This window comes from Camarhynchus parvulus, chromosome 19, assembly GCF_901933205.1.
Source record: "Camarhynchus parvulus chromosome 19, STF_HiC, whole genome shotgun sequence".
Classification (NCBI taxonomy): Eukaryota; Metazoa; Chordata; class Aves; order Passeriformes; family Thraupidae; genus Camarhynchus; species Camarhynchus parvulus.
In genome coordinates, this window is record NC_044589.1 from 4,211,026 (window position 1) to 4,264,708 (window position 53,683).

General features: G+C 52.9%; 4 protein-coding genes and 1 pseudogene across 9 annotated transcripts; all 5 read left to right on the top strand.

The window, feature by feature from the left end:
- The first annotated feature begins 3,581 nt into the window (after positions 1-3,581).
- Positions 3,582-4,227, top strand: LOC115911767 (annotated as a pseudogene).
- A 5,387-nt stretch (positions 4,228-9,614) lies between these two features.
- Positions 9,615-27,267, top strand: MLXIPL (MLX interacting protein like). Its single transcript, XM_030962729.1, has 17 exons — positions 9,615-9,910; positions 15,835-15,941; positions 16,085-16,167; positions 16,358-16,447; positions 16,654-16,698; positions 16,985-17,183; positions 17,860-17,937; positions 21,448-21,662; positions 21,745-22,339; positions 22,981-23,054; positions 23,391-23,565; positions 24,212-24,324; positions 24,484-24,603; positions 24,808-24,935; positions 25,240-25,363; positions 26,490-26,619; positions 27,036-27,267. The coding sequence occupies exons 1-17, from the start codon at positions 9,615-9,617 to the stop codon at positions 27,167-27,169; spliced, it is 2,706 nt and encodes a 901-aa protein (XP_030818589.1). The 3' UTR covers positions 27,170-27,267.
- A 528-nt stretch (positions 27,268-27,795) lies between these two features.
- On the top strand, positions 27,796-33,367 carry TBL2 (transducin beta like 2). Of its 4 annotated transcripts, XM_030962921.1 has the most exons (7): positions 27,796-27,955; positions 28,040-28,164; positions 28,418-28,602; positions 29,189-29,340; positions 30,430-30,556; positions 31,191-31,343; positions 32,808-33,367. In XM_030962921.1, exons 1-7 carry the CDS (start codon positions 27,826-27,828, stop codon positions 33,262-33,264), a joined length of 1,329 nt encoding a protein of 442 aa, XP_030818781.1. In that variant the 5' UTR covers positions 27,796-27,825; the 3' UTR covers positions 33,265-33,367. The 4 variants fall into 4 exon arrangements, with proteins under 4 accessions (XP_030818781.1, XP_030818779.1, XP_030818778.1 ...); XM_030962918.1 differs by lacking the exon at positions 27,796-27,955 and having other exon boundaries at positions 28,080-28,164; positions 28,418-28,460; XM_030962919.1 differs by lacking the exons at positions 27,796-27,955; positions 28,418-28,602 and having other exon boundaries at positions 28,045-28,164.
- Positions 33,368-33,884: 517 nt separating this feature from the next.
- BCL7B (BAF chromatin remodeling complex subunit BCL7B) lies at positions 33,885-38,074 on the top strand. 3 transcript variants are annotated; one of them, XM_030962585.1, is made up of 6 exons: positions 33,885-34,029; positions 34,346-34,421; positions 35,154-35,250; positions 36,213-36,398; positions 36,589-36,668; positions 37,052-38,074. In XM_030962585.1, exons 1-6 carry the CDS (start codon positions 33,938-33,940, stop codon positions 37,142-37,144), a joined length of 624 nt encoding a protein of 207 aa, XP_030818445.1. In that variant the 5' UTR covers positions 33,885-33,937; the 3' UTR covers positions 37,145-38,074. The 3 variants fall into 3 exon arrangements, with proteins under 3 accessions (XP_030818445.1, XP_030818446.1, XP_030818447.1); XM_030962586.1 differs by having other exon boundaries at positions 36,228-36,398; XM_030962587.1 differs by having other exon boundaries at positions 33,895-33,997.
- Positions 38,075-38,156: 82 nt separating this feature from the next.
- LOC115911768 (schlafen family member 13-like) lies at positions 38,157-40,334 on the top strand. Its single transcript, XM_030962964.1, is given in 4 exon segments — positions 38,157-38,296; positions 39,221-39,334; positions 39,397-39,922; positions 39,924-40,334. Coding segments are annotated over 4 exon segments (1,191 nt in total).
- Positions 40,335-53,683: the final 13,349 nt, after the last annotated feature.

Below are 53,683 nucleotides of genomic sequence, written 5' to 3' on the forward strand. Positions count from 1 at the left end.
CACACTTCCAAGGCCATCCATGCCCTGACACTGCTACTTCAAGGGTCCACACTGCTGAAGGGGCTCACCATAGGGTCCCGGCTGCAAGGACCTCCCTTATAGCTGTAGGGTGAGGGTGTTACCAAGGGGTTACAGCAGCCAGGGCTACCCCAGTACCCACAGGTTGGGATGTCAGGCACAGCTTGGCACCTTGGCTTTGGGGCTGCACTTGGTGCCCAGGTGGGTGCAGAGAGCCAGCCCTGCTCCTGTGTGGCATGGGGAGTGCTGCTGGAAGGGCTGGGGAGACCTTTCTCATCTGTTTTGACATTGTGCTGCCAGAAATGTGTCTAAGACAAATGCTACAGTCCCTGGTTATATATGGCACTGGAAACAAGGGTCATGGCTACAGATGAGGCCCTTTTGCTGCTCAGTGTGTGTGGAATCCCATGTGAAATGTCGGAGCACAGTATCCCCTCAAGTAATGCACCAGGTGAAGGTGGACAGACCTGGTGGATGTCTAACAGAGATTTCTGGCATGACCAGGTGAAAGACTGTCCCTACAGGGCTTGGCTTCAAACCCTGTAAGTATTAACAACCCTCAGAAAAATCCTTATCAGTAGCTTTTGTCGATTTTGTGGAATTCAGTGTGAATTCTCACCAGCAGCTGAGAACTCTAATCACTGAAGCATGACAGCTGGCACGTGAGAAGAGGTGTCTGTGGAAGGAGGCAAGCAAACCATAATTTCCAGGAACGGGTGAGTTCTGCTGTTTGGATTGACTATTTCACCTTGCTGACAAACAGAGCTGGGCTGCAGGCAGAGATGCCTTGTGCCTTCCCTTAGCAAAGGCTGGGGCCAAGGTCAACATTCTTTCCTAGGGGTGGTCCCTGACTCCTGGATGCTTTGTGGCAGCTCTGAACAAAAACTTTGTAGTCATACAGTGCCGCTTTCCCTACACTCCCCGCCCTTATCCCATATGTCCTGAGGGGGAGAAACAAGCTCAAGAGGGCTCTGCTGACCTGCTCTCCCTCACTGTGTGGGTGGGCATCACCCCAGCCCGGGTGCTTTCTCAGAGAACATCTCCATTCTCTTGTGGCCAGTGCATCAGGCAGCAGCTGCAACTGTTGGGTCACATCTGTGCAGGGTATTTTGGTAAATCCTCAGCATCAGACTGGAATCTCTTCTTTCTTCCCCCCTGCTTTCAGTCCTCATTTTCGTCCAGTGCTTGGGCAGCACCAGCAGGTCCTCTGCACTGACCTGCTGGCTGACCCTAGGGGCCATGGTCCTGGTAGGTGTTATCACAAACTTTTCTTGGTTTTGTGGAATCCTGTGTGAACCCCAGCAGCTGGCAACCCTTACCACAGACATACAACAGATGAGCAGAGGTACCTGTGGAGGACAAACAGACTATATATTTCCAGGAATGGATGAATACTGCTATTTGATCAGCTGCTTCACCTCACTGATGAGCCCTATAAAACATAGGGGTTGGCCATGCTGCCACCAGACCTACTCAGCTCCCCACTGCACAGGGTCCCAACAGAAACAGCATGGATGAGTGTGGCATGGGATGGGATGGGATGGGATGAATTCTGTGTGCAGCTGGGCATCCCAGCCTTTCTTTCCAAACTCCTAGGTCCCTGTGCTTTGTTTATCCCTCCTCCAGGAGCTCTTGAGTATCTTTAGGTACCAGCAATGCCCACAACCCAACATGTCAGTTCTCCTCCAGAGGATTCACATTGCCAAATTCACTGTGTATCTTCTTTCTCCAGCTGCTCATCACTACAGTCCTCTGTTCTTCACCTCCATGCTGGCCCTGCTATCCTCACTTCTTGCTCTGCACATTGAAAACCTGGAGAGATTGAAAGTAAATTTAGATGAAATTGTTAATATCCGTTCTGATGAGCCTCTTCCTGGTATGTGTTCTCTGTCTTATATCCCTGAACTCTGTTTATTGAAATATCAGGAGCCCTCTCTGTACAGAAAGGGAGATGTGGAAAATAGTCTTGTAGAAATAAAAGAATCCTGATCAAATCTTCCTCTAACTTAATATCTTAAACAAGCATCACCAGATTTGGTAATTCAGCCTTCTTTGTTACTGACAAGGTTTTTTGTGGCAGCTTTTTCTAGAAAGATTGTTTCTCTTCCTTTATGTATTCTCTTCCTGTATATATTTGTATTGTTCATTCACAGCCCTGAAACTTCAGAGAGACTTTGTATAAGTGACTAACCAAAATGCTTTCTGAAGCTTGCACATGGCAAAACAATCCCAAAACTTCATCACACCACTGATGGAGGTCACAATTCTAGAGGCTGTCAGGGAAACAGTCTTACTGAGATGGGTGCTGGGATTTCTCTGAAACAGAGCATTGTTCTCTCATAGCTGTGAGCTCCCTCACACTCTGAAGGTTTCTGGAGCTCTTTATGGATTGAACGAACACATGAATCCTTCATCACTGAAAAGCAGGTTCACAGCAACACCTTCCATTTGTTTGATCTTGATCTGAGAGCACTCATGGTCTGATTTCCCTCTCAATCCTTCTCTCTCTGTACATATTTCTACACATCACTACTACCCTGAGTAACTTGTTCAAGTGGAAAATGTCCCTGCTTATAGCAGGGCGGTTGGGCTAGGTAGTCTTTTAAAGATCCCTTCCAACCTAAACCATTCATTATTCTGTGGTTCTACTCAGATATGCTGCCTGCTCCTTGCTGAGAGGAGCAAATAGGCAGCCGTTAATGGATGCAGCATTCCCATTCCTAGTCTCTGATGCCTTTGAAGTTTTTCCAACCAAAAACTATCACACAGGAAGAAAAATGAGCCAAGTGGCATCATTGAAATGCCCTATAAAAAACTCAGTGCTGGAAATAATATCCTGTGGGGGGTGGATTTACCTCTGTGCTGTGGCACAGGGCTGCTCTTCTCACTCCCTGTTTTCCTGATGCAGATGAAACTGGAGGGATCATCCAGCAGAACCAGGCAGCTGACCCTCAGCAGGCACAGGGTCGCAGCAGTAAGGACCCACACTCCCCAGGGAACAGGGAGGGGTGTAGGGAATGAAGGCACAGTGGTGGTGGGTTGGCAATCAGCCTGGGGATCAGCCAGCCCAGTGCTTCAGCAGGACTCCAAGTACTTCTCCAAACTTGAAGGCCACTGAATGAGGGTGGTGTCAGTTTGGAAATGGGGAAGAAATATCAGACAATGAGGGTGGTGAGGACCTGACACAGGTTGCCCAAGGAGCTGTGACTGCTCCATCCCTGGAAGTGTCCAAGTCCAGGTTGCATGGGGCTTCGAGCAACCTGGTTTAGTGGAAGGTGTCCCTGGCCATGGCAGGGGGGTGGAACAAGATGCGCTTTAAGGTCATTTCCAAGCCAACCCATTCTGGGATTCTGTGATCTCAGAGGACTCTACTGCCATTACTTTGCTACCATTACTCTGCTGCCACAAGCCCACAGAGGATGTCCCTTCTCAGTCCCAGGATGTCCCTGGGACAGCCATCCACAGAGTCTAATGCTAAGGGAATGAGGTTTCCTCCTTCTCAACCCTAGGGATGCAGTAGATGCCAGGGACAGCACACTGGGATGTTGTGCATTGGTCCTCCAATGTTCTCTCATGCCCCAGGTTGGCCCAAGGACTGCATCAAGGTCCCTGCTGGCAGCCCCAGTGGCATCTACATCATCCAACCCACAGGACAGCAAACCATCATGGTCTACTGTGAGATGAACACGGAGAATGGAGGCTGGACTGTCATCCAGAGGAATCACAGAGATACTCCAGTCAGCCGGGATGAGTCCTGAAGCACCTACAAGCATGGCTTTGGGAATGTACACAGCGAGTTCTGGCTGGGCACTGAGTACATCCACCAGATCACCAGGCAGAAGGTCTACCATGTCAGGTTTGTCATCTGGAATGCTTCAAACAACATGAAGTTTGCAGACTACAAACTGTTCAGCCTGGATGATGAGTTCTAGAGCTACCAGCTGAGGCTGGGAGTGCACTTGGGGAGTGGAGGATGCCATGGCCTCCAAGGGCATGACCACCATGCACGACAACATGAAGTTCTCTGCTAAAGATTGGGATCAGGACACGTCTAATGGGAACTGTGCCACCAGCTCTGGGGGTGGGTGGTGGTATTCAGCATGTCACTCTGTGCATCTGAACTTCAAAGGGGCCATGACATGGAGCAACCTGTGCCCAGGGAACTGCAGAGCCTCAGCCATCCTCATCAAACCCACGACCTACTGCTAGTTGCATTTTCATTTCCTTTCTGCCCAACCTGGGGCTAATTCTGGCTCTCCAACGAATTGGAACAAAGCAAAACCAAACTGGGTGTGCCACAGGCTCATTGCAGAGGTTGGTCATATGTAGCTACTGAATAAAATAAGATATTTTCAATTTTTTCTTCCTCCTGTAGATTTTTTCTGCTTCTCAGCTGTGCCTATGTCATGTAGTTCAGAGTCAGACCATTTAAATTACATTAATAATAGAAACAGTCTCTTGGAAACTCAGAAGTTTCCAGATCGCTAGTGCACTTTATACAACATGTGAAATGCTCAACCCAGTAGACTTCTGTGGCTTTGTCAGTTAATTTACATCCTTAGTTTCAGGAAAACTACCTAATTTCTACTGAAGATCTTGCTCAAGATACTAAAGTGCACAGACAACTTCCCACTCTGAACCTCCTGCATGTAAGGCTTAATAGATGTTAATTAGTAAAATAAATTTGTATTCAAAGAACTGTCTGAATTGTGAAAGTCTATTTCAGACCTTTGAAGTTCTCAAAGAGGTTAATGCATTAGAGGGTTTCTATGCTGCAGTTCAGCTTTTCCCTGAGCCAGGGCCATGATGACTTCCCAGAGTCAGTGCTGGTAGAACAGTTGGACTTGATGTAGAGGGCTTTTCCAACTCCCATGATTCTATGATACATCCTCATCTTTGAGAGTAGAACCCTTCAGCAGATGCCACCTTTTCCAGCTTCCAGCCTCCATGGTATTTATGTACTAAAGTTGCCTCCAGTGGCATGTGAGTCCTGGAGTGCCTTTGGCTCAGGGAGATGAGAGCTGTTTCCTAATCAATATAGAGACATGAGCTAGAAAATAAAAATCATCAATAACAAATCCTCTATTACTTTGTCATGCTTGTGTGTGATTTTTTTACACTGTCGTTTTACTGCGTGTCTGCCTTGAAACGTGGGATTTCTCTCCCTGCCTCCTACTGCCTCCTGCTCCTCTGCAGTGAGTCATGAGGTGTGTGACAGGTGGGAGTAGGCATCTGCCAGCTCAAAAAGGAGACTAAACCCAGTGTAGGAGACAACAACTTACATAAAATGTTCTTGGCTATCAAGCTTGGGAATTTCTTGTTGCATTTAGAAATATTTTTGGTTTTTTTCTTGGCCAACTCTCTTGCCTTGAGATACACATGGAGATGTATGATTAAAGGAACTCTCTGCTAATGCCTTCCCCCGCCAGGCTGGACACTCACTATACATGCAGGTGGGGTGAGAGGCAGCTCAGGGGCAGTGCTCCCCACCTGTGTTGGGCTCCCAGCATCACATTGTCTTCCATGACAGGAAAGACAATTCCATTGGATATTCCATCGGATATTCCATCCTCATGGTGAGTCTCCTTAGCAAGATGCAGAAAAGTCTCTTTTGCACCATGTCCCCTCGTTATCTTTAACCAGTGTGACATTTGTCTGGAAGAGATTGTCCCCATCTGCCTTTGTGAGACCCCATCTGCAGAGCTGCCTCCACCTCTGGGGTCCTTAGCACAGGAAAGATGTGAAGCTGTTGAAGCCAGTCCAGAGGTGGCCACTGAGATGCTCCAAGGGCTAGAGCCCCTCTACTGTGGAGAGAGGCTGGGGGTGCTGGGGGTGTCCAGCCTGGGAAAGAGAACTTAGACCCCCTTCCAGTGCCTGAAGGGGCTTCAGGAGAGGAACTTTGGACAAGACCCTGGAGTAACAGGACAAGGGGGAATGGCTTCCCACTGCTAGAGGGCAGGGTTAGATGGAATATTGAGAAGAAATTCTTTCCTGTGAGCATGGTGAGGCCCTGGTACAGGGTGCCCAGAGAAGTTGCCCCTCCCTGGAAGTGTTCCAGGCCAGTTTGGACTGGGCTTGCAGCAACTTGGTCTAGTGGAAGGTGTTCCTGGCCATGGCAGTAAGGTTGGAATGAAATATGTTTAAGTCCTTTCCAACCCAAACCATTCCATGATTTTTTGAGGTGATACCTCACTTTTCCTAGAAGCTCCAAGATTGCTGTGCGTCCTCAGGCCTCTCTTGCTCTCTCCAGGGAGGTTCAGCTTGTCCCACAGTAACAGAGATGGGGTGTAGTGAGCCAGCCTCTCCAGCAGGCTCCACTTTCTGGGCAAACAACCTGGCATGCATCACCATCATGAAACCCAATTAAAATGCAACGTCAGTGTGAAAAGAAGGGATTTGAGAAGTGTAATGTCACCATTACATTTCTGCTGGTCCCCAGAGGGTGCTCTTGCCCAGGGTTTGCCAGGCAGCTTCCTGAGGGAAGGAAGTCTGGCAGACAAGGAGAGTCCAGAAATATTCTACGAGGAGCCTAGCTGCAGGCTGCAATTTTCTTTTCTATGTTCCTTACTCTGTCCTGCCACTGCATAGAGTGTTAAGATCCTGTCAGCACCAGCTATTCACACAGGGAATGTGAGAGAGGCCATCCAAGGAAAAAATCACCAAGAACCTCATTGCATAGATATCGAATCATGGACTCACAGAATGGTTTGGGATCTTAAAGCTCATCTGGTTCCATGTCTCTGCCATGGGCAGGGACACCTCCCACTAGACCGGGCTGCTACAAGCTCTGAGTTCCCATCAGTCAGCTTTGCTTTGGGCACACAAAGAATTTTGATGGTTCCAGTCCTCCATCAGTTTACCCAATTCCTGATTGCACTTTTGGTTTCACAACATACTGAGATGAACATGCCAGCCCTTCCTTTGCCTGGTGCCCCTAGAAACACAGAATCACAGAATAATCAGGGTTCAAAGGGACCTCTGGAGATCCACTGCAACCTCCAGCTCTGAAATGTGCTGAATAACCACCTCCAACCATTCCCTGTTCCTACTGCATCCATGTCTACACTGTCAGTGCCTGTCACCTCATTCACCTTTTTCCTAACAGTCCTGATCCCTTTTCTTGCAAGGATGCCATTCCCACTTCTGACCACCCATTTGCTTCATCTCTGTGACCTTTTCCAGTGTTTCTCCATCTTTTCTGAGCCAGGCACCAGAGCCACACACACTTGTGAGCTTGCTTTATATGGGGGCAAGCCATATTTTCCTTGCAATATCTGCAGCCTTTCTTTCTTTTTAATTACTCATGAACCTTCAGCTGATGTTTTCAGGGAACTGCTTACAGTTACCTTTAGCGTTAATCTAGAGTCCCCCAGTGTACAGTGAGGGATGTGCTTCACTTTACCCTTATCAACATTGACTCTCATTTGCAATGGCATCACACATTTTAGGACCCAAAAAGTCTTTTACAAAATTCCTCAGCTCTGCAACCTACCTGCCCCTGTGTAGGACTCCTGCTCTGCTCCCTGGTTGACTAAGCATCTGTCACTCCCTCCCCCAGGCTGGATGCCCTTTACCTGTGGGATTTCCCTTCTCTGCAGCATGAGATCTGCTGGACCAGGAATGAGGGAGTTGTGATGTTCATAAAAGCCTCACTGATGCACTTCTCTGTTTCCCTCAAACAGATGTTATCTCAGAGGACTGAAGTCTGCCTGGGACTAGTGAACAGATGGCAAATGGTTTTGGTCAAAATCCTGGCAAGTCTCTTTTGCACAGCATGAGTGGAATGATCCAGAAAGTCTCTGTATCTCTGACATGTTTGTTTTGTTGTGCCTTGCCTAATTCTTAGTTTCTGAGGTCACTCACATGCCCATTACTACTTTAAAATATATACATACAGTAGTTTTAAAATTACTTCTGTCTTCAACATCTTGACAGGCAGCTTGGGACAGGCTGAGGTGATTGTAATGGATCACAGCAGGGGAAACAAAGCTGCAGACCCACAGAAATCTGGCTAGAAAATGAAGACATGGTTCTTAAGTGAAGAAATGGTGTGAAAGGGAGGTTTGCACCAACCAGTGCAGAAGCTGTCCAAACCACCTTTTTGTGCATATTCTTCTTCCAGATCTGGAAAATACCCTGGATAGCCGCTGACCCTTCTTGGTCTCACCTGGGTGATATGAAAAGTATTCAGCTCCATCTACAAACTGGATTAGGGTTCCAATGTCTGCAGCCCTCTATTCTGAGTTTATACTGTATCTCCATCAGAGGTACCTAAGCTCTCTGCCTGTGTGCTTTCCAGGCATGTGTGCTCCTTCCAGGCTGTGGGGCTGGGAAAGAAGTTGCCAGAAACTAGAGAGAAAAGAAATGTTTTAAATCTGAAATTATATGTGTTGTGTCCTTCTGTGGCTCAGGTCAGTGAGCAGATGCTTGCAACACAGGTCTGGCTGGGATGGCACACTCCACATCCTGTATTTATCCAAGATCCTCTGTCATGGAGCAGGGGTTGGTGCATCAAGCAATGCCTGTCCACATCTCTCAGGAGACCTCAGAGGTGAAGGCAACCCAGGTGGATTTAGAGTGGATATTAGGAAAAATTTTTTTCTGTGAGGGTGGTGAGGTCCAAGCGCAAGCTGCTCAGAAAAGCTGTGGCTGCCTCACCCCTGGAAGTACTCCGGGCCAGGTTGGACAGGGCTTTGAGCAACTTGTTCTTGTGGAAGGTGTCCCTGATCTAGTGGAAAGGGAGTGGAATGAGATGAGTTTTAAGATCCCTTCCAACACAAATCATTCTTTGATTTGATGATTCTTTGATTTTAAGGACTACATGACAACAAGGTGTGTAAATCCCACCATACCCAAACTCATATCTGTTCTCTCTCACATTTGTTGCTTGTATCCCCTCTCCTGCTGGATCACAGCTTTGAGCAGGCTTTCCTGGGCTGTTTCTTAGCTCAGCACTTGGCTCAGTGCCTTGGCATTGTGCTGAGCTGAGTGTCCGTTGCTATAATTTTACTTGTTTGTGTCCCTTAATCTGTATTTGTTCCCTTGAAAGTGCAGGGAGATCCATTAAAGCAGAGGCACTGGGTAAATACCACCTGCACTTCACTCCACCAGCACCCGGGATCAGTGATTAACTCCAGGTAAACAGAGCCGACTGCCAGCCAACCCTTGGCCACAGCAAGGGGGGACAGGGGACCCACAGTGCTCCTCCCCAGGTGTGTGGGGGATGTAAAAGCTGGGGTTGTCAGGACACTGTTAGAGCAGGATTGTGGCAAGGAGCTGAAGCTCTGGTGCTTGGTGGCCATTGGACATGTCCTGCTGATGGTCTGGCATGGGCGGGATCAGCCACCAGCACTATAAATAGCTCTGGCAGTGAATCTGCCCTGGGGAACCAATCGCTGAACCCTGGAGCAAGGAACAGCCGGTGGTGTGGGCTGGCTGGAGGAGGTGCCTAGGAGGAGGCGTGGTGCCAGTGTTCTGTACTGGGGAGTCCAGCATGTGCTCATTGCCAATGCACTGTCTGTAGGGCTTTAGCTCAACTGGGGCACAGATCACAGTGCTGGGTCAGATCCATAAGGGTTCCCCAGTAGGCAGCAGGAATGGCAGGAACTCAGGTGGGACTGCCGGGACCTTTCCTGGAGTCTCCGGTTGGGCCTTGCCCTGTCTCCGACTCTGACTCTGACTCAGAGGATGCAGCTGTGGGTGGCACAGGACCCAGTGCTGCGACACAGAACTACTCCCAGGTCATCCACAGTGGCCACTTCATGGTGTCGTGCCCGCACAGCGACTCACTGCCCCGGCGACGGCACCAGCGTGCTGAGCCCGAGCTGGCTGATCCCCGGAGTATTGACCCGACCCTCACCCGGCTCTTTGAGTGCATGAGCCTGGAGTACAGGTGAGTCCCAGAGCCCCTGTGTGTGTCTTACAGACCCCCAGCTAGCTGAAGGCAGGAGGCTAGATGAGCCCCATTCCCCAGCCAGGAATTTGTTTCCATCTGACTTCCTCTTCTCCATGGCCTGTGATGTGTCATATGCTCAGAAATTGCCATCCTGGGAAGTTTCAGGGAGAAAGAGCTGATGCTGGGTTGTTGGCTGTGGAGCCAGGTGAGAAGCTTCTCTGTTCCACGTGTAGCTTGACTCTCCTCCATTTTCCCATGAGATCTGGTGTCACTGTGCCCAGCTGTATTTCCTCCATGGCCAGACCTAGCACACTCTGTAGAGCAGCAGTGACCCTGTGGACAGCTAACACTCAGTTCTTTGGCAACCCAGCCCAGAGCAGGAGTCCTGCCTTCTGTCCTTTACTCTGTCCCCATGTCCTGAGGTTATTCCATGACGTGCAGTAGCACTTGGGACTGGATGGCTGCACGGGTTTTGTCCAAGGTCTCCTGAAAGCTTTCCTCCTTCTCTCCTGAAAAATTAGATGGATGCCTGCATTGTTCCCCTGCCACACAAATTGCCAAAGCCCAGTGACAGCTCTTTGGTGACAACAGGACAGACTGCAATGTGCCTTCTATGGCCACGGTCCACGTTCTTGGAGGCAGCTCCCTTCCTTTGCCAAGCCCCAAGGTTTTGAGTTCTCTCCAGCATGGCATCAGTGTGACTTGCTCTGCTGGAGTCAGTGCCAAACTGCGTGTATAGCTCTCCCAAAATGTCCAAATGTGAAAACCTTGATGATGATGTTCTACCATGTGAAAGCAAAACCTCAGCAAAGCAGCCTTGAAGAGGTGTCCATTACCTCATCCAGGATGGCTGAGCTCTCAGATTTGTCTAGGAGTCCTTGAATGCTCAATGAAATAGGGAATGTGGTCACTGCCAGGACATCCTTGGGGATGCTGGGCACAGAGACAGCACTCCAAAGGTACCAGTTCCCACATAGCTGTGTACCTCTGACTCGTCACCATATCCTAGGTGGTGGATGGGATCATCCCAGTTTGCCAGCAGCCAGCAGAGCACAGCTCTGCTCCAAGGGGCTGGGGAAGGCTGTGCTCTCTGGGAGCACAGGGAGCCTCAGCATGGGGTGACCCAGGTAAGGATCATGCTTCCTGGTTGGGCAGGTCACTCTGAGTGGCACAAACAGGGGTCATAGAGACACTGGTGGCCTTGCTGTCTTTTCCTCTTCCAGCCCCATTCTTTCTATATCTGGGCCCTGCAGCTTTGAGGCTGGAGAAACAGATACTGCCACACCAGGGTGCTCAAACTGTAGACTCATGAGGTGCAAGGCAGCTTCAGTGTGCCCCTGGGCTCTGGAGCTCCCAGGCAGAGTGGAAATGGACAGGGTACAAGGGCTTTGACACTTGGAGTACTGTGTGTGGCTGGGGGCTGGCCATTCCGCTACAGTCAGGGTTCCATTGCTCCAGTTCTCTTTACTCCCTGGACTCTCAGTGGCTCATTTCCTTCCTGCAGTGAACATGGCAGTGCAGATGCTGGCTCCTATGTAATGGGACACTCACCTAAGCCTTGTCCAGGGATGGGACAGCCACAGCTTCTCTGGGCAGCCTGTGCTGGGACCTCACCACCCTCACAGGGAAGAATTTCTTCCCAATATCCCATCTAGCCCTGTCCTCTGACACTGTGAAATCATTCCCCCTTGTCCTGTCACTCTAGGCCCTTGATCAAAATCCCTCTCCAGCTCTCTTGGATCCTCTTTAAGCACTGGAGAGGCTCTAAGGTCTCCCCGGGGCCATCTCTTCTCCAGGCTGGACAACCCCAGCTCACTTTGCCTTTCTTTTGCTAATACATTTTTGACACACTTGTAGGCAGCAGCTGGAGAAAGGTATCAGGGTGAGAAAATTGAATTAAGTGTTTCTGATGCATTTCTACATTTAGTGTTGTCTGATTTGATACTTCTCTGCATCACCTGCCATTCCACACCTCCCCTCCCAGCCAGGTTCCCAAAGGCAGCACAGCCTCAGTTGGGGTCACCAGCCCCATATCCCCCAGCCCTCAGGAGAGCACCCACAGTTAAGCTCAGACTAACTTCCTAACCAAGGAGAAACCACTGTAAGCTGTCACCTGGAAGGCACCTGTGGAGTTCCTCATACAACCCTCATGCAGGGCAGGGCTAGATCCAAAGCCAGGTCAGGTTGCTCAGGGCCATCACTTTGACAGATGGAGCCCTACGATGTGACCCCACCACCTACTCAGGGTTGCCCCTCTCCCACAGGGAATTGCTGTCCATGGCTCTAGTTTGGTGTTTACCTGTTCCAATTCTTATGTCTGTTTCCCCTTGGCCTTTCTCAGTGCATGTTTGAGAACTGTCTGTCTCTGTCTCCTCCTTAGGGCAGCTGATGGCAGTAATTCTCTCTTCACCTTCTTTAGGCTGAACAAACCCATCCCTGACAGTCCTTTTCTGTCACATATATTAGTCCCCACGACCTTGATATCCTCCTCCAGGACCACTCCAGTTTGTAAACCTCCTTCTCTTGTCCATTGGACACCATGTCCGGACTTTGCCATAGCAGTGTGGAGCAGAGGGGAAAACTATCCTGTCCCCTCATGAGCTGTGACTGCTGCAGCCACCCATTCTTTGCTGTCTGGGCTCACACAATTTCAAAGGTAACTCACTAAACTTTCCCTAAATATTTTTCAATGGTTACAGCTGGAATTCTTCCCCTCTCCAGCATTCTTCCTCTGCATTTCACAGACATTATAGCAGTCCTGTCTCAACCTAAGCAATCATTCTGGGGATATGACTTACCTTCCTTCCACGGGCAGGACTGTGCATCACCCCTCACTGGTGAAGAAATGCTCTCTCCACATCAAGGTTTGCTTCCCACAGTAATTTGTTTCCTCAGATCCCCCAAAGGGAGGCAACTCCCCTCTCTGAGGTCTTCCTCCTAAGGCTAGGATGAAGCAGTTCCTTTTTACCTGTATTCCAGGACATTTAGAGCAGCTTCCTGTGTAATGATCCTTTCCCACTCATTCTCCTGCAACATCCTGCATTCCTTGAATCCTTCCCCAGAATGGTGTTTCTCCCTACAGCCCACCTGGCTGCATCTCATTACCCAAAAAGCTGAGGGTGGAGCTGAGCTCCTTCAGGAACTGCTGTCATTTTGGCCTTAGCACGAGAAGGCTCATCCTCTCCATCACCACAGTGTGGCCTGCACAGTGTTGTGGCTAGGTTCACACCCCCTCTTGTGCCTTACTGTTGGGAATCACTGACCTGGGGAACATCCTTCTGAAGGAAGGAAAACTGGGGGCACACTGGGAGATGTGAACTGCAGTCACTTGTGGTCTTACCTGGCAACATCTGTCTTGTGCTCCAGAGAGATTTGACAAGCAAGGGACATCAGGCTGGGAAGTTTCTTGGAGTATGCACTCAGCCTCTCTTGTGATTTAAAACAAGGTCTTTGGGGGGCCAGTCCCCTACTAATTCATCCTCTTGTCAGCCTGTGTCTCCCCTGGGAGAAGAGGAACTGCTGCTATTGATTCTTTAATTCACAGTGCCTAAAATGCTCACACAGGGGTAGTGAACATCAGGCAGCAACTCCAGGAATGCACTCACTGGAGCTCATCATTCAACCCGATTTTTTCTTGCAGAAGACCTCCATTCTAAGGGGTCTAATGAGTGGGAAAGGCTCGTGCTTGGGCTAAACGCACCCATGCTGCATTGTGGCTCTGCTGTCATTCGTGGCAGGGAGTTGCACTTCTTTCTTCTGTCATTCCCCAAGATTTCCCTGTTCCCCATTCCCTGAAACTGCTGGATGGGTAAATGAGTCATAGACCAAACAAGGTACTGCTGGATCCATGCCAGTGTTGGACCCAGGCTGAGCCCTGTTGCCACCACACCCTATCCCACAAACACCCTGTAGCCAGTGGCAGGATCTGTGTCCCCCTCCTTCTGATAATGTAGGGCAACAGGACCCCCAACCTGTTTGGGGCACCCTATAACATTCCCAGGTTCAATGTGAAGTTTGCATCCATCTCCGCAGGGGAGATTAATTGCAGGGAAGGGTGGGGTCCTTTTCAAGGCATAGCAGGGAGCAAAGATCAGCCTGTTAAGCCCCAAAACTGAAAGGATCATGAAGGGGGAAAAAAGGCATTTGGTGATAAAGCTCAAAGGCATCTACTGCCTCCAGGCCCCACAGCAACTCCTAGCCATGGCCCACTGGCCTCACACGAGGCCAAGGTGTGTCCCACAGGCTCAGGCTGCTCTTTTCAGCTGGCTGTGAGTGAGGAACATGGCCTTGACCAGTATGATCTGGCCATGTGCCCAGGAATCCTGTCCCTTCCATTGGCTCCTCCACTTGGCACCATCTTGCTGTTTGCCATGCGTGCCTGGGGAAAGTTCAAAATCCTGGTGATAGCAGAGTAGTCAGTGTCAGCCTTAACTCTCTGTAGGCTGGAGTCACAGGTCCTTCTCCAGCCCCTGGGGCCATCTGTCAGGCTGGGTCTCCCTTGGGAGACCATCCCCATCCACTCCTGCACCTGGTCCTAGACACATCCCTGCATCAGCCTCTGGAATTGTAGGGGTCCCCAGTCTTCTCCCTCTCCCAGAGGCAGATTTCAAGGAAGGTCGAAACAGAACACACCAAAATCATTATTTGAGAACATTTAGAGGTTTCACCAGCTTTAATGAACAAGTCAGAGGCTTCATGCACCACTCTTATTCCCAGCACCTCCCTGGGGACATGGCCATGTGGCACCTGGAGGGACTGGAAACAGGGGATACAGCACCCTGACACCAACTCAGCTTCCACCTTTCCTGCTCCAAGCATGTACCAAGGAAAAGTGGGAGTCAAAGCAGCACCAAGATATTTAGGGTACAAACTGTCTGCTGGAGAGGGACATGGCTTCCCAGGCAGGAATGCCATGCAGCCTGCTGCTAGCTCTCAAAGTGACCCCTGGAGCACCTGGCATTGTCCCAAGGCCCACGCTGTGTTGTTGGGAGAGCTGGAGATGTGAAATGGATCCCAAAGTAAGGCAGAGGGACCCTGGCCTCCCACACAGAGTTCCTGGGGCAGCAGGACCCTCAGGACCTTTTTGGTGGCTGCACATGAGGGGCTGTGTTCCTTGGCTGGATGGAAACAAGATGAGGAGTGAAATGAGGCTTCCTGCACTGCAGGTCCTATCGGGGATGCCACCACCACTACTATGATGAGCTGCAGAACAAACACAGCTGCCTCTGGGAACCAGGAAATGGGAATCGGGGAGCTCAGCTCGGGCTGGGGGTGCAGGTTTGCAGGAATTGGTGTGGAGAAGAGGCCAGGGCAGCTCTGACTGGCTGGTATCACTATGTGTCTGTCTTGGAGAACAGGCAAGTGTCCCTTGCCATCCTGAACATCCTCCAGTGTTGTCCTGCCTTCCCAGACCCTCCATAAGGGCTGCCCTTGATTGCCTCAGCTGAAGGTAGCATTTTCAAGCCTTGCCTGGTGTTAAAGGAAGGGTCAGAATTACCTGTCCAAACCCTGTGATGATGCAAGAGGCACTACAGTACATGTTACCACACATCTCACCTGGGCAGGAAACTTACCTTCCTGTCCCCCAGGGCCAGGACATAGTTGGCTTGGTCAGGGGCAGCAGGATCCCACCTCAAATCTGGGGTTCAAATATCAAGGAATCAATGCCTCAGTGGGCTGTGCTTTAATCCAGGGGTTTGAGAAGCCTTCTGTGGGTGTGTGAAGCTCAGGGTTTAGGTTGGTGCTGCTCCCAGGGTGTGCAGGAGCTTGGAATGCTCCAGTGGGTGCTCCCACAGGTGCCTGGCAAGTACTTGCAGCAGAGTCACGTGGCTGTACCTGCTCCTGACCTGCCTCCAGGTTGGTGGCCCCTGTACATCTTTCAAGGTGGTGCCCCTAAGCCTCCCCTTTGCTTGGTGTTTCAGTGGGAAGCTAGTATCTCCGAAGTGGAAGAATTTCAAGGGACTGCGGCTGCTTTGCTGGGATAAAATTCGACTCAACAATGTGATCTGGAGAGCATGGTACATCCAATGTGAGTATGGGTGCCAGACCCCACTCTGTCTGCCAGATGCCAGGCTGTGCCAGTGGGATGGGGCTGGCACTGGAATGACTGTGTACAGGTGCAGAGATAGGGATAGGGCATGGATACAGCCAGCTGTATTCTCCCCTGTGCAGATGTGGAACGGAGGAAAAACCCTGTGTGCAGCTTCATCACCCCTCTGGAGGGCATGGAGGCTGATGAGCACCGAAAACCAGAGGTAGGGCAGCATCCCTTGCAGCTCTCTTGGGCAGAACCAAGGTCTGTATGGCACAGTGGGGATCTGGGGACACGTTGCATTTCATAGATTTGCTGGAAAAGGTGTTTCTGATATGGCACAAGGAAAGCAGCCCTGGCTATGGGGTGCGGGGCCAGAGAGCTCAGCCTTAACCCCCTGTCCTGCCCCCCAGGCTGTTGTGCTGGAGGGCAACTACTGGAAACGCCGCATTGAGGTGGTGATGAGGGAGTACCACAAATGGAGGATCTACTATAAGAAGCGGGTGAGTGGCTCTGCCCATGCTGCTCCCCATCCTGTGGCAGTGCCAGCAGTGGAATGGAATAGTGTGATGGATGGAACACGGCTCCCTGGAGCCATGGCTGACAGAGCAGAACATGACAGGCTTTTGCCAGCATGGGAGGGGGATGCTGGCTGACCCCCTGAACTCTCCCTGCCTGGGGGATGACATAGGCTCTCTTCTCCTTCCAGCTCCGAAAATCCACACGGGAGGGAGGGATCTCCAGTCCAAAGCAGGTGAGTCTGCTGAGAAAGGGTGGGAAGAGGGAGAAAGGGGAGGACAGTTTGGATCCCTGCACTGGGCAGAAGGGCAAAGAAAAGCAGGGCATGATAAGCCCACTGGAATGAGATGCTAAGCATCTGGGATGCTGGATTCACCCTCTGGAAGTAGCCAGGAGTTAAGGTTTGGAGGGAGCAAACACTGCAGGGAGTATGGGAGCTGCCAGGGGAGCAGCCAGGGAGCCAGACATGGACCCCACCCATGAAAGGCGTCCACTCGGCTCCTTTGCTCTACCTCACGTAGGACAACGATGTCTGGAGGCCAACGGAGAAATGGTGCAACCAGCTCTTCTGCAACGTAGTGCCCATGCTGCTTGGGGATGAGGAGGAAGAGTGTGGGAGCAGGCAGCATTTTGATTTGGACACCTTCCTCTCGGACATATCTGACACCCTCTTCACCATGACACAGATGCCCAGCACCCACCAGGCACTCCCCGAAGATGGTAGGTGCTGCAGACCATGCTTCAGCAGGATGTGGAGGAGGAATCCAGATGTTGTGTCTTGGCTTAGCCCCTGAGAGCTGCCAGCCATGTCCTTTTGGGCAGGCAGGGTCCCCAGGCATCTGCCCTGATGGGACAGGGGGAAGGGATGTTCCTGTTCTTCCCAAACAGGAGCCACCAGGGGAGAGGATGCTTGAGGAGTGTTTGGGCAGGGTGGGATCATCCCCTTCTCCTGTGGTTCCCTATGCACCAGCATGCTGAGGGCTGAGCTCCCCAGGGACCACCAGCACCATGAAGGACTTTGCCCCAGCCCCCAGGGCAGGTCCTGCTTCCATGGCCACTCTTTCCTGTCCCTACCTGGCCATGTCTCTCGGGCATCTGCAGCTCCAGCCAGCTCTTGTGCCAAGAATCAGCCTTTCACTGGCATTCCTGGGAACTGGATGAGACCCTAGAGGGGCTGATGGACAGTGGTGAGATGGGATGGGATGGCCCTGGCTCTCCTCAGGGTATGCACTCACATCCCTGCCCAGGGCAGAGTGCAGTAATACAGGGTGATTCTGGGGTGACACAGAGGTGTGGAAGCCAGGTAGATATCAGGGCAGTGGTGGGAGCAGCCCTCAGGGTGGGTCTCGGGGATGCAGTATCTGGGCTTTGATGTTTCAGCTCTGCCCTCTTCCAGCGTATATTGGGAATGCTGACATGATACAGCCGGATTTGGCACCCCTGCAGCCCAGCCTGGATGACATGGACATATCAGGTAAGAGGCAGCCTGGATGCAGTACCACATCCCACCCAGTCCTGCACACCGTGACTGCCTAAAATGGAGGGACACAGGTTTGGCCTGGCAGTAGTGGGAATTGCTGAGACAGGCAGAAAGCACTGGACATCTAATGGCATGGGAAAAGCAGCATGGATGGGCAGGGGCTGAAGGCAGAGCCTTGTTGTGCCTGCCTGCCCCTGGAAAGAGGCACAGAAGGTCAGGAAGGGCTTGGCCATGAGGTGTGGGAGGAGATTTCTACAAAAAGAGGTTATTTCCAGGAGTGTTAAAGGCCCTCATTTTGGCTGGAAATAGAGGAAGGACAATTGTCCCCCAGAGGAAGAGGAAACCTCTAGAGAGTAGGTTCTGCTGAGTCCCCTCCTCATCCCACTGCCCAGCCAGCCTGGGTGGTTGGCTTGGAGCTAGGACCCTGCACAGGGCTGTGCTACATCCCCTGGGGACAAGTCACTGTCCCTGCCAGGCTGACCAAAGACAAGTCTGGCCCTGGTTTCCAGCTGTGGGAACACCACCAAGTGGGCAGTGGCAAACTGCCCCATGCTGCCATGCAGGCTCTGAGCTGTGAATATCCATGCAGTCAGTTGGGACATGTCCTGGTCGCTGCAGTGGCCCCAAATGCCAGGGCAAGGCACTGTTGGGGACCAGCTTTGCCCTCTAACATGTCAGAGCTGGTAGCGTATGCACATTGTGCAGGGTGGGAGCCTGCTGGCTACCCAGCTACAGCTAGTGGCCTTGGGCAGCACCAGCATCTCCAGACCCCTGTGTGAGCAGCCTGGAGCTCCATGGCCCGTCTCCACTTCCTGGAGGAGGAAATAAAAAGGGTACTTGCACCATATGACTGTGTGGTGTTGCAAGACCAGATGCTGGCAGGGAGCAGGCTAGGCACTCCATGTGTCAGGGCAGGTGGTGGCATGGGTGCCCTTGGGATGGATACTCTTGGAATGGATGAGGTGGGAAGACTCCTGCCACCACCCTCTCAAACTCATTTCAACCAGACATCCCATCAGAGTCAGGCATGCTGGGAAGAGGGTCTGTTGCCATGGCTGGTGCTTCACCTTCTGCCCCTGGTGCCCCAAGTGGTCATCAGTTCCTAGAAGGTGTGACATCTCCAAGTGGGTTAAATTGACACTTGGTAAGTGTTCCTTATCCTGATAGGTCCTGTATGGTGTCGCAGCAGCAGCTCCAGCACCTCTCTGAGGGCCCAGCATGGTGTCAAGCTCAACAGGAGATGGCAGGAGCATGGTGGTTCCTTTCTGAACCAATATATCAGTTAGGTTAGCTTTTTTCTGGGGAAAAGGCCTTTGCTTTAGGGTGCTTCTTGGCAATGGGATTGGTCTTACTGCAGACCACAACATTACAGGGAAACATCCCTTCCTGCTCTGACCATGTCCAGTGCCTCAGCCCAGGGACACTGCTGGGGCTGAGGAGGGTCCCCAGTCTAGCTGTGGCTCCTGGTCTGCCAGGCTTAGTGTGTCCTGGGACAGAGCAGCATCCCCTGGGGTGCTTGGAGATCTTTTGATGGGAGTTTTGTCCTGGATGGAGCAGCTCCCTGGGTGATAAGGTGTTACATCTGAGCGCTGTGTATGCCATGCACCCCTGGGACCGTGGGGAGAGTGGGGAGAGGAGGTTGGGGTGCTGGGTGCCAGCCAACCCAATTATGTCCCAAAACGTCACTTTTTCAGCAGGGCAGGCAGCTTTGGAGCAAGGATCACCCAGCAGCCTCGTGCAGAGCTACACAGGGCAGGCATGTGGGGTAGGCACCATGGGGTTACAGGGCTGTCATTGTGTGGGGTGGTGTGGCAGAGCTCGGTGCCTGTCAGTCAGTGCCTGCAAACCAATCCCCAAATGAGGAAGCATCTTGTGTCTGCGGCGGGTCCTGGAGTGCGGTGTGAGGCAGATGGACAAGTCCTGATGGCAGAGGCGAGGGAGCAGTCCAGCCCTGTGCCCTGCTGGCACTGTGCTTCAGGTAGGATTGGTGCTGGGCACTGGGGCTGGGCTGTCTGTTCCATGGGGTGGCAATGCCCTGCTGCACTGCAGGGCTCTCCCCAAAGCCTGGGACAAGTGCTGAAGGGTCTTTGGGTTGGCAGGCCCAATCACATTGGAGAGCATTCCCAGGTTTGAGCAGGATACCAAAGGTGTGGTTTGCTGACCATGCAGGCTCTTCTCCCTTGAGCAGGCTGTGCCCTGGCCATGCCACACTGCCTCAAGTGTAACAGGGTGATACAACAGTGAGGAGGAGCATGGGCAAGAGCTATGAGTTGAGGAAGGGGCAGGAGAAAGGGAGGACAAGGCTCCCAGGGACAGCCAGGCATCTTCCATCCCTGTAGCACAGTGAGAGACACAAGAGGGTCTGACAGGCATGGTGAGAGGCACAATAGGATCTGCAGGCTGGGCATCACAAATTCCTATAAATACCTGCAGAGCTTCAGCGCTGGTGGCAGGGACATCCTGGTGTGAACATGGCTGAGATGTGGGCAATGTGGGGCTGGACTGCATCCCCGGAAGGCCAAGTTCCTGCCTGGCAGCACTGCGGCACACACAAAGTGCTGGCCTTTGGAGGGGCAGGGATGGCCCTGACATGCTGTCAGGGATTCACCATGGCTGTTGCAGGGGATAAGGGGCACTCTGAGAGCTGACTGGGACATCTCAGCAGTGGCTCTGTCCTGTCTCACATCAGTGTTCCACTCAGATGGTGGCGCATGGCGTGCTGGAGACATCACCATGCCCAGTCTCCTGCCATCCCACAGTGCTGGCATGTTTGCTCCTCTGGTGTAGATTCAGCAGGGTCTTAGGCCTTTGTGGGTCTCAGCCAGGGCAACCCAGCTGCTGGAGCCTGGACCACAGCTCTGAGCATGGCTGTGTACACCAAGTGGGCAGAAATAGCAGCAGGGCCTGGAGCTGGGACTGCCAGTGCTAGCCAAGGGCTGGAGAGCATAGCTGGGTGCTTCCCAGAGGAGGTGCAAGTGCCTGTCCCCAGTGGCTGCTCAGGCACTGCGCCTGTGCCGGGGGGCTGCTGGGCAGCAAACCTAGTGAACCCTCCTACTCCACCCTACAGGGAAGCATCCAGCAGTGTCCCACAGTCATCCTCTCCATGATAAACCCTCCCTGTGGTGATGCCAGAGCCAGCATTGACACAGGCACTGAGCCAAGGCATTCATGGGGCTGATGGGCCCAGGGAGACAGCTGCCGAAAGTGTGGGGCCCACCCTTTGTGCTGTGGTGTCTGGGCCTGCGGAAGGACCAGGGCTGTGGATAGGAGAGAGGAAGGGAGCGGGAGTTGCGGCAGGGTCACGCGGCTTGGCTTCAGGAAGGCGATGGGATGTGGTTAGCCACAGGGTGCACGCACAGCAGCACTGGAGTGGGCAGCACAGAACTTGTTGGCCATGGGTGAAGATGTGCTGGAGCTGCCCTGGCCCCAAAAAGTGCAGAGTGCCAGTAGCAGGGTATGGTTGCACCCGTCATGCCCCAGGGCATCCCCATCCTCTCCGGCCAGGTCCATTTATGCCAGTCACTGTGTCTCTACTTGGCTCTGCAGAAATCTTCAACAGCCACCGGCCACCCCCATCTCAGACACAACCGGGCTACCAGGATCCATCCTGCTTCTCGCCCATGGCTGAACCCCTGTTCAGCAGTGGGGGGCCCCTGATGGGTGCTCGGGGTCTGCCTGTGAGCCCCGAGGCCCCACTCCTACCTGGCACCCTCCTCCAGGTGAGTGAAATCCCAGCCTGCAGTCTTTGGCTTACTGGTGGTGTACCAGTCACCCACCCTGACCCTGTCATGTCTTCTGCAGCCCAGTGGTGCCTCCCAGCTCAGCCTCCACAGCGCCTTCCTGGGCTCTGAGCTGCCCCTGGCCCCCCTGCCCCCCGAACCCCCCGACGTGGCACCCAGCAGCCTCAGCCCCCAGCTCCGACACAAGCCCACACTGCAGTACGACTTCCCTGGCAAGTGCCTCAGCCTGGAGCCACCAGCACCCCACTATGTCCCCCCCATCCCATCCTCCCGGGCACCACTGCTGAGCCTGGAACCCCCCTTCTCCCCCACCTCAGCCCCCCGCTCTAAGTTCCCCTACAGCAGTTCACCTGACCCCTCGCTTGCCACCCACCCTGCTTCCCCTCTCTCGAGCCCTTGCTTTGCCGCCTACGTCCCAGGGCTGGGCTATGCCACAGGCATGGGGCCCCAGGGGTACTCCAGCCCTGCTGTCTCCCAGCTCCTGCCCCCTGCCCTGCTGGGCAACCCCAGGTTTACTCCTGCCAAGGGGCCACCCCAGGGTGAGGGTGGGCGGCCCAAAGTGAAGCCCAGTGGCACCAAGGCAAGGAGGCTGCCAGGACACCCCCTGTCCCACCTGCCTGAGCCCAACCCCTGCCCGAGCCAGCTCCTGACCACAGGTAACAGGGTTGGGGGGCTGTGGGGGGACACAGGAGTGAGGCAGAGGGCATGCTGTTGTGGGGATCAGAGTGGGGACCCCATTTCTCCCTGGGGTTGGGACACAGGGAATACTGGGCAGGGCACAAGGCAGTCCCCATAGTGGGGTAGTTCCAAACCCAGAGGTGAAACCATGCCTGTGGGATCAGCCCTGGCTTCAGTGGCCTCAGAGGGAAATGCGGCCCAGCCCCAGGACTTGGCAACAGGCACTGCTAGGAAGTTCCTAGCAGTTCCTAGAGTCCCTAGAGTCCCTAGTCTGGTCTTTATGGCCCTGTTGGCACAACAGGCTGGGGGGGTCACTGCTGTCCTGCCTGATATGCTGCCTGTGGGTGTGATGGGATCGTCCCTTGGGCACAGTTATGGCCCTCTGCTTGCTTGAGGAGTGGCTGGAGCTCCCTGCCTGCCCGAAGCTCTGAGAACTCTCCTGTGAGGAGAACAGACTCCTTCTCCAGAGGTGCATCCCTATTCTCTGGGGCAATCCAGCAGGGAAGGGGCTGCAGCAGTTCTGGTGCAGGGAGGGGCTAGCTATCTCCTGGGGCAGGGAAGGTCACCCCAGCCCCAAGAGCCCCACACAGCAATGCCCATCTGCTTCGTGCCCCCTCAGCCAAGCAGGACCTGGTGCTGGATATCCCTTGCCCGATAGGTGTAGGACTCATGCCCATGACCCCTGTCTCCGAGGTAAGCACTCAACAACCCCCCAGGTTGGGAATTGCCTTCTCCTGACTGCTGGGGAAGGGATGGAGATGGATTCTGGGGGTCACATTTTGGTGTGGGCTGGACAGAAATGGAGGGAAGGAGGGGGCACATGGCTGGGTGGCTGGGGATGGCAGGAGTTGCCTGAGATTCTTCTGTAAAACAACCAAGGCAGAGGTAAGAGACATCCCACTTGCAGGGCCCCTTTTCTGGGGCATTGTGGCTGCCCCTGCAGATAGTGGCAGGGGCTGCACATCCTAGTGCAACCTGGTGTGCATGAGGTGCTGATCCCTCAACTCCCCTTCCTCTGTCTTCTCCCAGCAGCAGAGCACTGTCTCCAAAGTCCCTGCCACCTTCCTATCCAGAATGGCCCAGATGAGCCCAGGACTGGCTCCTGGCTCCAGCCCTTCTCAAGTGTTGCTGCACACAGTGGGCACACAGCTGGGCCCCCTGCAAGTTCCCAAGGCAGAGCAGCTGTCCCCCACCTCAGCTTCTGGTGAGTCTGGAGCACCCCAAGGAGCTCCACAGGGCACTGGGGCTCCTGCAGAGAGCTCAGACCAAGCACTGTGGGAATTTTCATTTTGGCTGCAATCCTGGCTATTTCTATTTAATCTGCTGAGCATGGATGTTTCCTTCTGTACCCCTTCACCTGCTTCTTTCTCCAGCAGCAAAAGCAGAAATAGGGAAAGACAAAAATGGAGCAAAATGTTGGACTGTGGTTTTGAAACCCCGGAGCTTGGTTTTGGAGCAAGAATCATCCGCTTTCACCCACAGTAACGAGTGCGGCTGGTGGAAACCAGGCTCTGGTGTTGTTCTTAGTTCAGTTTGGTGCTGCTCATCACAACCTTGCTGCCCTTGCACCTCTTTCCATGCAATTTCTACCCCAAGAAACGCTGGGAATTTAAAACCTCAAATCCCAGATGTTCCCATTTCTGAACAGCTGTAAAATGAGAGGGACTTGGGATAATGTGTGCTTGGAGGCTGAAGGGGAGCATCCCCATCAGCTGAGTGGGGTGGCTTGTCCTGAGGTGGGGGCAGCACTGTGGGATGCCCCTCTCTGCCCACCCCAGGTGCTGAGATGTCACCTTGTCATGAGTGCTGTTGCTATCCCTGTCTTCACAGCAGCACCTTCCCTTTTTCAGGCAGTGACTGGCCCAAGCCCAGCCAGGCTTCCCCAGGACCCACTGCAAGGCAGGGCACTAGCATCTCCATGCACCAGCCCATGTCCCGTCCGGGAAGGCCTGAGTCCACCAAGGTATGGCAGAAGCTGCCAATTTCATATGCACCCCCTTTTCCTCCTCCCCCCAAGACACCATCCACCCTCACTTAGCTTTGGGCCAGCCTGCTCCCAGTGGGGCTGGTGGCCCATGGCTGTCCCTGCTGTGGGGAGGTGCCTGATGGCGCTGACCTGCAGCTGGAGAGCCGCCGCATCACACACATCTCCGCTGAGCAGAAGAGACGCTTCAACATCAAGCTTGGCTTCACCACACTGCACAGCTTGGTGAGCACACTGAGTGCTCAGCCCAGCATCAAGGTGAGAACCCAGGGCCAGCCCTGGGCATGGAGGGACACGGCACATCACCCAGAGACACTGCATCCCTGCTGTGACCCACAGCACAGAGCTCCTCTCCTGCACCCCAGCCTGTGGTGCAGGAGGCTGGAGCACACAGCAGGCACACAGTGCAGCTGTGTGAGGGTGGTCTGGGCCCCCTTCCCCTCTCACCCCACACCCCCCCAGGTCAGCAAGGCCACCACCCTGCAGAAGACAGCCGAGTATATCTGCAAGCTGCAGCAGGAGCGTGCAGCTCTGCAGGATGAGGCACAGCGTCTGCGGGAGCAGATCGAGGAGCTCAATGGCTCCATCAAGTAAGGGGGGCGTGGCTGGAGGAGATGGGGGAGCACTGCCTGCTTTGGGGTAGCCAGGCAGGGCAAGCAGCAGGATATGGCAGGATAGCAGCACGACATGGCAGGTCTCCCTGGAGCATCTCCCAGCTGACTGTCCCTCCTCAAACCCTCTCTGTGGGAGGGCTGATGCTCAAGAGGCAGGACAGAGGCAGGGCCAGGTCCCACACCTGCCCTGGGAGGGGGACATTGGCTGGTAACTCCTGCTGAGCTTCCATAGCTCCCAGCCTCCCGAACATGGCCCCACAATACTGGTTGTGTCCCACAGCCTGTGCCAGGAGCAGCTACCGGCCACAGGGGTGCCCATCACACGGCAACGCTTTGACCACATGCGCAGAATGTTTGATGAGTATGTTCGCTCCTCCACACTGCAGAACTGGAAGTTCTGGATCGTATCCTTCGGGGCCAGTGCCTGCTGCTCCATCTCACCCTCCACTGGAGGCACCAGGTGCTCTGGTTCATCTGCTGCGACTGGGTCTTTGGAGTCCCTCAAGCTCAGGAGGCTTTGGGGATCACAGGGAGATGATTTCCAGCCAAAGTCGCATGGTGGGAACATGCTGATATTCTGTGGTTAGGAGGGATATTCTGCTCCAAGGGATCAAAAACAGTTGGTAAATGGTCCTCAGGGAGAAGGGAAGTGGAGCTAAGCTTATGGAGGGAATTGCTCCTGATGACATGGGAACTAGCTCTGAGAGGCAGCAGCCATGGATTAGGAAAGGTCCAGACACAAAGCTGTGGACATGATGGCTTGGTCTTTGTGGTTGCATGCCATACCCTGGAAGCACAGGGATGGAGAGGATCAAGGGCCAAGGAACCTGTGGGCAAAGAGCTGGATCTGTTCCTCTCTGAGCACGATTTAGACACACTGGGACTCACTGGCAGAGCCTTTATGTATGTGAAATCCCAAGTGGCAGAGTGATGAAAGGCACTGCTGCCCATCGTCCCATCCAGCACAGGGCATCTGGACCAGGCAGAGATGACTTCTGATGCAGGGCTGAAGAGCTCCTTCCTCAGGACACGGAGTATTGTAAAGCCAACATGGGCTCTAGGATATGCTTGTGGTAGAGGTATCTCTGTGGATTATTGCCTGCACAAAATCTGCAGGCTGGTCCCTGCAGGCTGGAAGCAATAGGGGAGCTTATGGGACACACTGATGTCCTGCCTTGCCCCTGAGCACTTTGCTAGTTTGTTCCCTGACCTGCTCTGGAGGACTTGTCTTCTGTCTCAGCAACCTTTTCTGATAGCCCTGGCCATGACAGGGGTTTTGCATCTCTCCCACTGCCTACCCAGGTGACACTTATGCCATCACCCTAGCAGTTTGGCCTAGTGCCAGGTGTGGTGCTGTGCTGGGAAGGCAGTCAGCAGGTCTGTTCCATGGCCTGTCCTGCTGTCCCAGCAGTTCTGCTCCATGTCCAGACAAGAAAGTCTGTCCTGCCATAGGAGGGTGATGCCCTCACCTGGGAGGAGTGAGACCCTTGTCAAAGAAAAGCTGGTCCTTAACCCCTCTGATCCCACCAGTTCAGTATCATCATCCGGCCCCTCTTCGAGTCTTTCAATGGCATGGTGTCCACAGCCAGCATGGAGAGCCTCACCCAAACATCCCTCTCTTGGCTGGACCAGCACTGCTCCCTCCCAGCGCTTCGGCCAAGTAGGTGGCCCTGTGCCTGGCAGTGGCACCCTGAGCAAGTTGGGTTGGCATGGACTTCTCAGTCTATGAAAGGCATCCTCGAAAGGCAGAGGGGAAAAGGACAGGGGTGTCCTGGGGGATGGCAGGGCTGATCTGTGGGATGTCCTGCTCAGTGATTTCCCGTGCTCCTGTCACACCCACGCCCCAGCTGAGCCGGAAGTTTCCCAACCCCATGTCCTAGTAGGGCAGGCTCAGCCCTCCCCAAAGCCCTTCAGCCCTCCCCAAACCCACCCTCAGGGAGGGTTTCCTTCCACCGCGTCAGCTGGGGCTGTGGAAGCGACCATTCCTACCATTCCGGGGGCTGGAACAGGGCCGGGCAGCGCCGTCTTCCCCAGGACGGGTCACGCCTTGCAGCCCCCTGTCCCCTATCCCCGCAGCCGTCTTGAGCTCCCTGCGGCAGCTGAGCATCTCCACCTCCATCCTCAGCGACCCGGCCCGTGTCCCCGAGCAGGCGGCGCGGGCAGTGGCGGCGCTGGGACGCCCCGGCGGCGCGGGGACGCCCTCCATCTGACTGTTCCAGGGGCTCCGGGGTGTCCCACGGGCACCGGGGTGGGGAGCCGGGACTGCACGAGGGCTGTCCCGCCCTGTCCTTCTGCAATAAAGGACTTGCTGTGCCACGGACTCCGCGTGGTTCTTCAGCCCCGGCGCCGCTTTGGGCACGGCCGGGAAGGGCCGGGACTGGGAGTGGGGCCAGAGGTTGGGGGCAAGTGAAGGAAGAGGCTGGGGGGGGGGGGGAGGTGTGAAGGGAGGTGCGGGCAGGGGGCAGGGTTAAGGTAAGAGTTGGCGGGGGCGTGATGGCCGGGGCTTGGAGGAGCAGGGACTGGAGGGGAGCCGGGGTTGGGGAACATGAGGGCAGGGACCGGGGTGAGGGGGCCGTAGAAGCTGGGATAAGAGGAGCCCGGCTTCGTGGGAGGCACGGGCTGGGGTGCTGGGGGAGTGTGTTAGAAGAGGGTCTGGGAGGGTTTACGGGGCTTTGTGGGAGGCAAGGGCTGAGAACAGGGACTAGGAGGTGGGGTGAGGGGTGTCCGTTGCTGAATGGGGGACGGCTGGGGCCGGGGGTGCAGTACCACCACCAGGGGCCGCCCTGCGCGTATTACCGGGGCCGCGTATGCGCACACGGAAATTTCCCCCCTTCCTGGTACCGGCCGCTGACGCGGCGGCGGGAATATGAAGGCGGTGGCAGGGCTGAGCGGGTCGGTGCTGCCGGGCGCCCTCATCGTCCTCATGCTTGTCCTGCTGCTGGCGGTCGCGCTGCACTGCTCTGCTCCGCGGGAGACCCCCACCGCCCCGCAGGACGGTAAGTACCGTGCGGACAGTGGGGCACCGGGCAGCGGAGCGTAGCGTCGCTGAACCGTACCCACCGACCCCTCCACTCCCGCAGAACCCAGGGCGAACGGGCACGCCAGGCCGGAGGAGCCGCGGAAGGCGAAGCCGGCGGCGAGGGCTCGCAGGGAGAAGCCGCACCAGCACAGCTTCGCACACCGGCTGCTGGTGGCTGCCCTCAAGGTACCGCGTGTGCACGGGGCTGGTGCCTTCCCGGTGCTGATGCCAGTGTGCTCCTCAGTATCGGTGTCCCCCTCGATATTGGTGTCCCGCCGGTGCCCCGGTGCCATTGTCCTGCCGGGGTCGGTGCAGGTGTCCCTCTCGATGCTGGTGTCCTGCCTGTGCCGGTGTCCCTCTTCCCCCCGCCGCCGTGCTGGTGTCCTACTGCTCCTCCCCATCCCCTCCCGCGTCCTTCGTGACCACTCTCTGTCTGCAGGGCCACAGCAGGCCGGTCACCTGCCTGGACTTCAGCAGCAACGGCAAGTACCTGGCATCATGCTCTGAGGACCGCACGGTGCGGCTCTGGAGCACCCGGGACCTGGCAGGGCGGGAGCACCGCTGCCTGCGCGCCAGCATGGGGCTGGACCACGCCGAGCTCGTCCGCCTCAGCCCTGACTCACGGCCGCCAGTCTTACGGCCAAGCAGTGGTGGTATCAGTGGTGTTGCTCTGGGATGGGTGGAGGCAGCATCTCTCACTGGGTCATCACGATATCATTGACTCATGGCCTTTTCTGAGAGCAGCTGGCACTTTATCACAGAATCACAGTAGTTCGAGTTGGAGGGGACCTCTGGAGTTCATCTAGTCCAGCTCCTGGTGGGTTAATGTGGTTTTCAGGGCAAATATCCCGATGCACAGCTTGCTGCTCCCATGGATGGTACCTGTTGACATCACTGCCAGCTGATAGTGAGCTGGAATGTGCTGCTGAGTCTCTCCAGTGGTCAGGGTGGGTCAGGGTTTTGCTGGGTGGGAAATCTGGCAGAAGAATGTCTTTTGGCTTTTTGGTCTCTTTTAGAAAGAGAAGAAGGGATCTTGTTTCCTGGTGTGGATAATAAATTTTATTCTTTTTCATTCAGTGTTGCAGTTGAGCCAACATAGGGAGAGAACTTGGTGCCCTTGTAAATATTTTTACATGGCAGCATATCCCTCTTCCCAGGTGCCCCTGAGTGACCTGGGCTGAGCTGGGGCTCAGAGCCTCTCCCTCTACAGGGCTTTTATTGTCTGGCTGGCCAATGCTGAGACCATTCGTGTCTACAAGATGACCAAGAAGGATGATGGCAGCTTCACCTTCACTGCAACTTCTGGGGACTTCCCAAAGAAGCACAAGGCTCCTGTCATTAACATAGGGATTGCAGAGACAGGTATGGAAATGAGCTGCTCACCTCTCCAGTTCAGCTTTGATTTCCTTGTGAAGCTGCTGGATTCAAAGTGTTAGAGTTTTTGGCGTTCTCAGGGCTGTGGACAGCACCAGTACTGAACTTTGTAGTCTATTAGGTTTTTTTTTTAACTTAATTTGCTGCCAACTGAACCAAAAGGTGTTGTTTTCACACCAATAATATCCCTGTAACCAGCTCCCCGATATGCACAGTTTCTTAATTTACATTTTCAGGGATGCTGTTGCAAAGAGGTCTGGTCTCAATATTGAGAGGATTGCTGTTCTCTGGGCTGTCGGTCTCTCTTTAACCAGTCAGAAATCTCTCTAGTGAGTTAATATAGTCTATCTTGAACTTCTAGGATCATCTAGAACAGAGGTGGGGGTGGATGGGTAGAAATTACATTTTAGTGGTGAGGGCTTGATGGATTAATGTGTCAGGTATGTGCCAGTGGCAATTGGAAGCAGGTGGATGTGAGTTCACCTCTGTAATAGGAGAGCAGGGAAAATGTTAACTGAGACTGGAGCTGTGAAAGCGAAAACTTGAAACCAAGTACCTGGAAGGTAAACAGGCAACTCCCTGCTTGGGCTGAGGTGGCAAAAGGGAAGTGGGAACAAGCAGCAGTCCAGCATGGGCACAATCAGCAATCATGGATCATGGTGTTGTGACTGGGATTCAGTTGCCTGCCTGCAATCCACAGCTTGAAAGGTGGTTATCCTCAAGCTGATTTTGGGCATGCAGGTCAGATGGAGTGTTTGTTCTTGTTTGTGGCACAGCCCAGTGGGGCTGCATGTGGGGGTCCCAGCTCTGCTTGTGGGGCTCAGGGTTCTGAATGCAGGGCACACATGGGCTCAGTGCCTCCTGCCTGCTCAGGAGCCAGGGGAGTACTGAGGCATAACCAGTACTTGAATCTTGTGATACCGCTCTTTACCCTATCCTAGGAGACTGATACTCCCTGGATTTTGGTGCTGCTACTGGTTTTCTCCAGCTGCAGGGAGAGGTTATCCTGGGGCTTCACTGAGTCTGTGGTAGTGTTAGGTCTGGGGGCTCTCCCGATCTTTGCCTTTTTTTCCCCAGGGAAGTTTATCATGACAGCTTCCAGTGACACCACCATCCTGATTTGGAGCCCAAAGGGCGAGGTCCTGGCCAGCATTAACACCAACCAGATGAACAATGCCTATGCCACAGTGTCACCCTGTGGGAGGTGAGTGACAGGCAGGATTTCAGGCTGCTCCTTCGAACAGGGATAGCATCAGTTCAGACCATTGGCAGTTAGTTGCTATTGTAATGCAACTTTCTGAGGGTTCCACAGTTTAAAAAGGTATTTTGACCTCCCAGGAGATGGAGCTGATGTGGGGTCAGGCACTCTTGTTCTGCCATCCTGTCTCAGCGCTGCTGTTCTGGGAACCTGAGAACAGCTTTGGCCTCAGATAGCAGGGGTGGGACAGAGCAAATGGCTTATGCAAAGAAAACAGCATTTTGAACTTGTCTGTGACCTCTTAAAGGTTAATTATAAAAATAAAGGTTTTATTTCTGGGAGATCTGTTTTTTGGGAAAATCACTTGCTGCTGTAGGTTGATTTGCCTTGCTCCTGGTGTGAGGAGGTTGGGTATAAAAAGCATTTAGCTCTTCTACTTTGACGGAGAGTTTCTCATTCCTGAGCTGTTCTGATGCCCTTCTTTACTGTTCCCTTTACCAGCCAGGTTTCAGGGAAAAATGGAAATTCAGCTGACCAGACTTGAGTGCAGGAGTCAGGACAGGTTTGCAGACCTGTGGCCCTGCCTCGCTCAGGTTCTCTGTAAGAGGCAATCTGTGTCTCTGCTTATTCCTTCACACAGGTTTGTGGCATCCTGTGGCTTTACCCCTGATGTGAAGGTATGGGAGGTGTATTTTAGCAAGAATGGAGACTTCAGGGAGATGACCAGGGCTTTTGAGTTGAAGGGCCACACTGCTGGTGTACAATCCTTTTCCTTCTCCAACGACTCACAGAGGTATGTGTGTGTTACCTGCTCTTAGTTACCCTAAGGACATGTAAGCTCATCTCTTTCAGTGTTCACCAGTTGCACCACTGAGCTGCAGGGGGTAAAACACTGCTCTGGGGAGCCAAATCTGGCTTGTGCCACTCTGCTCATAGGAATCTCATGTGGTTTAACAAGACCAAGTGCTGATGCTGCACCTGGATCAGTCCGGAAACAGGCATGCCAGCTCTCTCCCTTGGAGAGGTATCCCTTGAATAGGTTATGATAAGATCTTCTCAAACCCTTCTGGACTGAGAAATCCTCCTGGTCATGGTGAGTCGCCAGCATGCTTTGGAAGCCCATGTAAATTTGTTGGGACTGATTGGTTTTTCCCCTTTGTACCACCCCCGCTTTTCCCCATAAAAACCCCTGCTTCTGCCCTGTTCAGGTGGGGGTTGGTGTCCCTGGCCTCCTTGGCAGGGTGCTGAAATAAAGGCTACTACCCCTGCGGAATAACTACACGGTGCTCCTGTCTCTTTGTCCCTGTGTTGGCCAGGGTACACCTAGCCAGGCAGAGCTGAAATCGCTGCTCAGAGCTGAATTGCCTGCCACTTGCTGAGGTTACCCAGCAGTTGAAGGATTGCCTGAGACCCCTAGAAAATTGTCTCTTGCGGCATCTCTCTCTGGGAAGGTTGCGGTGTCCAGGCTGAGCCATGAGACTCCTGACTGGCCGCCCAGACAGAGCAGGGCAACCCCTGGTATCCAAGCTGGGGATGAACAGACTGAGAGCAGCCTGGGGGTGCTTGTCAGTGAGAAGTGGACGTGACCCAGCCCAGAAACTCCTCTGGGTTGATCCCACAGCATGTGGGCAACAAGGGAGAGTGGAATTCTGCCCCTCTGCTCCACTCAGGTGAGACCCAACTTGCAGAGCTGCCTCCAGTTCTCCAGCACAGGAAGGACTTGGAGCTGCTGGAGTGAGTCTAGTGGAGACACCAACATGATCAGAGGGATGGAGCAGCTCTGGTATGAGGAAAGGCTGAGAGAACTGGAATTGCTCAGCCTGGAAAATAGAAGGCTTCCGGTTATGTAATTGTGGCTTTCTAGGACCTGAAGGGAACTGACAGGAAAGATGGGTGAGAGATTATTTACAGGGGCCTGGAGTGACAAGATAAGGGGGAATGGTTTCAGACTGGGTTAGGTGGGATATTAGGAAGAAAGGCTTGGTTGTGAGAGTTGTGAGGCCATGCCACAGGTTGCCCAGAGAAGATGTGGCTGCCCCGTCCCAGGAAGTGTTCAAGGCTGTGTTGGAAGGGGCTTAGAGCAGCCTGGTCTAGTGGTAGGCTTTTTTGCTTTGGAAAAAGAATAGAGACCGTATCTGTGTATAGGCTCACACTTCCCAAGAGATCACTCTCCACAGAGGATTCCTGGTTCATGGACAGGGCAGGGTAAGAGGTGCCACCCTTTTTCCATGCACTCACTGTGCTCTCTTGGCTGCAGGATGGCGACTGTGTCAAAGGATGGCACATGGAAGTTCTGGGACACTGATGTGGAGTACAAGAAGCAGCAGAACCCACTCTTGCTTCTGACAGGGCAGTGTGCAGTGCTGGAGCCATGCCACATTGCTCTGTCCCCTGACGGCCACACGGTCGCTGTGGCGAGCGGCACAGACATTGTGGTGTACAACACACGGCGCGGCGAGGAGGAGGAGCGTTTTCTTGGCGTGCACAGCCACAGTATCACAGACCTTGCGTTTGACACCACCGGCCGCTATGTCGTGTCCTGTGGGGACCGCGCTATCCGTGTCCTCCAGAACACTGCCGGGCACCGTGCTGTGCGGGAGGAGATGGAGGCCATGCTGAAAAAAACTGGGAACAAAGCCACGCAGGAGAGGCTGGAGCAGCAGATCTCCAGCGCTCGCAAAGCGTTGGCTGCCATCAATGGCAAGAAGCACTAAGCTACCTGTACAGCAGGAGGCAACTGTGCTCTGCCTTGGGGATGTTTTGGTTTTTTTTTTAGTAACTGTGAACAGCAGTAATAAAAGAGTGCCCGGGTCCTTCCTTGCGTGCTGTGTGATGGGCGGGACAGGGCTGGGGACAGTGGCGTCTCCCAGTGTCACACTCCACACTCTTGTGTTGTTTTCCCCCCGGGCTTAGATCATCAGTATCCCATGAAATCGATTGCTAAGCCAATGCCTACGAGTTCTCCTGAGCTTAGAAACGGGAGTTGTGTGGATTTGGGGTAGGTTTTTTGGTTGGTTGTTTTTTTTTTTTTTTCAAGAGAGCTGCCAAAGCTCAATGTTGATGCTAAACGGTGGGGATTTTGCTGCAGGGAACGGGGCAGTGCGGTAACAGTGCAGCACTCTGCCGGCCCAGGATCTCAGGGTGATCTCACGGTAGTGTCCGGCGGGACCTGCCCCAAAGGAAGATGGCGGCGCACCGTCGCCTCGCCTGCGCGTCGTTTCCGTGCCCACTGTAGGGCGTGTATGCTTGCGCAGGCGCAGCAGCCGGGGCGTGTCGGGCGTGGTGACGCAGGAAGCGCAGCGCGCGGGCGGGCCACGCAGGGCGCGTGCGCGGGGCCGGGTGCGCCGGCGGGTGCGGCGGGGCCGGTGCTGCGGGGCTGCGCGCGCCATGTCGGGGCGCTCGGTGCGGGCCGAGACCCGCAGCCGCGCCAAGGATGACATCAAGAAGGTGATGGCAGCCATCGAGCGCGTCCGCAGATGGTGAGGGCGGGCCCGCGGGGGGGGAGGGCCTTGCCACCCGCGCGTAGCCAATCACCGCACGGCGGGGTGCGACTCGAGAGTGCGCGCCCAACCAGCGGGTGCGGGCGGAGTGGCGTCGGCCAATGGGAGCGTGACGGGGAGGGAAGCGACTGTGAAGGGCGGTTGGCCCAGCCAATCACAGTGCGGGGGGCCGGGGGGAGTGCAGCGCTGTGCTGAACTGACGCTCCTCTGGGCCAACCGGAGCGTGGCGGGATGGCGGGGTTTGTTGCCATGGTGCCCCAGGCCCGGTCCGGTCCGTCAGCGTTGTGTCCCGCAGGGAGAAGAAGTGGGTGACGGTGGGCGACACGTCTCTGCGGATATTCAAGTGGGTGCCAGTGGCGGACAGTAAGGAGGTGGGTACCGCTCGTGGAGATGAGCCGGGAGCCACCGCCCACAGCTAGCTTAGCTCCCTTAACAACCCCCCTTAACCTGAGCTCTGAGTCTCCCCCAGCCCTACCGACCACCGAAGCACCCCGAGCCACCTCCGAGCCCCCCAGTTCTTCCAGACGCCACCAAACCCCCTTGTGTCCCCTCCAAGTCGACCCCTGAGCCCTCCCCAAGCCAGCACCCGAGCCCCGCTGAGCCCTCCCAGCCCTGCTGAGAACCTTTGAGGCCCCACCGAGCCCCTCCTGCCCTGTCGAGATCTCTGGAGTGCCTCCAAGCCCCTGATCCCTCCGCAAGCCAACCCTGAACCCCACCCTTCTGAAGCCCCATGAGCCCCTGTCAAGCCTTCTTGGGCACCCCCCAGCCCCAAAGAGCCCTTTCAGCTAAACTGAGCCTCCCCTGAACTATCGAGCCCCCTGAGCTCTCTTGAGACCCCTCCTGCTTCTGCTTGACTCCTCTGAGGATTTGCTTTACTTGGTGTCATTCCTAGATGGGCATCAGCTCCTCCTCTCTTTCCTGATTCCCAGTCCCTTCATAGACGGAGTTTTGCCTCTCACTTAGGAATGTGCCCCCAAAGCCAAGGGAAGAGGCCAGCTTGAGCACATCCCTCTGGGCTTCTGGAGATAGAAAGGGGAATGGCTCCTCTGGAGCAGCATGTGTTTCTCTGACATTGTGTTTGTGCTTTTCTTTCTCTCCTCAAGAAAGAGAAATCCAAATCGAGTAGCAGCACGGCCCGAGAACCCAATGGCTTCCCAGCTGACACCTCTGCCAACTCCTCCCTCCTTCTGGAGTTCCAAGGTGGGTCTGGGCTGAGCTCCCTTCAACGTGGGGAAAGACTCCAAGGCTGTATAGCAGCTGGGACGTGGTTGGTTCTGTGTGCTGCCAGTATGGGGAAGAGCAGTGCTTGCCCCTGAGCACTGGCATGTAGTGGAGAACAATGAAGTTGAGCTGTGGAGTTGGGCTGATCCATTTCTGGATTGTCCCTGTCCAAACTGTTCATTTTTGCTGTTAGAGAGTCTTAATGGGCTGTTTCTGGTATCTTCTGTGGGAAGCTTCACAGCCAACTGGAGAAGTGGGGTTTCCTGATCCCCCCTTTCCATGCTCTGCTGGGGAGAGGCCAATAGCCACCTGCAGCCAAGCTTGCTTTTCCAAAAGTTACTTCCATGGACCTTAGGGTGAAGGGGCAAAGGCTGTCCCTGGTTTTGCTCTTGGTCTAGGCACTGTGGTGCAGCCAGGAGAAGTTTTGGCAGCACCAGACTCACTGCTGAGGTAGTGTACACATCTGCCCAGCACCTGCTCTGTGTGTGGCTAAGGAAAATTTGCTGGCACTCCCAGGAGATGTGGTGGGGTTATGTTGCAGGTCTGCACTTTGGCAAAGTGTGTGCCAGGCCTGCTTCTTCACTGGTGCTGAGCATTATTCCTTGTGTTGCTTCACAGAGGAGGAACAAAACCATGGTACACAGCCGGAGATTCCTGCTTTTGGATGTCCAGGGCCCTCCCAAGCTGCTGATGTGGGATTTGGCAGTGCTTATTCTCATTCCCAGGGCAGGAACATTCCCCCTCCCATGGCCAGTTGTGTATATGATTCCCACTATGTTCTGGAGGACTCAGTCCTGTGCCTGACAGCCCTTAGGCTGATGTGGAACAGTGAATCCCCTGTTTAACTCTCTGACCATGCTCTGCCTTCTCAGCAAGACCCCAGCTTCCAGTGCCGCCCTGAGCTGCCTGTGCCCCTGCGTCAAGGTGCTCTTTTTCACCAGGTGCTGTTTCTGCAGATGAGAACAGCAACCAGAGCTCCCTGTCTGATGTATACCAGCTCAAGGTGGACAGCAGTCCCAACTCCAGCCCCAGTCCTCAGCAGAGCGAGTCCATGAGTCCTGCCCACACGTCTGACTTCCGCACGGACGACTCACAGCCTCCTACCCTGGGGCAGGAGACCCTGGAAGGTGAGTGCTGGGCCGAGAAGGGAGAAGGCAGATGGGTGGGATCAGGGAATGTGGTGGTTCGGTGGGTGGCCATGGCACTGCTGGCAGCTGACAGGGCATGGGGGACTTCTTTAGCTAGGTGTTCTGTCCTCGGTCAGCACTGACCTGGGTGCGGGGTCTGCATTTTTGTTGACCCACCTGTTCTCCCCAGAGCCCTCCCTGCCTTCCTCAGAAGTGGCAGATGAGCCTCCCACTCTCACAAAGGAAGAGCCAGTCCCCCTTGAGACTCAGGTAAGGGATGGGGGATTCAAACCATCTGTAAATGTGCATGGACCTAGATTGGCCCTTTGACCATTGTTGCTGCTTCTTGTAGCAAAAGCATCTTGGTGGATGGACTTGCTCCCAAGTGCCCCTGGGAGCTCCCAGAACCTCCTGGTTTCCTGAGCTTTAGTCTTTATCCCTTGGTTCAGATCAAGTGTTGGAGTGTGAGGGAAGGATATGGGTATGTGGGAAAATGACAGTTCTGGCAGGCTCCAGGGCTGGAGTGGGTTCCCATTCCTGGTGCCCTGGGGCCTGTGCATGGGTGACAGCCTGGGCTGTCCCCATAGTGTGACACAGCCTTGTCTAGGTGTGTGTAGCTCAGTGTCACTGCCTGTGACCTCTGGCTCTTGCAGGTAACTGAAGAGGATGAGGACTCTGGTGCGCCACCTCTGAAGAGATTTTGTGCTGACCAGAACTCTGTGTGCCACACAGCCTCGGAGAGCTAACCTGCCTGGCCCGGCACCTTCGCCAGCCCCTTGCAGAGCCACCTGGCCCCCCAGGACCAGCGCTTCCCTCCAGCCTGCCCCTTCCCCAGTGTCGGGGCTCCCACCAGTTGCATCAAGTGCGCCCTGCCCTGCCCTATCCTGCCCTGCCCGATGGATGGGGCTGCTGCCAGTACCTGCAAATTTGCCTCTATTTATTGGCTCCCTCTCTCCCTGCTCCCTGCCCTAGAGTTGGGGCTCTCTGCTGGGTGGCCTGCATGTGTGGTGGGTTCTCCATGGGGCTCCCTGCTCTCCATGGTCCCCAGGACACTGGCAGATGCTGTTTGCCTGCTTGTGGCTTCCCTGCCTGCCCTTCCTCTGGGTGCTGGGAACAGGAGAGGCACCTTCCCCCTGCTCCAGGTGATGTGTTCACTCGGTTGTGGGAGCAGGTGATGATGGGTGTGGGGGGCAGTGAGGGAGCGGCCGGCAGGGACCCACTGGGACGCTGTGCAATAAGCTGCTAGTTTAAGCCATTCATGCTGGGAGAGAGGGGAGCGTTTTCCCCTCCCAAAGGGCAGGTACTGACCGGCCTCGGCTCTGCCTCGGGGCACAACTCCAGCCGAGTGGAATTTGCAGTCCCCCGGGAGCCTGCAGAGCAGGAGGAGCCGCTGCCCTATGCTGGAGGGCCTTGCCCCGGCCTAGGTACCCGCTGTCTCCGAGGTGGGAAAGGAAGCAGCAGGGTGCTGGAGCTCCCGGGAAGCGCTCCCGCCCTGGGGCTCTGCCGCCCCCCAACACCCGCTGCCCCCCTAGCCCCACTCTCCCCCCGCTGCCACTGCATGTCCCGCCGAGTCCGTGATCGAGCCTGGTGAAGCTGGAGGCGCGGCCGCGCGTGTAAGTGGAAAGTTATTTTAGCACTGAACAGAATATTTTTAAAATTAAACTGTTTGAAATACAGATGCAGAGCACGATGTTGGCCGGGTGGGGAGGGACCTTGTGGGAAGAGAAGGGAAGGGAAGTTTCTGTTAAACGGAGCCCTATGCCGGCACTCGCCGCCTGCGGCGCCTACGGAGCCGGCCCGGAGCCCGATTCTCCGGGAAGTTCGGTCAGCGCCGGGTCCCCGTTCTCCACACTTTTGCCCCTGCCGGTCGCCGGCGCTGTCTGGAGCGGCGGGGGACGGCCCGCAGCCCAACACGAGGCGGCAGCAGCGACCGGCGGGGCTGGCTGGGGGCGGGGGGGAGGGAGGGAAGAGGAGCCCGGGACGGCCCCTCAGCCCTGCGCAGCGGCTCTGACCGCGGCCCCGGCCCGGGGCTTTGCCCGCTCCGCAGCCGCCCCGCCCACCCAAGGGACTCTGCCCGCGGGGCGGGGCTCTTCGCCCTCAGGGACTGCGGGGGCCGGGAAAAATCGGCCGCGGCTTCGGGAGGAGGGGATGTGCTTCCGACGTGGCTTCAGAGCAGTGCCAGAGCGCCCACGCAATTCCCATCGTTAACCCGCGGCCTCCGCACCAAGCCCGCTCAGACCTGACTGCCCTTGTAATAAATTATTTTAATTTTCATTTTCCAATGTTTCCTTTTTCCCAAGTTTTCTTGGTCCCGATATCGCGTGTATGCCCTTCTTTGCATGTCCAGTGAAGGGGAATGGAGCTGGGGAATGGTCTAGAGCACGTTTGATAAGGAACAGCTGAAGAACCTGGGGGACTTAGTCTGGAGAAAAGGAGGCTCAAGGGGGACCTTCTTGCCCTGCACAACTCCCTGACAGGAGGGTGCAAGCAAGGAGAGGTTGGGTTCTGCTCCCACAGAACAAGGAGTGGCATGAGGGGAAACAGTCATGAGTTTTCTCAGAGAGATTTAGGTTGAACATCAGGGAAAAGTTTCTTCAGTGAAAGTGTTCTCCAGCTCTGGCACAGGCTGCCAGTGGTAGAATCACCACCTGTGGAGGGATTTAACAGATGTGTAAATGTGGCGTGAGGGGAGGGACATGGGTTAGTGGTGGTCTTGGCAGTGCTATGGGACCAATTGGACTCCATATGGGTCTCAGAGAGGTTTCCTAACCCGAACAATTCTATGATAATCATGAAGTGGTTTTAATAATATATCATTTCAGGATCACGATTGCCAGCCAGAAGAGGCAGCTGCTGATTGATTTGACCACGAACTATCCTGATGTGTTGGTAGTTATTGGGAAAACACTTTTAGGAAAGAGTTCCAGAAAAAAGAAGTCTAGCAATCAGAAAACAGAAAAAGTCTTTTCCAGAGCAGCGTGTGCATTGGAATGGAGAGTGAGGACAGGAATTACTTCTGGGAGCATGGCATTTGTGGAGACACAGAGACGAGCCTCAGGGATTGCACTGGCAGAAGCAAGGCTCATCGATACTTTGCATGGATGCAGCAGGGGAGTAACCTGCTGCTTTTTGTTAAAACATGGAGCTGTGGAGGCCCGGAGCTGGGAGGTGCAGCCACAAAGTTGCACCTCTGCAGCTTAACCACTGGTTTGTTTTATAGGTCTGGCACATTGGTTTATCCTGTGACTTCCAGAGGAACTCCTGAATTCCTGAGGAAGAAAAACTGTGTCAAGTGCCACAAAGAGAATGGACTGACCCCCAAGACAGCTCAGCTGGGTTTTGATGGGGGAGCAAAAGAGACTCCTCTGAACATCCAAGAGCACAACATCCAAGATACTGTGGCCAGGTTTATAAAGAAAGATGAAGTGCTGGTTGGGGAGGTCCTGGGTTTCACACAGGCAACCCATATTGAATTTAAGGAATGCACTACAAAGAGTAGCTTGTAATACATCAGAAAAAAACTTTCCTAAATACGTCTCTGCCTTTGCAAACACTGAGGGTGGATATTTATTTTTTGGTGTGGATGACAACGGTAAAGTCACTGGGACCCACAGTAATGTGGAGAAAGTAGCTTTAGAACAAACAGTAGCTGATGCCATCAGCTCAATGTGTGCCCATCACTTCTGTGGCTCTGGGGCTGGCGTGCAGATCCAGATGCACATCTTGGGTGTTTATGACCAAGCAGGTTGTTCACAGGGCTATGCCTGTGCCATGCACATTGAGCCATCTGGCTGCCCTGTGTTCAGTGGTGACCCTGAATCCTGGATGGTGCTGGGCACTGTCAGGGAGGAGAGTGTGGGGAACTGGGCACTGACTAAAAGACGGAGTAGCAGGAAATGGATGGAGCTCATGACAGCTGCAGACCCAGATAAATAAAACCTGCATTTATGTTAGCATCAACTTCATTTCCATGTTCTGCTGCAAACATTCAGGAGGAAAGATCAACTTTTTTTCAGGGTGTTCTCACCACACCTAGAAAGGGCCATTTGACCCATGCCCAGCCACAGGCACTGGGATGATGGTGCAGTTACTGGCCTGCAGTGGCACCCCTATCCCTGAACTCATTCAGCAGGACTTCTTGAAGCATGCCCAGTCATAGAATCATGGAGTAGTTTGGGTTGGAACACAACTGCCCACAAGATACTGGGTTGCCACGCTTTCCTTCATATGGAAAAGGGTCATCAATTTGTGGTCAGGCGCTGTAATCCAAAAATGGGATTCTGCCTCCTAAACTTGTGAATATCAGAGGATTCCTTCCAGATGAAATCTGCCAGGCTTTGGCTGGCCTTGGACTCCTGGGGTCTGTGTCTCAACTGTCCCTGAGACAGTGGGTTGCGAGGCTTTCCTTCCTATGGAAAAGAGCTAACATTCACAGTCACACTCCTGGGGCTAAAAGTGGGATTCTGCCTCCTAAAATTGTGAACATTGGAGGATTGTTACAAGATGAAAGCTGCTAGGAGTTATCGCTCTGGCTAGCTTTGGACTCCTGGGAGCTGCCTCTGAACTGCTTCTGAGATACTGAGCTGCTGGGTTAGGTGCAGTTGTAAGGGGTAATGGTTAGGGCAGTTAAAAATAGTAACTTTTCTTATGTTTTATACATATATATATATATAAATAATTTTTATAAAAATTGATTTCCAAATGCAACCCTTTATCTACTGTTTTATATGCAGGATCTTAAGAGTATAAGAAATTCTAAATGCACATATACAGCGTTTGAAAATACAAATGTACCTTTTGTATATATAATTTATGTAACAAGAAAGGGCTTGAAAATGGGAGAAAATATGATCTCTATGAAGGCAATAGAAATAGCTCTGTCTATTCAAACAAAAAACGTTTTGTGTGTCACTCCAAAACAGTCTGATATCTTGGTTGGGACTTAAATCGCTGCTGCCACCTGGTGATAAGTACGAGGTACTGCGCATATATGCTTTTAGTGACTCAGTAGTGTCACCTGCAGGCTAAAAGCAGTACTGCAACTAAGAAATGGGCATATGTGCCATGACTTAAACGACTCGCTGCGGCCACCTGCACCTAAAAAGTGGTGCTGCAACTAAGGAATCCTCACACGGACAATGAGTGACTCGTCGAAGTGTCACTGAGGCGCTTTCCATGCCTGCTGCTGGCTCCTGCTGGCCCTGGCGCACATGTGGTGCCTGGAAGCACCAGGTGCGGGACCCAGCTGCAGCAGCAGTGGCTGCGGAGGGTTGTAGTGAGCCAAATGAGGAAGGAGGGCTCTTGCCATGTGCTGTTGGGCTTTGGCTGCAGGAAGTCACATGACTTGAAGGGCTTGGAGCACAAGCCCTGCGAAGAAACACTGAGAGAGCTGGGGTTGTTTAGGCTGGAGGAAAGGAGACTCACAGGTGACTTTTTCACTCTCTACAGCTACCTGAAAGGTGGTTGTCGTCAGGTGGGGGGTAGCCTATTTTTCCAGGCAAAAACCGACAGAACGAGAGGACACATTCTTAAGCTGTGCCAAGGGAAACTTAGGTGGGATGTTAGGAAAAAGTTTTTTACTGAAAGAATGATAAAGAACTGAAATCGTCTGCCCAGGGACGTGGTGGAGCCACCATCCCTGGATGTGTTTAAAAAAAGATTGGATGTGGCACTCAGCGCCATGGTTTAGTTGAGGTGGTGTTAGGGCATGGGTTGGACTAGATGATCTTAAAGGTCTCTTCCAACCTAGTGATTCTGTGATTCTGTGATGATAATGTGCTCAAGATGGTAGAGGAGTCAGGAATTGGCATCAGTCCACTCTCAAGATGGCGAGCATGACAGGAAGTCATGTGCCATAACAGTCAACATGGTGGATCCAGAACAAACTCATAGTGCTACTCTCAAGATGGTGAGATTTACCAGAAATTGCATCACACTGCACTCAAGATGGCAGTAATGGCCAGAAGTCACTACAGGTACACTCAAGATGGTGGCACGGGCATGTGAGTCAAGATATCCTTCCCAAGATGGTGGCAGGCTAAAAATGAACTTTGGGAAAGAATGCAAAATTGCATTTTGGGAAGACAGCTCTTCTCAGAAAGGTTTTCCAGCATTCTTGAGCACAACCTAGACCTCGACTTCCAGCCTGCAGTGCAGTATGGCTTGCAGTGCTTCCTGGTGTGAGGACAGTGGTGGTGGGGTGTAAGAATCCATGTCTGGACAGGCTGTCCAGGTCCAATCCGACTAGCTATGGACACCAGCCCACACGATCTTACATGGACAAAGGCAAAAGACAAGAAGCACTCTTCTCCACGTGGGAATGAATGTCCTCTCTTTATTCCCAGAAGAACCACCAGATAAAAAACGTAACTTGGAAAAAAGAGGCCAGCCAGCTGCCTCTAGGGGGTTTTTATACCCGGGGGAGTGGGGGCGGAGGAAGAGGACCACAGCCAATGGGATACCTATGAGGAGGGGCAAGGGGAGGGGTAACCCGGGAAGAGACCACCAAGGCTGACACTTGGGTGAGGCGGGGGGCCGGGAAGACCATGTGGTCATAGGATACAAATGATGCGAACAGTGCAAATTACCAAACACCCAGTGCAAACAACTAAATAACTATTTAGTGCAATACAACAGAGGGTCAGTGGTGATGGAGAAGGGCAGAGGGTTAGGGTAAGGGGTTAAGGTTAGGGGCTAGAGTTTGCAGTTGCCACTTGGTTCCCAGAGATTGCATTGTGTCTCCATGGTCTCCAGGGTGCCATGAGGTGTTCCTATGTTTCAATGGACACTTGCTTCCATCATACTCCTTTACAACACAGTGGCCTTCTAGATGCCCTGAGGGCATGCTTTGAAAAATGGAGCCTTGTTCCTACTAGGCTTGGCAATGTCCCAGGGACAACTGTTACCCATGATGTCCCACTTAATCAAAGTAGATCCTTGAGATTCCATTGCATCACAATAGTCTTCTTTCTGCCATGAGTCTCTGCTGTGTTCCAATGGACACCTAGTTCCACCTTCCCTGGCAGTACATAAGTGGAACCTGTGTTCCATGAATCCCTGTGTTGTTCAAAATTGAAACTTTTTTCCCCAAGACTCGATTGCATCACAGCGGTCTCCTGGGTTCCATGAGGCCCTGCTGTGAAAGAGTTGGCACTTGCTTCTAAGAGATTTCATGGTCTAACAATGTTCTGTGTTCCATTAGGCCCGGCTGTGTCACAATGGACACTTGCTTGCACAGGTCTTGGAAATGTCTCATTGGCACCAGAGATCCATGAAGCCCTGCTGTGTTGACAACTTACTCTTTGTTCCATAAGGCTATTGCCTCACAGTGGTTACCTTGTGTGAGAGTCTGTCCGAAATATCCTGCATTTTTGCCTCACGATTGTCATGGCCACTGAAAGCCAGTGCAGGGGGGGAAGTTATGTACCTCTTAGCTCACTGTTTCTATAGGAGTTATCTGTTATACGCTACGCTGAACTTGACAGGACATTCTGCCCTTTCTGAACAATGGATCTGGACTTTCTTCCCGCCTATGGGCCTGGCTGGTTTGAGCTGTAGGGGTGGCCCCTTTTTCCAAGAGAAGACCCCTCTCGCCCGCCTTCAATCATCGTGACAGACAAGCAGAGATGTGAGCCCCTTCATCAAGGGATCAAGACAAGTAGCCCCTGTGCAAAAAAAAACCCTCGCACCTTCTTCCAGAGACTGAGACTCAACCTCCCCCAACTCGGGGGAGGTGTGCAGTGGTGGGGGGGAAGGCTGCCCAGAATGAGCGAAGGTGCGAGCACTGAGGCATGAAAACAATGGTTCTCGCCGGTTGCTTGGCTTGGACTCTGTGTACTCCCGTATTCTGTACTTCCCCCCCTTGACAACCATTGTTTCGGTTGTAAAACCACCTCCCTTCGCCCAACGAAAAATAGTATAACTGGGGTCCCAGTTCAGCCGTGCCTTTGAGATCTCCCTGGACGTCGCCTGGTGAGCTTTTGACAGCTGGACCCTCGAAGAACCTGAAGCAGCACCACCATAGTTTCGGTAGCTATACCCATACCCTTCTTGCCTTCCTCTTTTCCTTATCTTCTCCCTTTTTCTCCGGTTCCCCCTCACAAACGCATTTCTGTTTTCAATAAAACTGCATATGTTGATTTTGTTACTGCAAATCCCCTGTGCCTTTGTTGGTTATTTTGCACCTTAAAATCATCGCGTCACCTGTTCACTGGGATGGATCACGATACCTTGGTTCCATGACGGCCCTCTGTGTCACAATGGAGCCTTAGTGTCTTGAGATTTTCTTGTGTAACAGTGGACTCCTATGTTCCATTAGGCCTGTCTGTGTCATAATGGACACTTGCTTCCATGAGCAATGGGGATATATATCCCAGTGGCACCTGTGTTCTATGAGGCCCTGCCATGTTTGCAGTTGACACTGCATTCCCCAAGATCACATGGCGTCACAGTGGTCTCCTGGGTGCCATGAGGTCCATTGGTGTCTCCATGAAAACTTACTTCTATCAGATGCCATTGTGACATAGTAGCCACCCAGATGCCATGAGGCCTTTTTGTGCAATAATGGAACCTTGTTTCTACTAGGCCTTGCAATGTCCCAGTAGCACCTATGTTCCATGAGGCCTGTCTTGCTCAAAGTAGAGTCTTGAATCCATGAGATTCCACTGCATCACAATGTTCCCTTTAGTTTCATGAGAGCCTGATGTGTTTATAACTGTAGAAAACCCTTGTTTCCTTGGGATTTTATTGCACCACAGTGGTCTCATTGGTTCCATTGGGGCTCGGCTGTGTTTACAAGTGACTCATGGTTCCCAAAGATTCCATGGTGTCACTGTGCTCTGCTATTATTAATGGGCCTGTGTCAGAGACATCTTTTGTGAAAAATCTTCTTTTAGGATTTTTCCTGCTGAAGATGAGAAGTTCAGAAACAAGATGTAAACAATAGGTTATCTGCTGCTGTGGAATGCAACAGGTCCGTCTGGACTGGCTCAGCTTGGATGTTTATGGTTGATGGCCAATCCGGGGAGGGAACTCTCTCAGACAGAGACTGAGAGAGTTGCCTTGTTGTCATTCTTTACTTTTCTATTCTCAGCTTGGCAAGCTTCTGAAAAGCTCTCCTGCTTTTTCTTTTTAGTATTGTTTTAATAGATGTATATATAATAAAATAATAAATCAAGCCTTCTGATCATGGAGTCAACCATCTCATCTCTTCCTTCACCCAAGACCCCTTGTGACAACCATCACAATTGATGACCCTCGACTGAGGAGGATGAAATTTATCACTTGGTGAGACCACCAGAGGAGCACTGCTGCATTTGGGTAAACCCCGAATATATGGCATTGATGGTCATCTCACAGGTGACCACAGAAGTGGATTCTAGCCAGGAGCTGAAGAACTGAAGATCCTGATTTGGACAGAGTTCACAGCAAGGCTGACCACAAAAAGGACCTTTTGAAGCCTTCAGGAAGATGCTCAGAACTTTCAGCAGCCTCGAGCAGCAGCTGGCCAGAGCGTGCTGGACTCTGTATCAAGGTACTGTTGGTTTTTCCCTTCCTGAAAATGCGGCCCTGTGTAGACTGTGGCTGCAAATATGGACGAATTTTCCCACTGAGGCCAAGGTCCGTTTCTCTCCCTCAGAGGAGAGACTTATTGCCCTCTGGCAAACATGGGTTGAAGAGGACAATGTTCCTATGGAGAAGAGACATTTATATGAGATTTTTCAATGGGCAAAGCTTTTTGGGTTTTTCACGAATGTGCTATATGCCTTTGATTTCTACGTATGGGAATGCATGGGCTTCATTTGCCAAGCCGTTTGGGACCGGAGCTTCCGTTGCCCTCGCAGTTACCCGGTCTTCCAGGCACTTTTTCCGATTTTGAAAAGGAGAGCAGCTGCCTTTCCCTGGATCGCTGATGCCAGAGAGCAGGCACCATTTCCCCTGCTCCCAGGAGTAGACCCTTTGGAGAGGGACAAATGGCTGCTTCCCAGCCCCGCCCCCCATCCCCGCGGGGGGGCGAAATTTTGCCCGGAGCTGAAGTTTTTTCTCCTGCGTTGTCGGAGCATGCTCAGAGGGACTCGCCTTCTTTCCCCCTTCGCCGCTTTCCGGGGGGGTTTGAGTGGGCGGCGCCGCTGCCACAGCCAGCGCCGCGGGCCCTGCGTCGGTCGGCGCCGTGGACCCCGCCCCGCCCAGAACTGCGGGCGGCACCGGTCCACGGGGCCACGCCTCCAGGATGGGGGGGCCGCCCCAGCCTGCCCCGTGGGTGCGGGCAGCCCCCCGCGCAGCCTCGGCCGCAGCTCCACTGACTTCTGCGTCTGCGACCTTCGAAATGCCGCCTCCCGTGGCTTCGCTGGTGTTGCTAGGCAACTGTGATCCGCCGCTCTCTCCGCCGCCTCCTGCTTCCGCCCTGGCGTTGCTAGACGACGACGATGCAGCTGCTGCTTCCGGCCCAGCAGGGGATGCATTCTCTCCGGCGGCGGCGCTGTCGCCGCCGCCCCACCCCGCTTCTCCCGGGCCGGCTCTGCCGCTTTTGCAGACAGCGGCTACGCTTCTGTGGCCAATCTCAGAAGCAGGGGCAGAAGATGCTGCCGACCCCGTGCCATCCCCGCCACCCTTTCCCGCAGGGGCTGAGCTCGCCCCTGTGCTGCCACTTCCGGATCCAAGCGACACAACAGCGGCGCTTTCTCGCACAGCGCCGCCGCCTCCCACTGAACCAGTCCCAGTTCAGGATGCTGCTGAGGACGCTGCTGACCCTGCGCCACCGCCACCGGTCCCTCCGGAGGTTCTGCCGCCTTCGGAGGCCCGCTCCCCTGCATCAGCGCGTGCGTCAGCGGCTGTGCCGGAGCCGGCGGCATGTCCAGGTTCAGACTGTCCCGAGTTGTCCGCCCCTGGGGCAGCGGCTGGGGCAGTGGCGCTGGTGACCAGCCTCCCTTTCCATGGAGGAGGTGTGGCTCGTCAGCTGAATGCTGGTGCAGCCCAGATCCCTGCTTTCAAAATCAGTATTGTTGGTGAGTTTGGGGGTGTTTGGTCAGTTTTTTCCCCTTGGGGGACGCGGATCTCTCTGCCGCCCCTCACTCGTTCCGGTGGCGAGTTGGGTCCCGAAATTTCTGCCGCCAGTCCCCAGCCCGGAGAAGGTTGTCGTGGTACCGGGAGGAAAATGGGAACAACACCCTCTGCATCTGCATGGCAGAAGCAGGGGGAACAATGGAAACGTTTGGTCACCCACTCTGCCATTCCATTGGCAGTGTGGTGCCGGGTTGTGAGAATGCAGAGCCCGCCCGACGGGCTGGGCCTGGCTGTTGGACTTGGGTCCCTGGACCGGGGCCGCCTCACAGCCTCAGGTTGGATTTGGGGGCTTTGCTCCCGCCTTCCGGTCATGGGGCAGGGGCCCCCACGTTTTGTGGGCCGGGTCTGGGGTTCCTGATTCTGCCACATGGACCAGGGCCCCCAGGATCTCTCTGGCCTCTGCTGCTGTGTGTGCTGCTGCTCTTTTCAAAACAAAACAAAACAAAAAAAAAAAAAAAAAAAAAAGAAAAAAATTAAATTAAATAAAAAAGTGTTGAAATAGCTGGTGGCAGCTCAAAAAAGCATTGAAGGGCCAAAAATTAGCTTCAGCCCAAGTTGTTCAATAAAGGGCTGTGTCTAAGACATTTCAGAAACTTTAAAAAAAAATTGTTTGAAACTGTATGATGCAGCAAGCTTGTTTTCAGCACCAAAAGAGACTTTCAGAGATGGCAAAGAAGAACATCTTCAGGCCATGGGCTTTTCCTGAAACTCAGCTGTTGGGATTGGACTTTGTTTGCATTGTTTTTGCATTTTTCTTATATAGTAAGATTGTTTTAGTGATATCATAGAATTTTATGTTCTACAGGTGAAGAAATTCCCTGTTCATTCCACAGCAGCACTAGATTGAATTTGATTGGTAACAGATAACCTGTCAGGTGTTTGTTCTTCCCCGCTGCATGGGCTCAGCAGAGAAAATTACAAACATTTTTCTTTTTAATTTAATTAGATAAAAAGGGTGACATGTCGCAGACATCTGTTTCACTAAAATCATTTCTTTAAGATTTTTTTCCTTCTGAGAAGCTGTGGCCTCAGAAACAAATGTAAACAATAGGTTGTCTGCTGCTGTGGAACGCAACAGGTCAATCTGTGATTGGTCTGGTGTGGGTGTTTTGGTTCAGTGACCACTCACAGCAGAACTGGCTCTCACTCTGTGTTGGGGCCAACTTGTGTGTTATCATTCTTTATTTTTCTATTCTTAGCTTAGCAAGCTTCTGAAAAGCTCTCCTGCTTTTTCTTTGTAGTATAGTTATAATGTAGTATATATATATATATATATATATATATATATCATAAAATAATAAATCAAGCCTTCTGATCATGGAGTCAACCTTCTCGTCTCTTCCTTCACCCAAGAACCCTTGTGACAACCGTCACAAGGGTACATAGAAGTCAGTGTTCATTGTGACCCAGGGCAACCTCATGGACCTCAGAAGACCATTGTTACACAATGGAATCTCATGGATCCAAGGCTCTACTTTGACCAAGTGGGGCATCATCTGCTACAGACACCTCTGGTACATTTCCAGGCCTTGTAGAAACAAGGCTCCATTATGGCACAGTAAGACCTCATGAGACCTGAGAGGCCACTGTCTTGCAATGAATCTGATGGAAGCAAGTGTCCCTCATGACATAGCAGGGCCCAATGGCACCCAGGAATTTTCTATGACTCAATGCAGTCTTGGGGAACCAAGTGTCAACTGCAAATACAGTGGGGCCTCATGGAACACAGGTGGCACTTGGATATTGTCAGGGCAAGTGGAACTCAGTGTCCTTTGTGACAAAGCACAGCATCATAGAACTCAGCAGACCATTTTGACAAGATAGTATCTCATGGATCCAAGGCTCTACTTTAAACAAGTGGGGCCTCAAAGGCCACAGGTGCTACTGGTACTTTGCCAGGATTAGTAGAAACAAGGCTCCATTATTGCACAGCAAGGCCTCATGGCACCTGGGAGGCCACTGATTCGCAGTGGAATCTGATGGACACAGGTGTCCATTGTGACTGGGGAAGGCCCAATGGCTCCCAGAAGACAGCTGTGATGCCATGGAATCTTTGGGAACCAAGTGTCAACTACATATATATAAACATGGCTTCCTCATGGAAGCCAGGTGCTATTTGGATATTGTCAGGGCAGGTGGAACTCATTGTCCCTTGTGACACAGCATAGGCTCATTAATAACAGTAGAGCACAGTGACATCATGGAATCTTGGGGAATCAAGTGTCAATTGTAAACACAGCCGGGCCTCATGGAAACCCGGAGACCATTGAGATGCAAAGGAGTCTGACTGATCCAAGCCTCCATTGTGACACAGCTGGACCTCATTAAACCAAGGAGACCACTGGAATGCAATAGAATCCCAAGGTCAAGTGTAAACACATCAGGTTGTCATGAAACTAAAGGGAACATTGTGATGCAATGGGATCTCATGGATCCAAGGCTCTACTTTGACCAAAATGGGCCTCTTTAGACACAGGTGCCATTGGGACATTGCTGGGCCTAGCAGAAACCAGACTCCATTATTGCACAGCAAGCCCTCATTGGACTTGGGAGGCCACTGTGTTGCAATACAATCTGATTGAAGCAAATGTCCGTCATGACACAGCAGCCCCTCATGGCACTCAGGAGACCACTGTGATGCGATGCAATCTTGGGGAGCCACGTGTCAACTGCAAATATAGTGGGGCCTCATGGAACACAAGTGCAAGTTGGATATTGTCAGTGCAGGTGTAACTTAGTGTTCCTTGTGACGCAGCACAGCCTGATGGAACAAAAAAACCCCACAAACAAACAAGCCAAAGTCCTAAAGTAGTATTCTGGGTCACAAGCATGAAGAAAACACTTCTTCAAGGTTTCTCTAATTGGAACTTATTTAAAACAATATATCAATTCAAGGATCTAAATCCTGCAGAGGAAAAATTGCTTTGATTTTCCCCCCTTTCATGCAAATGTTCTGACATGCTTCTCTCTCTCTTCCTCCTGCCTATTTTATCTTCCTACTTTTCTCCCAGTCTTCAACTTTGTCTTTTTTCCTTGCATGTAAGAAATTTCCCCCACTCATTACAAAGCAAACTAGTGTCAAAACTATGAATTTTTCTGTCAAGCAGAATTCTTACTTTCTCACCAGCCCTTAAGAAAGCTAGACTCATTTCCAGCTCTGCTGGAGACATCATTGAGACTCTTAGTAAATAATTTAGTAAATATTTAGTTGTTTGACTGTCCAGTATCCCAACTTATTAAGCATAGCCAAAGCTTAAGCAGCAGCAACACCTGGGGTAAAGAATGATGCTATTATTCATGATGAAGTGGCCCAAAACTCTACATGATTGTCACAATCAGGTCTTAAGTTTGTGATTGCTCTTTTAGTTCTCTTGCTATGTCACACTCTCCAAACAGTCTGGTTCAGCATTTCGTGCATGTTAGGGGCAAACATAGTTAGCTTTCCTAAGAAAACAAGTACCATTAAATGGATTACGCAGAATTACAGGCCATGTCCTATCCCCACAGATTAAAAAGACATGTGGTGGAAGCTTTTTACAGTCTCATTTTCACCAGTACTTCCAGGATAAGTCTAATTGTGGCAATACATGGTGACTTTCTACACCACGGAAAATTGGGATTAAGGATGACACTATTATATCTGGGATGAGGGACAAGGACATTGCTCATATCAGTTAATTTTGGGTTTAAAAAGTAGTTTAAAAATCAGCAATAATTACCAGGGTACTACTTATCCAGAAAAGTTTGCAAATTTCTAGCATGGTACCCCAAAGTCTGCCAGTGCAAGTGGCTGCAAAAGTAGACCAATTTCTGTGGGAAAAAGAAGTCCTTTCCCCAGGGTCTGGGGATCAGATGAAAGGTGGCCTTTGGGGCTCTAAAGACTTGCAGGATCCCAGTTACTGGCAGCTTTAGTTTTGGAGAAATCCAGCATAGTTTGCTAATTTTGAGCATGACACAGCATTGTCAGCCAGGGTGAGTGGTCGAAAACAGATGCTGTTTTGCATGGGAAAAAGAAGTCATTACCCCAGGATCTGGGTATGACCACAGAGGTGGCCTGTGGGGCTGTAAGGTCTTGCAGGGTCCCAGTTGCTGGCAGCTTTAGTTTTGGAGAAATCTAAAAGCTTGCAAATTTCTCGCTTGGCCCCATCCTGTTCGGCAAGGGCGAGTGGCTTAAACGCAGGCAATTTTCAATGGGAAAAAGAAGTCATTACCCCAGGGTCTGGGGATCAGATTAAAGGTGGCCTTTGTAGCTCTAAGGACTTGAAGGGTCCTAGTTGCTGGCAGCTTTAGTTTTGGAGAAATCCAGCAAAGTTTGCCAATTTCTAGCTTGCCACCCCTGCGACTACCAGTATGAGTGTCCACAAACAAAGGCCATTTTCCATGGAAAGAGAAGTCCTTTCCTCAGTGTCTGGGGATGAGATGAAAAGAGACCTTTGGGGCTCTAAGGACTTGCAGGGTCCGAGTTGCTGGCAGCTTTAGTTTTGGAGAAATCCAGCAAAGTTTGCCATTTTCTAGCTTTGCACTGCTCTTTCGGACAGGGAGAGTGGCCACAAACAGAGGCCATTTTCTGTGGGAAAATGAAGTCCTTTCCCCAGTGTCTGGGGATCAGTTTATAGGTGAGGTTTGAGGCTCAAAAGTGTGTCAAAGTCCCAGTGGCTGGCAGCTTTACTTTTGGAGAAATCCAGGAATGTATGAAAATTTCTCACTAAGCGCTGCCCTGTGACCCAGGTCAAGTGGCTGCAAACGGAGTAATTTTCCATGGGAAAAAGAAGTCCTTTCCCCAAGTTCTAGGTATCAGTTGAAAGGTGACTTTTAGGGCTCTAAAACCTTTCAGGGTCCTAGTTGCTGGCAGCTTTAGTTTTGGAGAAATCCAGCAAATTTTGACACTTTCTAGCTTGGCACCGCCCTGTTGGCCCGGGCGTGTGGCTGCAAATGGAGCTTGCTTTCTGTGGAAATAAGAAGTCATTTCTCACTGTCTGGGTATCAGATGAAAGGTGGCCTTTGGGGCTCTGTGGCCTTGCAGGGTTGTAATTACTGGCAGCTTTAGTTTTCAAGAAATCCAGCAAAGTTTGCCCATTTCTAAACTGGCACCGCCCTATCGGCCAGGGGAAGTTGCTGTAAAAGGAAGCCATCTTCCTTGTGGAAAAAAAGTCCTTTCCTCAGGGTCTGGATATCAGTTTTGGGGTGCCTTTTGGGGCTCTATAACCTTGCAGGGTCCTAGTTGATGGCAGCTTTAGTTTTGGAGATATCCAACAAAGTTTGCCTATTTCTAGCTTGGCACTGCCCTGTCGGCCAGGGGAAATTGCTGTAAATGGAAGCTATCTTCCATGCGGAAAAGAAATCCTTTCCTCAGGGTCTGGGACATCAGTTGAAAGGTGACTTTTGGGGCTCTATAGCTTTGCAGGGTCCTAGTTACTGGCAGATTTAGTTTCGGAAAAATCCAACGTTTGCCGATTTCTAACTTGGCAATGCCCTGTCAGCAAGGGTGTTGCTTCAAAGGGGGGCATTTTTCCATGGGAAAAAGCAGTCATTTCCCCAAGGTCTGGGAATCAATTGAAAGGTGACGTCTGGGGTTCTAAGGATTTGCAGGGTCCTAGCTGCTGGCAGCTTTAGTTTTGGAGAAATCCTGCAAAGTTTGCCAGTTTCGAGCTTGGCCCTGCCCTGTTTGGCCAGGGCGAGTGGCCGCAAATGTAGGCCATATTCCCTGGGAAAAATGAGTAATTTCCTAAGAGTCTGGGGATCAGATTAAAGGTATTGCTTGGGACTCAAAGGACTTGCCTGCTCCTAGTTACTGGCAGCTTTAGTTTTGGAGAAATCCAGCATAGTCTGCCAATTTTGAGCTTGGCCCCACCCTGTCGATCAGGGCAAGTGGTCATAAACAGGGGCCATTTCAATGGGAAAAAGAAGTAATTTCCCAAGGATCTGGAAATCAGATGAAAGGCGGCCTTGTGGGCTTGTAGGACTTGCAGGCTTGTAGTTGCTGTCAGCTTTAGTTTTGGAGAGATCCAGCAAAGTTGGACAGTTTCGAGCTTCGGACCGCCCTGTCAGACAGGGAGTGTGGCTGCAAACGGAGCCCATTTTCCAGGGGAATAGGAAGTAATTTCGACCATCTGGGTATCAGATGAAAGGTGGCCTTTGGGGCTCTGCAGCCTTGCAGGGTCCTAGTTGCTGGCAGGTTTAATTTTAGAGAAATCCAACAGGCTTTGCCCATTTCTACCTTGGCA

Bases quoted from the DNA above. Each gene is read 5' to 3' on its own strand.
- MLXIPL (XM_030962729.1), top strand. From the start codon at position 9,615: ATGGCAGGAACTCAGGTGGGACTGCCGGGACCTTTCCTGGAGTCTCCG. The intron at 23,055-23,390 runs GTAAGCACTCAA...GTCTTCTCCCAG, and splicing joins CCATGACCCCTGTCTCCGAG to CAGCAGAGCACTGTCTCCAA. The intron at 23,566-24,211 runs GTGAGTCTGGAG...TCCCTTTTTCAG, and splicing joins GTCCCCCACCTCAGCTTCTG to GCAGTGACTGGCCCAAGCCC.
- TBL2 (XM_030962921.1), top strand. From the start codon at position 27,826: ATGAAGGCGGTGGCAGGGCTGAGCGGGTCGGTGCTGCCGGGCGCCCTC. The intron at 27,956-28,039 runs GTAAGTACCGTG...CCACTCCCGCAG, and splicing joins CCCCACCGCCCCGCAGGACG to AACCCAGGGCGAACGGGCAC. The intron at 28,165-28,417 runs GTACCGCGTGTG...CTCTGTCTGCAG, and splicing joins TGCTGGTGGCTGCCCTCAAG to GGCCACAGCAGGCCGGTCAC.
- BCL7B (XM_030962585.1), top strand. From the start codon at position 33,938: ATGTCGGGGCGCTCGGTGCGGGCCGAGACCCGCAGCCGCGCCAAGGAT. The intron at 34,030-34,345 runs GTGAGGGCGGGC...TGTGTCCCGCAG, and splicing joins ATCGAGCGCGTCCGCAGATG to GGAGAAGAAGTGGGTGACGG. The intron at 34,422-35,153 runs GTGGGTACCGCT...TCTCTCCTCAAG, and splicing joins CAGTGGCGGACAGTAAGGAG to AAAGAGAAATCCAAATCGAG.